At 42.8% G+C, this 60471-nt stretch overlaps 3 protein-coding genes across 6 annotated transcripts; 1 reads left to right on the top strand and 2 right to left on the bottom strand.

Annotated features, from left to right (window-relative positions):
• Positions 1-11399: 11399 nt before the first annotated feature.
• Positions 11400-38658, top strand: bcl9 (BCL9 transcription coactivator). 2 transcript variants are annotated; one of them, XM_056390204.1, is made up of 10 exons: positions 11400-11556; positions 13534-13703; positions 27751-28241; positions 30583-30896; positions 31561-31668; positions 31815-32001; positions 32714-32810; positions 32921-35102; positions 35832-36104; positions 36257-38658. In XM_056390204.1, the coding sequence occupies exons 3-10, from the start codon at positions 27955-27957 to the stop codon at positions 37294-37296; spliced, it is 4488 nt and encodes a 1495-aa protein (XP_056246179.1). In that variant the 5' UTR covers positions 11400-11556; positions 13534-13703; positions 27751-27954; the 3' UTR covers positions 37297-38658. The 2 variants fall into 2 exon arrangements, with proteins under 2 accessions (XP_056246179.1, XP_056246180.1); XM_056390205.1 differs by lacking the exon at positions 11400-11556 and adding an exon at positions 11631-11938.
• A 332-nt stretch (positions 38659-38990) lies between these two features.
• Positions 38991-47421, bottom strand: acp6 (acid phosphatase 6, lysophosphatidic). The gene is made up of 11 exons (XM_056390206.1): positions 47254-47421; positions 46033-46258; positions 45808-45936; positions 42504-42634; positions 42266-42345; positions 42088-42175; positions 41771-41903; positions 40987-41087; positions 40739-40831; positions 40479-40644; positions 38991-40387 (listed from the first exon to the last, which is right to left on the bottom strand). Exons 2-11 carry the CDS (start codon positions 46249-46251, stop codon positions 40253-40255), a joined length of 1275 nt encoding a protein of 424 aa, XP_056246181.1. The 5' UTR covers positions 46252-46258; positions 47254-47421; the 3' UTR covers positions 38991-40252.
• A 2692-nt stretch (positions 47422-50113) lies between these two features.
• On the bottom strand, positions 50114-60229 carry gja5a (gap junction protein, alpha 5a). Of its 3 annotated transcripts, none has more exons than XM_056390209.1 (2): positions 59757-60229; positions 50114-52567 (listed from the first exon to the last, which is right to left on the bottom strand). In XM_056390209.1, exon 2 carries the CDS (start codon positions 52540-52542, stop codon positions 51403-51405), a length of 1140 nt encoding a protein of 379 aa, XP_056246184.1. In that variant the 5' UTR covers positions 52543-52567; positions 59757-60229; the 3' UTR covers positions 50114-51402. The 3 variants fall into 3 exon arrangements, with proteins under 3 accessions (XP_056246184.1, XP_056246182.1, XP_056246183.1); XM_056390207.1 differs by having other exon boundaries at positions 50114-52639; positions 59757-60228; XM_056390208.1 differs by lacking the exon at positions 59757-60229 and adding an exon at positions 53771-54863 and having other exon boundaries at positions 50114-52639.
• Between the last annotated feature and the right edge of the window lie 242 nt (positions 60230-60471).

Genomic DNA, 60471 nt, shown 5'->3' with positions numbered 1-60471 from the left:
AAAGGAAGAGGGAGGGAAGGATGAGGAAACAAGGCAGGGAAAGAGGAAGCGAGGGAGGGCGTTTGGGGAGGAGAAAAAGATGGGGTGCAAAGGGTAGATGAAAGAGAGGGAAAGTTGAAAGGTAAAAGGGGCGGAGAAATGAATGAAAACTGTGGCGAAGCGAGGCAGGGATGGAGAGAGGGAGGGAGGGAGGGAGGGAGTGAAGGGAAGGGGAGGAGGGTTGATCTCTGGGGTTTGAAGCACATTAGTATTCATGGGGAAGAGGAGGCCACAGACAGCAGAGAAACAGAGGGACCAGACTGAGAGCAGCACACCACAAACACACACACACACACACACATATAAATACACTCACACTGCATGTAAGCAAGGGCTCACACATCTCTCTGTATACGTGCCCACACACACATTGCTTGTGTGTTATGTGGATTTAGATGCTACAGAGGGCCTAACCACTCCTTGTGCAGACACACACACACACACACACACACACACACACACCACACACACACACACACACACACACACACAAAGCATGAGACAATTGCGCTCCATCTTGTCTAATATCTCCAGGTTGCACACATTAATGTGCAAACAGGCCCCGAAAATCCTCCCAGGAGATGGTTTAGTGGTTGAGGCCTCTGAAACCGCATGCACCCCTGCTGGCCTCAGATCGAATCCCGCTTCAGAAGCGTCTCTCCTGTGTTTTCACCGCTTCGCATCCCTTCCCCTCCCACCTACTCTGTCAATAAAAGAAGAACATACTGGAGGGCTGTAGATGACGCCTGCCTGCTTTGCTCTTCCTTTTTAAAAAAGAGGACCTTAAGCTACTGTGTACCTACAGACGCGGAGAGGAGCGGTGGAGTGCAGGTGACTCATTTCACTGTGGGAGAGAAGGGCTGGGCTGAGCTCTGGGGAGAGGGTGGAAGACAGAAAAGATTCCTATCGTGTTGGAGGCCACTTGCAAAACACCGCTGACAGTGGCAGGAGGAGAGCAAAGAGAGGGAAGAGGAGGTGGAGGGAGAAGCGGCAACACTCTCCGGGTGTTCTATTCTTAGTCTCTCTCCTTAGACTTTGGGTGTACGTGTGTGTGTATGTGTGTGTGTGTGTGTGTGTGTGTGTGTGTGTGAGCATGTGTGGGCGGGCAGGTGGCGTACAGCTGACAGTTGATTTGCTGTGACACCAGACACACTGGCTGCCTTGGACTCCCGTGGCCTAGATATCAGAGTCTCCTGGAAGCCCCTCACACTCGATTTCACACACACACACACACACACACACACACACACACACACACACACACACACACACACGCACACACACGCACGCACACATGCATGGTCACACACAAACACAAACACAAACACAAACACACACACTTAATCACATGCACACGCTCATCTGTGTCACTCTCTTTTCTTTCTGTCTCTCTTTACCCCTCTCTTTCTCTTAGACCTACATATCATTTTCTGATTGGCAAGCAGGTGGTCTCTACTGAATGTTCTTAAAGGTTCTGGGAAAAAGAAAAAAACTTGGTACAGATAACACCAACAGTAAAGCAGCAAACGAGAAGAGCCAGAGAAAGAAAAAGGAGAAGCAGAAAAATTGTGACGAGAGAGATAAATACAGTGAGGAACAAGGAGAAGGGAGAAAAAAAGAGAAGGGGAGGACTGATAGAGTGCAGGAAGCTGATGGCGAGAGATGGAGTGAGAGGGAAGAAAAGAGTGAGATCCCATCATGTAAACAGTCTGAAGCACCGCATAGAGATGGAGGAGGCTGTTGCCATGGCGGCAGAGGCTGCATCCTTTTGTTAAAGATGTCACTCAGGGGGAATCAGGGCTAATGAGGAAGGACTTTGCGCCTGCGTGTGCGTGTGCACACGAGTGTTTAGTCAATGTGTATCTGAGCAACACGGTCTACTGGTATTCTGGAGTGTTGGTGCTGTAATGGTTTTCACTTGAGGAAATAAAAAAGAAAAAGGAAAGGGATGATAGTGGAAAATGGAGCTGAGAGCGGAAGAATGAGTGGGGAATTAAAAATAGAGGAGAGCTGAAGTCAAGCAGGGGTTAGGCAGTCCATATAGAGAAATGTCAATGTCATTGGCGAGGCAGTGAACTACAGATGAATGTGAGTGTGTGTGAGTGTGAGTGTGTCTGTGAGTGTGTGTGTGTGTGTGTGTGTGTGTGTGTGTGTGTGTGTGTGTTGTGTGTGTGTGTGTGTGCACGCGCGTGTTTGTGTGTGTCAGTGTGCCCGGCTGAACTCCATTGAGACTTGAGCAAGTGATGTGAACGTGTGGTTTTGGTGTGGCGCTGTGCTGCGTAGGTTGTTTGTTTTCTGTGTGCTCCTCATATCGCTGCAAATTAGTGAAGAATCAAAGGGAAACAGGTTTCATTTAATCCCGCCCTCTCTGTCTCTCTCCGTCTCCCTTTCTTTTTCTCCTTCTCCTCTCTTGTCTCTCCGTCCTCGGCAAACAGCCTTGAGCCTCCCACAGAGTGAATGCAGACATCTGCCTGCACTTTCTCTCTCTCTCTTTCTTCTTTCTGTCTCTCCCTCTTTTCTGTCTTCGAATCAACACACAAACATGCACACACACACACACACAAACACACACACACACACACACACACACACACGCACACACACATCACACACACACACACACACACACACACACACACACACACATCCACACTGAGCATTTGTTTCGCTGTCAGCACCGTCATCAAAGAGAGTGAGAGAGGTCTTCGCGCCATTCTTCCATTCTACTCCATTTCCCCTCTCCTCACTCGTTTTTTCCCTTCTCTTCTCCTCTACCAACCCCCCCACCCACCCCCACCCTTTTTTTTCCTGATCTTCCTCTCTTCCCCTCTCTTCCTCTGCCTTTATAGACAGGGATAAATAATTTGATCTGGAGGGTTTTGAAATTCCACCACTCTGAGAGGCGTGACGTTAATCTTTTATTATCTGCTCTCTCATTCTTCCTCTCCCTTTCTCCTCCATTCCTTTTTCCTCCTTATCTCCCTAACAGACCCTCCCTCCCCTCTCCTGCCGTTCCCCCAGCCCCGTCCTTGCAGTATTCTAATGATTCATATTTCACATCCACTGCCTTTTCATTTAGCCTGTCTACACCGCTTCAGGGACAGCTACTCACGATCTTAATTGACTGAGGAGATAGACGGGCTGGGTAGGTGGCAGAGGCAGAGCCACCATCCAACCTCCCCCCAGTGTACACAAACAAACGTATGTATGTGTGAGGGTGAAACAGAGAAAGACATGCACACTCTCTCCACCATCCTCTCGTTTGAAACAAAAACGCATCAATGCACGGGCACAGCCATGCAGATTTGCACACTGTGGTAATTAAGCTGTCGATTTTTCTTGGGGTCAAGGGAGTGACGCAGGAGAGCAGAGAAGAAATGATGATGTGAGGGAAAGGATGCTCAGATGAGGAGCAATGACTCCCTCCCTTTCTCACCTCTCTCTCTCTCCATCTCTGCCTCTCTCCTCCTCTCTCTGTCTCTGTACCCCCCCCTCCTCATCACCACCACCACCACCCACCACCTCTCAATGCACCCTCCCACAACCCATCTCTCTGTCTGTCTGTGCCTGTCTTTGATCTCAGCCTCTGTCCCACACTGCATATTAAGATGCCCGGGCCCCTGTTTGGTATTCTGAGGCGGGCACTAGGATGCCAGTCTCCATATCCTCTCCTCGCTTCTCTCTGAAAGAGAGCAAAAACCCCTCTGTCTGTCTCAAGATGCTTATCCCGCTAAATGGGTCTGAAATAGCTGGAGAACAGGGCGGGGGAGCGGTGGTGGCGGCAGGGTAGAGAAGAAGAGAGATGCATGGAGGGGGAGAGGGCGGTAGGGGGAAGTATTAGACACGCCACAGACGGGTGGTGGGAGAGGAGGGGAGGGGAGGGAGGCTGGGGGGAGTGGGGAGGGAAGGAAAGCGGGGTAAGAGAAGCAGAGTGATGGGGCTGATTTTTAGCTGAGAGGATAATTAAACGCTATTATCACAATGGGCCAGTAATACAGCCAGCTTGTACATAGAGAAGCCAGCCCTCCCATGTTTGCCTCACTAAAAGGAGGGAGGAAGGAATGAGGGAGGAGGGGGAGGAGAGGGAAGCACAGATTAATAGGCGGAGGAAGAGCAATAGAAACAGAGAGATGGAGGGGAGAGAGGGAGAGATGGTAAAATAGGCAAACAGAATTAGAACGGGAGAGTGAGTGGGAGAGTTTCGTGGTGGGGTGAAATGCTCAGTGTTTGGGATTAGCATGACTCTCTCACCCACTCTCTCTCCCTCTCTCTCCATATATCGCCCTGTTTCTTTCTCTCCCTCTCCTTCTATAAGCCCTGGGGATGGCACAGCTTTAGTTAAACTGCTCTATTAAACGGCGCCTGCTGAGAAAATCAAATTATAACTTCCTTTAATCAGCGAGTATCAGTGGCCCACACAGGAGCAGCCAGCTCTGACAGCACACACAGAGAGAAAGAGGGAGAGAGAGAGGGAGAGAGAGAGAGAGGGAAGGAGACTGTGACTGTGAGACCTGAGGGAGGCCGATATGAACCTGTCTCCCGTCTGCTTTGGTTCCCATGGCAACAAGATAGAGTGAGGGTGAATATGGGTTGTGGAATGTCTGCATCTATCGTTTCCTCTCGGTAAGCATTCATACACAAAGATAGGAGAGGGGAAGAGAATACACTCACTTGAGTCAGGGTGTTCTTCTGTTCGGAAGTACACATTTACTACTATTGTCGTCTTCATCTGCCATCCCCTGTGAGACCTAAACCCTGGTGGAAAGTAACTAAATACATTTACTTAAATACCATGCTTAAGTATAATTTTGACCTGGGAGCCACTGCTACTTCACTGTAGGCTCCTGGTCCACAACAATTCAGAGGGAGGTGTACTTTTTCTTTTTACGTCACCACATTTATTCAGCTTCAGTGAGAAGTTACCTGGTAAATACATGGTAAGATTATAAAATGCACTGCATTTTTATAGATTAAACCATGGATCCCAACCTTTTTTTGGCTTGTGATGGAAAAAAAAGCAAGTTTTACTTGGAGACCCTTGTTATGTTTCCAACCCTTTCTCCTAGAAATTACCTTTACATAATACCAAACTGTTTTCCTGCTTACCTTGTGCTGACAAATGTGATCACTGCCTCCATGTTCACAGGCAACCTTTTGTGTTTGAGTGAATGAAGCACTATATTTCCGAACCGCACCGGAGTCACAGGGAGGTGGTTGGGGTGGTTGGGGTGGATGGAGGGCGTTAAAAAGCGCAGGGCTGTAACGCCAGAGATCAGGGCTCATATCCCGAGTCCCATCTGTGGTTTGGCTTAGGCAATAAAAGCACTTTGGTTTAGACCAGAGAAATATTGCGGTTTTGGATAAATGTTAACATTGTGTCTCGTGATTCCCGTCACTGTGGACCTTTTTGGCCCAGATCATCATCTTTCCTTAACCTTAACAAAGTGCTGTGAGTGCCAAAATATAACCACACACGCTGCTGTCAGTTACAAGAATTTTATATTTTACTTCAGTGTCAACATTTTTGCATTTTACCAGATACCAGGTTAATTAAGAATATTTCTTCATTATGTTAATAGAGAATATAATGTGATCTTACGTTTTCTTCTAAATGTAATTTCTAGCACTTCACGTTTCAGTTGTCTATGAGTTATAAGCAGTTCCACCGAAGAGACATTTCCACTGTAAACTTCTCAATGGGTTCATTTAACTGTTAGAGGCCTAAAGAGATTATATTGTTAAATATTTTGCAAAACAGAAAAGTAGAAAAAAATTACTAATTTGTGTAAGAGACTTTGCTTTTTCCTTTCCTGCCCCATTAATCATCTCAGGACCCCTCAGATTTGTCCTGCGACCTTTCGGCTGGGCACGAGCCCTAGGTTGGGAACCACTGTACTAAACTACCGCACCATATGTATAGTTGTTGAAAGTAACTCCACCTCAAGCAGCTACAACAGTAAAGTCAGTATTAATAAATCAGTGTGTGCTTTTACTTTGATGCTTTACTTCTGCACTTGTACTTAGGTAGGATTTTGAAAGAACCAGAATACTTCTTACCGCTGGACCTGAGCTTAGTCTTTATTATCACTGTAAGGGCCTCAGCCATACGGGCATAATGGACTCTTGCAATCATAAATCCTTCTCGTTATGAGGCGATCTAATCGCTCTTGCCTCTGATTAGTCATTAACAGTCCAGTTAGTGAAATGGTGAGATGCAGGTGGGTGGGCAACTGCTTAGATCTCTGGGGTCTGCCTCGACTCGTTAATGATCGGTTAATTAACATTGTTTCAGTCCTCCAGCTTGTTTACACTCACCTGCCAGGGGGAAGAGTCAGAAAACACTGCTGCAGGGGACAGTAAACAAGAGGAGGAGGGAAAAAGACGGCTGGGCAAAAAGGAGGAAATGAGGTGGAATGATGTTGAATCTGCTAATTTAATTCATTACCGTCTTTATGTTTGAAATGTAACAGAGAAGGAGGCGTTGAGAAGAGAGTTGGACTGTTGGAGTGAGTGTGGAGGACACAATAGAAAAGATTTGGAATAGAATAGGCCAAGTGGTAGCATCTCAGTGCATGAGCCATCATTAGGGATCCGTGAGGCAGTGCTTGTCGCTGTTACTCATAGCAACACTGCATACCATGATAATAGGCTGACTGATGATTGGTCAGGCTGCCACACTCTGGCAAGTGACCTCACTGCTGTGTGAGTGAGCTCACTGTCTCAGTATTTCGATAACCCAGCCAGTCCTGGTGTTCTTCTCAGCATCGCCAACATACCTGTTAAGGAACAAACCCTAAGACGAGGAGTCTCTACTGCTGCAGGCCAACACAGGAGCCCTGAAAATACACAGCCCCAGTACTCTAACTCATCACACCTCCCAGTCTTCACACAGTCTGAGTCCAGCTGTGTGTCTGTTTTATAGTATTTCATTTATATTCTACATGTTAATTTGTCAGAGTTACTATCTTTATTCATAAAATGTATTATGCCTCCAACTCACCACCTCATCCTTCCTGTCTGTGTCTACAGTGTGTCTCCCCAGCATAAGACTGTTATCGAAGCTTTAAATAATGCAGATGGTAATATGATAAGTGAACAGTCAATGTTGGTGTCCCGCTTAAACACACGCTCACACATAGATGATGCATGCACACCCACACATGCAGGAGGCAAACGCGTACACACATAGCGCACATAACGTAATAAATAGAATTCCGTTCTTCCAGTTGTTTGAATGTAACATTGGGCAGAGTCTGGATTTTGTTTTCCCGTTTCCAAAGTATCCTGGGTTAGTCATGCCCGAGAGTTGCAGCGCTGGAGAGCCAGAACATCGACCTGAAGAGCTTTGCTAGTGTGCATGTCTAATGCAACTCAGTCTGGGAATACTGCCAGTCTACTGTTACTCCACCAGTGGGGTTTATCATACACACATGCACACACCCACACACTTACACACACACACATACAGATCTAGAGAGGGAGGGAGTGTATATGTGCGTGCGTGTGTGTGTGTGTGTGAGAGACAGAGAGGCAGAGCTTTGTGGTGTGTCACTGATCTCTGCTAGCATGCACAAACATGTCCAACGTAGCCATGGCCTGCTTGTCAAAAGTCACAAATATGCGGCTCTCATCCCATGATTTTGTGTCCTGTGTACAGTGTGTCATCCTACAATGCTCATTGCCGTAAAAGGCTTCAACGTAGCTGATGCTCAACAGTCATTTACAATAAATGCACAGAGGTATATGGCATGTTAACACGCATGGACAGAAAGAAAGAAAGAAAGAAAGAAAGAAAGAAAGAAAGAAAGAAAGAAAAAGTCTCTCATTAGGTACATAAAGATGTAGATTCCTGTGACATCACACTGATTTCAGTGTACAAACACAAGTGGATACTCGAGTGGAAATAATTAGTTGATCAACAATTTAGCTATTTGATTTATTGAGGCATTTCTAAGCAAGAAATGTCCCAAACTCATTGGCTCTATCTTCTAAATTGTCAGTATTTGCGGTATTTTCTTTGTCCTCTGTGATCGCAAACTGAATATATTTTGGTTTTGGACAATTGGTCTGACTAAACAAACTATTTATATATGTCAACTTGGGCTTTGGGATATTGTGATGGATAATTTACTCTATTTTCTGAAACTGTATGGAGAAAATGAATAATCAAGAGACAATAACTGGCATGTTTAATAAGTAATGAAAAATAATGGTAATAGTCACAGGCCTAAATGATACAAGTATTGAGCACAAAATATGCAGCCAAAACTTTTGAGCATGCCATCCCTCTCTTGCGTGTGCTCAGTCCCAAATCTGCTGTTGCGATGGGCCTTTTCCCAGCTACTTTGACACTTTGAAGATTGTGAGCAAAAGACGGCCTGTTGCTAACTCATGTCTAGTGACAAAACTCCTCATATAAAAGCTCAATAGATAAAGCACACTCACGATTCTGTCCTTGTATATCGAAACTATTATATGCACATAAAACTGTGCTCTCACCCTCAATACTGTTCTCAGTTTGCAAAAACATTTTCATTGTCTAAATCAGCTCTCACCAAGAGAGAAGCCCCCCCCCCACACACACTAACACACACACTAACACACACACAAAATCAGGGCAATTAATAATGCGCGCACTTAAACACCAATTCATTCAATCCCCAGTTGTCCTGATTATACATTTGGGTTAGAATTGAAATGTATCTTGATTAAATATTGAGGAGGACCACTCTCACATTGCATGTCCTTAATGTTTCACTCTTCCTCTGAGGCTTGTGATAGTCACTCTCTGAGCAGTGTGTGTGTGTGTGTGTGTGTGTGTGTGTGTGTGTGTGTGCTGTAACTGAACATAACGTCTATTTATCAAGTGGCATCAGTCTATTTTTATTAACGCCACGCTGCTCATCATGAACACTATTAAAACAACACTGCTGAATGACCTCGTCTTAAAGTGTCTGACAATTTCTGAAACTTTCCAAAACCATTGATCCAGTATTTATACCAACTTTACACCATGACAGGCCATCTGTGTGGAGGTGAGAAAGTACACTGGGTTTGAACTTCTCTGTCTAGCTATCTGTTTTCATTTGTCACGATATGTGTGAACAACAGAGTGCAACACTATGAATGTCTTTCAGGAGGGACTGTCTTAAATTGTGTGCATGAACTGACCCTACTGCACTATTCATTTGTGCTATTCACCCTCTGCAACAGTGATAACTGTTGTATAATGTCTTCTGAGGCTCTGAAAGGGACTTTGTAAAGTCTGAGAAAATAACTACTAATGATGTCATCAGGGTTATTTTGGGTTGCACTAGAAAAATACAGATTTACAACAGAAAATTTGTTATGAACTGGAAACATTGATTTTAAAAGACATGGACATTTGCCAGGCATGGAAAAATTTTTATTAACGGGAAACATGGAGTTTAAAAAACATAGGCATTTGGCAAGCACAGAGGATCTCATGAAAATTTGCTATTGGTTTGACTATGGGAAATGTAGTATCCAAGGTTTCTTTCTACTGTTTTTTATACAATGGGTTCTCTTACAGAAAAGCAGTACTAAATTGCTCTAGTAATTCTTTAATAAAGAGGTGTAGCCTAGTAAGTGCAGTAGCCTAACTAACCATAATTTTCATTTCATTTCTATTTATTAATCAACCAATGATTTTTTTGATTCATTCATTAATACTTTGTTTCAGAAGATACTGAAAAATTCAAACAAAACAGTCCAAAACCTTAAAGAAAAACTATGAAATGCATGAAGTATTAAAGATATGAAAAGCTCAGTTATCTGGTTACATCTAATTTTCCTTTAAAAAATGTAACTGCACAATCTAAGATGTCTTTTTCTTCACTGCAAAGTCCATTCTTGGTGTATGTTTATGTGTGCGTGTGCAAGTTGCATGTAATTTAAGGTGAAGACGCTTTCCTCCTTCAGCCGATAAAAGCAGTGAAAACAGTTTTCTAATATCAAACTCTGCACAAGAAAGGTCAACCATCATATTAAGGTAACAATAGGCAAAACACAGTTTTGAATAGAGGGGGACTTAGAAGTATTCAGTTAACTGTTCCTATAAAAGAACAGCTGGAACTAGAGATAACTGCCATTTTTGATTGAAAAATAACATCCAGTGAATAAAAGATTATCAAAATACTTGTCAGTTGACTATTCAATCAACCATTCAACAATCAGTCATGCTGTTTTAAGATGATTGGACTGATACCATATATGTATTATGAGAAAATGGGCCCCTGGGCACAGACAGGTAAAAGGCCATCCACCCCTTCTATATACAGTGATCCCAAGACTGAAAGTCATGAAGAGACACAAAAAAAACTGTCTTTTTGTAGTTATTTTGTCTCTTTAAGGTGTCCTTTGTGGTTGTTTTGAGTCTCTCAGTGATTGTTTTGGGTTTGTCTGTGGTCACCTGGTGTCTCTTAGTAGTCATTTTGTGTCGTTTTGTGGTCGTTTTGCACAATGTCTGTAGTTATTTTTTGTCCCTTTTGGTTGTTGTGTCTTTGTAGCTGTTTTGTGTGTTTGTGGTCATTATGAGTCCCTTTATGGTGGTTTTGGGTCTCTCTGTGAGCCTTTTGTGGTCGTTTTGCATCTCGTAGTTGTTTACATTGTGTCTCTTTGTAGTTGTTTTGTGTCTCTTTGAGGTCGTTTTGAGTGTCATATGGCCTTTTTAAAATCCTTTTGTCGTGGCTTTGTCTCTGTAGATATATTTGAGTCCATTTGTGGTCGATTTGCATGTGTATTTTTTTGCATCCCTCATGCTTGTTGTGGCTCTTTGGAGTCGTTTTGTGCTTGTTTGCAGTTGTTTTCTCTTTCTGGGGTTTTCATTGTCTCTTTGTGATCGTTTTACTTCTCTTGGAGATAATTTAGAATTCATTTTAGGCAATTTTGTGCTTTAGTAAGCTCTGTGACTTTTAAACAAGAAATATTAACTCTCAATTCATACAGATGCTGTGGCCTAGGGGTCTGAGAGGTCACGGGGCCCCTGGGCCTGTGCCTGGTAGGCCGGTTCCGTGGTCCATCCCTGGCTGATGCCGACGTATATCCTGTAAGAACTTGCACAAGTTTGATGCTTAACTACTCCCACGTTCTTTCACGTGGGGAAGTTCAATGTCACCAAAATTAAAATATGTGAATTTCAAACCACAGTTGAAATGTGTTTTTATATAATATGCAGTGTTTACCGTGTCACACGGAGGAGGACAGTGATGTCTCTCGGGTCGGTTGTCCGACAGTAACGTTCTCACTGGCACACAGACCTGACCTAGAATTGCTACTTAGAATTCGGGCTAAACCATTGCGCTGAAACCGAGGGGGGGGGAGAGACGACAGGAAATCTTAACTGGGATGTAATGGAGTAGGACCACTGGAAAGCTCGGGCGAAAGGGGGGAGACACATTTCTATTTTATAATGTTACCGTGATAATGTTGTGATTTGTTAGGTGTGCGGTATACAACCGTCGTTCGAGGAAAACGGGAATTAAGCTAACATTCCAGGTGAGTGCTCTTTTTTTCAAATCCAGGTGGAAAGTGTCGGTACCACAGCTCGCCTCCTGGCAACGGGCACACGCGGGTCCTCCTCCCGGGGACATCTCACTCCGGTATCCGTTCTTCTCTGCCTCTGTCCCCGAAGGCTGGCTAGCAAACCCACGTCGTGTCTGGCCTGGCAGACAGTGAGCACCCTTTCAACCGTAAATGCCGATTTTTCCAGCGCAACAAAAGCGGATTATTCACGATGTTTTCGGCATGGTGTAAAACCCGCGGAGAAATATTGGTTTTTACCCCATTATACTGGAGGACCGCCCGTGCTTCGTGAAAACGAAAAAAGGATACAATGCAGCATGCATGTTTTGCATTCTTCGGGAGTACCACACCGTTGGTATTGTATTTCCTTTATTAAAAATGTGCTTGATATGATTTATAAACGCGTAGCGAGATTATAGGCCTCGGCTGCTGATTGTGTCGGCCAGCCCTATCATCTGCCGAGCGATTTAATTGTTACATTGTTAACGGAGCTAGCAGAACTTGAAAATGAACGTTTGCCTAAGGAGGGCCTGAATTGTTTTATCAACAGACAAAGCCTTAAAATGAAGCTCATTTTCTATGTGGTTTTTGTGTGCTTGTGACCGACGTCGTTGTTCTCGCTCTCAGCCGCCGTCCAGTGCCTCCCTCTTCGGGGAAGACTTTGTTTGCGCTGGCCGAGGCTCCATGAATGCAAGTGCTGAAGTCCTCCCTTCCCCCCCAGTTCTCTGGCGAAACAGGAACAACTTCTTTTAGGAAAAAGAAAAAAAAGTTCCTGGAGTTTCAAGCGCCATGGAATTACTTTGTCCGCCAAGAGTTGTCCAGTGAGGCGCTGAGATTTCTGGGGGAAGTCTAGTCTGTGTAGTTGTGGAGTGCTTTACCTTTATTTGCAGAGTTTTAGCTCTGTAGATGTCTATTTTAGGACGACTTCCTCGAGTAGGCCCGTTTGTGAGAAACTTGTGTGGCATTGTGCTGTGTTACCTTGGCAAGATCAGAGAGCTAAACATGGCAAAGAATGTGTTCAGTCTTTTAGTTTCAGCAGTCTTGTATAACTTGACTTGTGTGTGGAAAAAAAATCCACAGGTACTGTAGTGTAAAAACGTTTAGTAAAAGACATCTGATACTTTGGAATTTTATGAATTTACTTTCCTAATGAATAGGGTCTTATCTTGTTGCCTTGCATGACTTTATTTAGCAAGTCATTTATTTGACTTAATTAAACATTTTGCATGGACTCCTGAAATTTACAATAAATATGTGCCCAGCATTACATTGGCTGGATGTTATGTCGTCTCAATTGTAAAGGGAAAATCTCAGCAGCTTTTGTGCTTGGTTGCAGTTTTCCTTTTAGTCCTTTAGCTGATGCTGTTATTGAGAGCGACTTGTGAGTTAGCAGGTAGGGGTTCACTGTCTTGTCCAAGGACAGTTTCGAAGGCATACATGCCAGTTGCTGAGATTGAACTGCAGACCTTCCTGTTACAGGACTCTGGTCTCTTCAATTGCTAGGCAACACTGCTGTCTGCCATGAACGTGCATCTGTTGCATAGTCTTGAGGCAGTTTCATATTTGTCTTTTCTATGCTCACTTCTTGTACCTTATTTCCTTTGCATTGTTGACATCTAAAAAAGTCACTTTTTAGCTCCCACAGTCGATAATTAGAGGAAGGAGGGAGTCCTCTATGGATGCAAAGAAACAAGGAAGCTCTTGACAGAGTATCATACGCTGTCTTGTAGTCCCTTATGTGCACATTGGTCGATAACTGAAGTATAAATGAGTGTCTGGGTTAAAAAGGCGAGTGTACACTGTTACTGTAGCCCCTAATGACCTAAGCTTTACACTGGTTATGTGTTTGCTACATGTTGGTCTTGTCAACATGAGCAACTGAGTGCTTTTTCTTGCCTTTTGCTTGTTTGTTTCACCCATTGAGCAAAGTTCTCTTTCTCTCCTATCCAGGTGTGAATGACTTGTGGCTGTAGGTAGGGTGTCGTGAGTGGGCCAGGTTGCTGCACAGCCTCCGTGGCTGACTGGGAGGAGTCGAGTGGAGAGCAGACATCAGTGCCCAGGGGACCTGAGGCCTGGTTCTCCATATGAGGCCCTGCTGAAAGGGCAGGGGGGCTTCTGAGGTAACCCAGCTCAACTCTGGCTCTTTCTTTTTTTTTTTGTTTCACACTTTATCACCCAGTTTGTTTTATGCATACATCCAAGACACACCGCAGGTAAATACAGTTTGGTCATCCTCATTTCTTTCATTGCTTTTCTTCTCTGTAAATATAACTGTTGAAATGCTAAAAAGCAAATACTATAAGATATGGCAGGAACCTCTAGGCTTTGTCTGAAATCACTCCATACTTACTATAATGTGCATGTTTTTTCATTGTCTCTGTGTGAAATTTATGCACCTCATTATTGCCCTTACAATTCCCACAATTTTCAGTCACGTGACACTATACCTGCTATAGATGATGGAAAATGGTGATGATTATTAAGTTTCTGAAATCTTGATTTTCACAGCTCACTTTAGAGTGAACTTACTGAGTTTCTACTTCCTTGGGAGTGGTGAATGAGTGAACAAAGGAGTGATTAGGAAACAGACGTTGTGTGGCAGTAAAGTATTTGTTTTCTCCATACTTAGGAATAAAAAAAGCCGAATGAAAAAGAATGGGACACCTATAATCTCCAGATTTTCCTCACTAGCATTTCATGCATTTTCAACTTTTGTTACAAGATAAAGCATAGCAGTAAACTGTTGCACTCAAAGACACACTGCAATAACTTGATAATTTAACACTGTTATGATGCAACAGGGTCAAGCCAAGCGTAGGCTCTTCCTATAACAATGGTCACTATCTCTTTGACATTTATCTGTAGAAGTGCCTACATTGATAGCTGCATTTTGATGAGAGAGGCCTTGAATTGTAGAGCGGTTACCCTGTACAACTGCTCTTGATGCTCAGGGAATCGGCTTTAGGGAAAGGACCTCAGAGCTGCGCTGCTCTGGACTATCAGTGCAATGTTTGGTCTTATGCTCTGATCTGCACATGCTGAGGACACAACACGGTCAGGGCGCTCTTCCTGAGAACGCTGTGCACACTGTTTATTTATCTGCTATCTAATCCGAAGTGTGTTAACCAAAAACCACAGTGAGGTGAAGGATGCAGGGAAATGGATATTGATGTAAAGCGGCAAAGGATTTATTTTCTCCTCTGTGTATTGGCCTCTCATGTTTCTGTGCATTTGTTTGCTTCATGGGTTTTCTAATTAAAACTCTCAAGGCTTGTGTTGTGTATGACATGGAGGGATGTGTTGGAGGGGCGGTTTGTCTCATCGTCTGTGTAGTGGGTGGCAGGGGGCTCCCCTCCCCATTCATACAGTAGATCATTTTTTTCTGTTGCTTTAAATGTTTATTTTTTCACTGTAGACTCATGATATTTTTGTGATGGTTTGGTCCCAAACTAACTAATTTCCCATTTACCAGGTATAGGGATTAAGACATCCATTCACAATTAAGGAAATTAGTTCGTCCCCTGAATGACTCCCACAATAGTCAAGCCCCCAAAGTACAATAATTATTTAGTGTTCCCCAGGGAGCAGGAAAAATACTACTTTGTTTTTAACATGTTTATTTGTGTTTTTTTGTTTGTTTTTTTAACTTGATCTACCATCGTAGGTCTGTAAGATTACGAGACTTGTTTGGAAATGTAAGTGATGGTGAATTATGTCTGTAGTGCAATACAGCCATTATCCAATTGCTTGATATACCAGTACTGGGGCTTTCAGCTGCTGAATTGAAACACTTTAACATTCCTGAATTACTGTACATGAAATCATGATGTACAATTATGTACAGAACTATGTAATCCTATTTTAACATTCCCCACAGAACATGAAAATACATTTGTGTAATACAAAAAAATGACACTTCACAAATTGTCTTCATAGAGAATATTTAACTCTTTGTTGAAAAACAAGAAAGATTCCTAAGTTCCAAGAAATAAAAGTGTAGAAGTGTGGCTATTGATTCATTGATTTCTGCAAATATTTGTCTATTTTCCCCTCCAGCAGTCATAATGGGCATCTGTCATGCCTTTCCCGTCATTAGAAATAAGAAGTGATATGATCTGATACATCAGATCTGTATTGGTGCCTTTAGTGACTGATCCACATTAAATATTGGCCATGCTAGGAAGTGATTTTACATGGGAGAAGTAAGTTAGGGCCAATTACAAATAAAATGGGAGACAATAATACAGTAAAGTACAAGATTAAGATGAATGGATAATAGTGTGGTGGTATAATGCAAATATTTTCAGCAGCGTTCAATGAATAAGGCTCTTTTGTTTTAGGAGAACAACACCAGTTATTAAAAAACAAAACTACTGTTAAGTGCTTTAAATAGCTCAGATAACTGAAGTCAACTATCACTGTTACTATTATCTATTACTCATTTTAAAGTCATTCATACCACAGAGCCTTTTCAGCAAGTATAAGAACAAGTGCATCGGTTGTATTTAGTTTATTATTCGTTTGATAAATTTCTGCACTGACCGTTACGGACCAGTCATCACTTAGAAACCTATTAAAGACAAAATAAAGATAGGACATCATTTAAAAACAAATCTAAGGACCAGCTCTGAGTAGTAAATCTCCACAGGCTAGTGTGCCTTTCCAGACAGTTACTGCTGTAAATATGAATATGTTTTTCTAATAGCTGCATTTCATATCTTTTTAGTGTAGGAGGTCTTGGTCTCATATGTGTTGATCTGTGGTGGGATTGTTGCCCACACAGGATCCTCAGGGATGTGTCTGGCTGAGTCAGAATGTACCTATCAATCTGCTTTCATGTTTCTTGGCTGTGATTGACAGTTATGGCACAGACGGGCTGCTCCTCCTGCTCCGAGGGGAGGGGTCCTCGCAAACAGAGCTGCTCTCAGGTGGAACCTGGGGGCCGCTGTGACCTGCAGTCACCTCAACTATTTTTGCTAAAAGCCGCCAGCTAGGATGCGATGCTCTCCAGCTAGTTGTTATTATTTAGCCTAGTTTAACACAGCACCACGACATAATGCTAACTAGCAAAGGTTCAAAAAGAGTAACACCTTTTAATGGTTTTCACAGGTGCAAAAGCACTGAATGGTGATGGCACTCAAGAATAATCCAAATCTGTCCACCGCATTGTGGCCTTTACACCTCCTGGAATTGAAAATTTATTTTTATTTTTATTGATTTATTTTTGTCCATGTGATTTATCCAACAGGAAGAAAACGAGATTCCTGATATTTTCCACTTTGTCAATTTACCATATAACTTGGTGCATGTGACACAATTCAAAGAGCTTGTTTTTAATTTGAAATCACTCTGCTAATTTTATGAGCCAGTGATAAGCATCACCCAACTGTGTCAAATCGTCATTATCAAGTGTTCTTTGACTCAAATGTCAGTGTAAATGAGAGGAAGCTTCTGGTATGTTAAATCCTTTATGTTCTTCGGTTGAGCTTCTGATTAGTGATGGTGTGTATGTGTCAGTGCTTTGTAGAACATCTTCTGTCATCTTTCACATTAGTTTGTGAGAAAATTGAAAAAGCTTTACAGAGCTGAATATTGTTTGTGGAGCTGAAATGATTCATAGTCTACTAATCAATTAGTCAATGTTGATAAAGTGTTAATTGTTGAAGTCATTTTTAAACAAAAATACCATAGCCTTCTCAGTATAAAATGAACTTTATTCATCTCATGGGGGGAAATCTGCATCATTACAGAAGCAGCAGGATGTAGACGAGGGTATGCATCAAGCGTAGTTAAGAGAGGGAAAACAAAAGCTTCTCATTGAAGATGTGCTGCTTTTCTTTGTCTTCTGTGATGATAAAATATCTTTTTGTTTTGCAGTCTTGCTGTAATGAAACATTTGAAGACACCTTCAGGAAATTGTAATAATCATTTTAACAGTTTTCTGACAATCTATTGACTAAATGATTCAATGATTGATAAAATAAACGGCTGATTGATCAGTAAAGAAAATAATCATTAGTTGGACCCTTATTAGTTTGTTCACTATCTGTTAAATACAAACTTTTATTCTATTAACTAGTGATCGATGGAATTTTGAAATATGAATGTAGGAGTGATTTATTCAGATATGGTGGGCAGTTCAAGAGAAGTTCAGTTTGAACTTTTGGGGCCATATCTTTGCGTAAATGCATTAATAGGCTGATGTCATTAAAAATGGGAAAAGCAGAATAACCTCCTGTGATTCCATGTGAATTCTTAATTCCAATACAGTCACTTCCATTGCTAGTCTTGTTGTCACACCATAGAAAGAGCCAAAATAAGCAAATTTTATTTTCACATTTGTCGTGGTTTGCTAACGAGTGAAACCAGATACAAGCATTAGCTGAATTTAATATTGTTTGGTAAATATTGGGTTAAATTTAGATACAAGCAATAGTAAAACTACAAAACTATAGGAGGCTGATGTGTAACTTTTTTTCACACTCAGCTGCTCGTAACTTTGGTCTGAACAATTCCACGTGAACATGTTACAAATTGCATGGTATGTGTCGTCATATCAGGACACCACAAAGGGTGGGACTCATCAGGGACCTAATAAAATATGTTGTTTCCTAGGATGCTAACTTCACATGAATTGGGATTTCTGAGCAATTCTATTGTGTTTTGAGGAATTGTAGTGTTTTCTGTTGGGTTGCATTTGATGTATTTAGTGGTATTCTGTATTTTATGTAGATGGATGCATGAAAAGTGGAGATGTGTAGCAAAAATTGTGTCACAACAGAGCATGCTACCATGTGTCTGGAGTCTCTCTGTTGGAGAGGCAAATCAACAGGTTCCTTCCTTTCTGCTTCTGCAGCATTTTGTTCTGGTGGTGTCTAGCTGGATGCACAAGCCTGTTGGTGTGCTGTACTACTATAGTTTTTGTTTACAAACCACTGTAGTCTTATCAAGATTCACATTATTTTTTTTTTTTAGAATTGTGACATCCAAAATGGTGCAACACCTTGGATTTGAACTCAACTTACCTCAACCTGTTTTTTTTCTCTAACTATATGGTAATTTGAGCCACTGCCTGTGCTCATAAACAAAGGGAGGTGAATGTTTTTGGTGGTGCCTCAATTGATCAGTTTAACCCACCTTGAACATAATGAAAAAACAACTATATACCTCAAATATACAGTGTAATAAATGTAAATTCAAGAGTCATTTGAGAGCAGCTACCAGAGCTATACAACTATACAGAGACGTGACGATAGGGTGTGTAACAACATTATCATCTCCTCCTTCCTGAACAGATAAGGTGTTAAGAGTATGGAAGGAAGTTCATTGTGGCTCTAACACCAGGATTAATTGGCAGAATACATTTTACATGGGTTACATGGGCAATACGCTGTATGCTTTCAACATGTTACCCTGGGGGTAAGGGTCAGAACATCTTGTGTAAAGCATTCACAGAATCAGAGGGACCTAAAGGAGGCTCTGAGAAATGCAAAGAGCCCTCACTCATGGGAACATTAGATGCCATGAAGTAGCGCAATTTTCAGTGCATCTTTAACATTATTAGAACAGCTAAGTACTGCCGCATGTGGGTATTTCTATGTGCAATGGTATGTGTGGGTATATTGCTCTCTCCCTGTATATTTAATTGGGCAGGTCTTAGCCAGTGTGTTTAAAATTCCATGGAAATGACACACCAGTGCAAACTGGGGTAATTCAGGGACACAATCTGGCTCGTATTCTCTCCAGAGTGCTAATTTTGTTGTTTGATAGCAAAGAGGAGTCGGCACATGTATTGTATACTCTGAGTCTTCTGCTCTGAGTTAAATATATTTTTGTCTGTTGTTATGCCAGGTCAGTAGAGATGCCTGAGCTGTGTCACATGGTTTGACAGGTTGAGAAGCCAGTTGTTTGTTGCTTAGTGATTTTTTTTAATGTACTAAAAGAATCTTTTGGGAAGCACATGTTAACATTTCATTCCTTTCCTGCTTTATGCTCTAACTGCTCTAAATTGAGGTTTTGCACAACGTGGGTTGTGTCGACTGCTGCTTGAAATGTGGATATATAGTCTTTCTTTGTTGTTTGTTCTGAGGTTCAGTATGAAGACATTAATGACAAGTTTTTTACTTGCAGCAAGTGAGTAGTATATTGGCAAGTGGCTTGCATAAAGAGCCCTTTGACCAGCAAGCCAGAAACGCAAGTCTCCTTTACACTTCTCCTCAGTGGTCTGCATGGCCTCTGAAGGGCCTGGCCGTTGGGATTTCCCACAATGCTTTTGGCCACAGGGAGACGTCCTCCCAGCATGAGCAAGGGAGGAATGTGGCCCGAGTGTGGGAGCGACCGTCTGGATGGAAGGAGGGAGTCACGGACCAGAGAGCACGGTCAAGGGAAGGGAGGAAAGAAGGGGTCTGCAGAGAGGGCAGCAGAGTTTCTCTTAAGCAAATGGTGTTTCTGTTTGGTTTGTCATTTGATCCACAAATGAGAGAGACCTACTGTACGGTAGAGCTTTGCATATTTGCTCTGCTTGTATGCATTAACACTAGGAATGTGTTTTATTATATACTGGTAATATTACTTTAACTACCGTTAATTACAGCAGGCGCAATTAACACAACACAGCACTTCCGCGTTTTAGCAGTTTTATTTTGAGTAGCTGCTAAGAAGCACCGTTCCAGATGTTGTCTGTTCATGGGTTCCACATATTGCTCCTGTAGAAAACCAACCTTAACCCATGTACATAAATTAATATTAAAAAGATCCAATCCAAAAGTGATCTGAAACAATTTAGACCCAGACCTGAGGATAATTAGGAGCGGATTTGAAATACGGTTCATCTGAACAGACCCAAATAGAGACCACCAACAGTTAATTGGTCGTGCAGCATGATGTGCCACCAATTAACAAGCAGCCGTAATCCAAAACAGTAGCAATATATAATTTGCCCCAGTGCGTCAGCTTTCTCTCACATCAAAAACACATTTTGGTCTGCAGTGTGACACACCCCATAATCAGAGCTGATGGCAAATTTGCCAGGATCCATTCGTGTATCAGACATAGTCATTCACATACTTATTCTCCCTGGTCTGGGTAGGTTTTTGGGTCTAAGTTGGACCTGGCCCAGCATGGGTTTGTGGTCTGGTTTGTAGTCTGGTCTGTAGTCTGTTCTGAGTTGACCTTTGTGTTCTTTCTACCAGAGAAACCTGCTGCTTCACAGTAGGATGGTGAAGCAGAATCCTTTTCCAGCAGTAGCTACTGTGGGATGGCTTGCTATGCTAACATTAGCTAGTCGGCCTACTGAAGCGCAGCCTAAGTTGTAATGTTACGTGAAAGAGAGCATGATTTTGTGTGCCTGATGAGAAACAAATAAAATCTTAGATGGCACACATTAAGTAGGTGTTTGTCCTCATTGCTTGCATTACCCCTACTCGCGGAGGAGCACAACACCAATAACCTACTTGTTGCGTGCTTCTAGTGGCAAAAGTGTGGGCAGTGTGAATGGCTCATAAGAGCCCAGTGTAATCGTGCCATTGTCTGTCACGATTGCATTTTGTGTATCTTAACTTGTGTTTTTAAAATGATTTCAATTATTAACACCAAAAAGAAATAACAACACACTTGGAACATGAATGGATGTGTAAAAAACACATTGTCTGTATTTAGTTGTGTGTTAATTCAGACGTTGCAATAAACAGTTTACTGTTCAGTTTCACATCTAATGAAATGAGGGTAAAAAGTGTGAAATAATTGTTCTGTATTTGGCACTAATAGCAGTATTTTGGGACAGTGTGAAACGTCATGAAATACCCTAATATTTTTGGCCACAATAATCGTAGCATTTGATACTAGCACCCCTAATTTGCACCCACGCGTGTTGTGTCAGAGTAATAATGGCACATTGTTACCAGTTACCCAGTCTTTGTCTGTTAGTGAGTGAAAAGGTGTGTGTGTGTGTGTGTGTGTGTGTAAACAAGACACACCCACTTAACCAGAGATGCAGAGACAGGGGGCAGATGGACAGAGATGGAAGTGCGGGGTGAAGTGTGTGAGACGGAGATCAGAGCAGGCTGGAGTGCTGAGTGCCAGTCCTGCTGCTGGAGCTGGCCGCCACACATGGCACTGTGCCCAGGCTACGCCAGCAGATGTGTCACTAGTGAGTCAGCTGTGTGTGTTTGTGTGTGTCTGAGACACAGACACCCACCCATACTCTCTCTGAAGAGATCAACTTGTGTAATAACCCCCCTTCCTCCTACGGGTAAATCTGTATCACACCCCTTTCCCATCCTCCTGTTTTCATTGCCTCTTCCATCATTGTGATGGACATGGCAAGGCTTCTGTCACCATGATATGATATGACCAAATGTGACATTACACACATGTCGCCTCCCCAGGGATGGAAGGGCATCGTCTGCCGACCAGAGGAAAGGATGAACAGAGGATGGTGGAGTGGTGATGGTTGTTGTAGAAATGGACAGACACACCAGCAGAGAGACAGCTGAGACTGGGGGTAACAGTGTGAGTGAAAGGGAAAGCGTAACACAGATTACAGTGAACAGAAGAGAAAATCTGGGCAGAGGAAGATGGAGATATGTAGCTATTGTGCTTTGGGAGTAGTTAAGAGTTTGGAGAATGTGGAAAGGTTTAAATGTTCATTGTAAATATCTGTGCAGCTTGGTTTCAGTAGAAACAGCAGCTCAGTCATACTTGTGTAAGTATCATTCCTGTCCACAGTAGATGTATTATGTCAAATGTTACGTCCGCCGCGTCACAGCTCTATCTTTAGTGACACTCGGCATTCCTCACATTCTGTGTGTGCCAAGCGAGTCATGAGTGCTATCTGCAGGGTGTGGCATGTTGGGATAGTGCTCTCAGGAAGTCACCTTGGCAGGTGAGCATGCAGATGTTTCCTCAGCTACGGTACTGTGGGATGTCCGAAATATATATATATATATATTTGCTTGTAGGGCAGTGGAAGTCTTGCTGCTTTAAGTAGAGTTAATACTTGCTCTGTTTGCAGTTAGCTTATGCTTCACTAGCAGCGAGGCAGGTATGTGAAGGAACTAGTTGTATAAGGGAACCTGTTCTGCTCAAGGAAGTGCTGTGCTATTGTACATGGTTTAATACTGCAGAATACATACTGGATCACATTAGCCTTTTGGTGGTTAATTATATAACTAAAATGTAGAGCTGAAAAGATTATTTGATGAATTAATCAGTCAGTTGACAGCTATTTTTAACAAATAACCATTATAGTTATTTTTTCCAAGGGAACCAGTTCCCCGGTTCGAGCTTCTCAGATTGGGGGGGATTTGGTGCTTCTTAGTTATATATGACAATAAAGTGAATATTCATCTGTTTTGAAAATTTCAAATGAAACAAATGAAATGAATACATCACCTCAGGCTGTTAGAAACCTTTCACTACTGTCTGACATTTTATAGACCATGCTTAATTGATTGAAAAAATAATTGGCAGATTAATTGATAATGACCTATTGTAAGTTTTCAGTAATGGTTTAGATTTAAGAGATGTACATTTAAAGCTAGCCTTTGCAACTTAAGAATGAAGAAGTAGTGCATTAGTTTCCATATATATTAGTGCTTTTTTGGTAATTTCTAAACAATAAAATGCACCAGTCTCCAATGCAATACACTGTTGGTTTCTTTGTGTTGATTGTCTACAACCAGTCACTAATATTTTCTGACTTCAGCTCGATGTTACTATATAACTGATGTTACTGACTTGATGACTATTCTTTCAGAAAAGGTAGCTTCAGTTACATTAGATCAAAAACTCCTGCACACTGTTGATCATTTGTACCCACTTAATTTTCAATGTTTTGGTCCTCAGGCCCTCAACAAGTAAAATTTATAATTCATATCACAAGACGTAAAGACACAGAAGTACCTCGCAGGAAGAGTCGAATGTTCTCTCCAGCTTTTGGTCCTGTTACACTCACTTGCTCTCAAGACAATGACGGTGTTAAAGCGTTCACTCAGAAGGATTTGTGTGGAATTTCATTGTGCCATTTATCCCATTATTACCACCTGTGGCTTCTTTTCAAAAAAAAAGTTACTTGGCTTGCCTAAAGATTTGTAATTATTCCAGTCTTTCAAAGCAATTTAAAAAAAAAAAAAAAAAATTGGTTTGACTTAGCCTTTGTAAGGCAACAGTGCTAAAATGACCTTAGTTTTGCATTTTCAGAACAGAATTTGAGGCATAATTTAAGACTAGAAGCGTACTTCAGACCTATCAGATTCTAAAATCCTTTCATTACGTCTCTCTTGCAAAGTTCTGACTTTAGATTTCATACGTGTTGATTTGATTTGAATGAATATTGGGTACAGGTAAATTGTGCCCTTGTGTAAGGTGATGGAAAGCCTTTTCTGTTTGAGAGAGCTGGCTGCCGCTTCTTCAGACTGCACGGTTCTTTGCTGATGGCGCTGAGTTTTTGTATATTCTTGCAGAAAACAGCAAGGAGGGGTGGAAATAATGCTTCTGATATTGCCCTAAACAAATAATGGGCTAAAGAAATTCTTGAGATGGAGGCCGAGCAGACGGAGAGCGGGTAGGGGAGCTAGAGAGCGAGAAAGAGAGAGCAATACTCCATTGTGACTGAACTGCAAAATGGGATTTGCATAAATAAGACTGAAACATCAGCAGGCCCTTTTACAGCCAACAGCAGGGCTGAGATGAGGGAAGAGAGATTGTGTGTGTGTGTGTGTGCGCACGTGAGCCCCCCCCCCTTTAATGTTTTTTATTTTAAATAATGTCTTTGTAGCAGTGTTGTGTTGAAAATTTAATCAAGTGGACTAGGTTTGCAGAAAGGTTAAGGTGCCTCTCGTTGATCCCACTCCTTGCCAGTGGAGTATACCAGTGGATACTACACTGGTATAAATCCTCCCATCTCCCCCTCAGAGGAATTTGGGTGACGTAGCTGGGAAGGGTCTACTCTATACCCTGCACTCAGCCAGCGTACGATGACTGTTACATAAGCATGAAATGAAATGCTCCCTTTTAGTGCCACCCGCATTGGAAAAACCCAAATCTAATTGAATTGAACTATTTTCTGGCCTCTTTTCATGTGGAACCTCATATTTATATCAGAGGCAAAAAGCTCAATTTCAGAGCCTCATTATACTGTTTTCCCATTAACTTGCATGCACTGCAGCTCCTCGCGTGTGCTGTGATAGACGGTTCAACGTCTTTACTCGAGATAGAGGAAGAGAAATCTCTGTGAATACCTCTACATTGCTTTGTTGTGTGTATGTGCGTGTGAGTGAGTGAGTGTGGCTGACTGCAGCGTACGTGCCAGATGTGTGTATGTGTGTCAGTGCATTCCTTGACAGTCATGTCAGCAAGGTATCCAATTAGTGTCTCATTAGCATGTGATTGGAGGGAACAGGTGATTGACAGGGCATGCTGTTAGTTTCTGTGTGCACGCACATACACATATTACATGCATTTGTGTATGATTGGGGTTTAAGTTTAGATAACAACCCTTGAGGGAATACATGCTAGTTGTGGCTGAATGATGTTGGAGGCTGGCTCTTTGACTCGGAGCGGAGAAAGTTCAGCAAAATGAACAGATTTCTTCATGGATTCTATCGGTGTCTCTGGACAGTTGTCCGCCACGTTGTTCACCTCGGTCAAGGCTCTCCTGTCCTCGCCTCACATTGGAGCAATCATCTCTCTCATTTAAGTCAGGACAGAAGAGTCTCTGTCCATCCACATCTGTCCACAGCTGGCCAGGAAACTAACATTTTAAATACACCTAGCAACCCCATGCTAAAGGGGTCTCTATGCTTCAAGCAAACTGCTTGCTGGTCTCTGAATAGAAGAGGCTGCATCTGACAATTTTTGTAACTTTCCAAAACTGACAGTCTTGCCCATTTCATACAAGAACTGGTTGGGTGCGCAGAGCCGAGAACGTTTTTTTCACTGCTATAACTACTTCCATCATTTTTGTATGTGCAAATGTGACTTTGAGGAAAAATTTTGGATTTGGGATTTTATTGGGGTCTCACCCTTCTCTATGACACCTGCCTTTGAGTTTGGCCATTGGAAACAGTTATAAACACTTCTGCCTTCAAAACAACAAAACTCTAAGTATGTGCACTGTAGCACCAGAGATTCTTAGTTTGTTTGGGAGAGAGCTACGCGCTTACAGTTATGTTTGTGATGACATCTTCATATTGCACTAACAGAGATTTGAGTGCATTTTTATTGTAAGTCGCTTTGGGCAAAAGCTTCCCCCACATGAATATGATGTAAATGTAATATATGATTATGATGTCTGCTTGCGCTTTGTCAAGTTTGTCCACACTGTCCGTTTGTGTTTCTGTGTCTTTGACAAAAGCTTAAACCCCTGCATGTTCTCATTGACGGTGTTTTGGTTCCGAGCGGCTCTCTGGCAGGTCTTTCCCCACTGTGACTTACACAAGCCAGTGCTTCACTTTGATGAGCAAACAACAGTCAACAGCAGAATCAGACCGCATCTCTGGTTTTGACACTCTTTCATCTCGACCTCCCTCATACATTGTCTTCCTTCCCACAATCCAAACTCTAGGAACAATAGAAAGGGTAGTAGTAAATGTTATATTCTTAATGTCAGATCTACAGTTTGAGCAAAAGCTCTTTAGTGAAATTTAAGTTCATTTCTGTGTGCTGTACATCAGGGCCGCAGAGTTACTCATGTATAATTGTGAGTTTCAGTTCTTCTTTCCACAGTTATATATCAGAGAATGCTGTATCGCAAAATAGAAACATGTCATTTCCCTTAGAATGGACTTCTTTCAAGCAGCTCAGCCAAATCACTAGATCAGCGATCAATAATCAGCACACTAAAGCCTCCACTTGTGACACATAGTGTGTTCTTTATATTTAAAGGTTTTAAAGTCTAATCAGTGTAATGTGGATACAAAAGGCTCCTAAGTTTTTCGCCCCTCTCTATTCTTGTATAGAAGCCAGCTTCTGCTCGTGAGCAGTAGTGATCTGTGGCCCCGAGAGTTGTAAATCACTTCTCCTGTAGACCAGTGAGAGACGAAAGTGACACCCCCCCCCCCCCCCCCCCCCGTAACCCCCCCAAACTCTCCACCTCCCTCTCCCCAGGGGAACTCTGGAGCCAGTTACAATGTTGAGTGTTTTTGGAAGAGCTCCTAAATATTTTCAGGATGACAATGTAATCTGACTGACTGGGCCGCTCTCTCGAACGGGATTCTCATGCAATTCTTGTGCTTACTCACTAAACACACAAACAGAAACACACAGCGGTTGGTTGGTTTGGACCACAATACTACCTATCCCTGTCCACCACCACACTTCAATGTTTGCCACACGTACAAAGTAATCCTGGTATTTGTGTAGTTAACATGATACCCCACCCAAAATCATTATAGTTTCAAAGCCAATACCAACTTTGATATGTGAGAGGTTAAATAGTCATTATTTTGCATAAACACATAAAATAAACAAATATTCTTGACAGGAATCATTGAATTCCATTTTTTTTAAAGAAAAACCAAAATATTTACTGAGTGGGACGTTTTGCATAGGAAAAATGTTCCAGTATGTAATGGTGGCACTGTTTCTAGTTGACCTCATACATAAATATTTTGCTGCAGTTTCTTTTTAGTTATTGGCGAGCATATACACTGATATGGCAAATGTGCAATAAGCTAATATTGGCCAGTTTATTGCTCTAGCTCCATCAGAAGTTCAGTGGAAGGTTGAAAGGAGGCTGATGTAAACTGTCGGTTTTGTATTGTCAGTATGCTTAAAAACACAAAATGTGGCTCAATACACCGTTTACATTCTGCTGTTGGCTGTTGCTGCTGGTCACTTGTCATACTAAGCACACGTATGAACAGTCCAGGTGGAGATTATGCTGAAAGAGAGTTTGTGTGAACATTTGAAAGTGTATCATATGTGTTTTTCAAAGCAGATATTTTGACTGGTCATAGCAGGAAAAGCAGGTGCTACTAATAACATAAATAATGGCTGTGCTTTATTGAAGTGTCAAGTTTTTTATTTTATTATTAATGTACTGTGCCACCTGTCAGGCCTACACTGGTAGATTGATACTAAAACCATTTAGGGTGGGGTGTTGCTTTAAGTTTGACTCCCTTTTTCAGTTTTGTTAACTGTCCCTTTTCCTCTCTTTTCTCTCAACAGTGTGCCCAAGGGCCGTTGAAAGCCCCCTTGGGGGAGTTTCGTAAATATACACTGAACAAGAAAAGACTCCTGGACTATTGTTATTGTTTTTACACACTTTCGCACTCACACACACACACACACACACACACACACACACACACACACACACACACACACACACACACACACATACACACACACACAGACAAGGACATAGAGAGAATGTTGGAGGTCCAAGAGGAGAGGCCAGCGGCGGCAGGTACAGCAGCGACACATTTCACCAAGAAGGAGCGAGGGAAGAAAGAGCGAGAGGAGGCCAAGGACGGTCGGGGAAACCTCTCGAACATCGGGAATCCTGTTCCTGGCTCAAGGAACGTGCGCGCAAAAGCGCCGCTCACACACACAGGCAGTCCTCACCAGCTCATCACTCCACCCTGTTCCGTAGTCCTAGGAGCCCCATCAATGCACTCCAATAGGCTAAAGAACTCCCCGTCCACCAACACGCAGAGGTGAGGAGAAAACATGTGGGTCTAATGCAGTGATACAGTGCTGTGATGGTAATTATATGCTAGTGCGTGTATGACTGTTTTAACAGCCTATCAGCCAAACACTGATCTGAATGCTGATTGAAATTGTACATTTGATCCAGAATATCTATGAACAGCAGCATAGCATTTTTAACTGCACACCAAGCAGAAGTAAAATTTCACCCACATTATGTTGAACAGATTGTTCTTATTGTTCTGCACAGCATTGTTATTACCTGTAAGTGACACTAAATCAAGTTTTTATCCTTCATTGTTTTTATGTACTACTAACAGCTGATGACTGAACCACTTACTCGCATCTTTCCACATCAATAAAATATAAACAGACTTTATTGGGGAAACACAAGCTTCTGTCCCGTACATAAACCTGTTTCAAGTAATTAAAAAAATGATCACTCAAAATCAGAAATGAATAAACATTAGCCGCCACCGTTTATTAACAGTTGGGGAGAGGGAAAATACAAACACTCAACCCTTTGTTCAAAACAAAATGAAGTGAAATACCCAGGTCTCGCTCAGAAATCAGAAACACTGAGGCTACTTAACAAATGCATGTGCCCATTTTCTGGAAAAAAAGGTTCTTATGCAGTTCAGCCAAGTACAGATGCCAATTTAAGCCGTCTTGTGACTGATGCGATTGGTTGCAGAGTGATCAGTCCATCCCTCATTCTAGTGTTTGGTATGTTGTGAAAACTCTTGTATCTTAGTAGTTGCAAGGTGCATAGTGTGCTGAGTTTTGAATTTTGAAAAAGCTGATCAGGAGAAAGTTTACAGAACTCCAACCACGGCCCTTATACAGCATTTTTTTTTTGTCATATTTTATTAATCCCTGTGGGGAAATTTTTACCCATCCCAGCTATTTAAATACAGTGAGCAACCATTTCTAATGCCAGTGGTTTGGTCAGTAGCAGAAGGCTGTATATTACCTTACATGCATGTTATTAATTTTGGGTGGTGGGGGTTTGGGGGTCAAACGACCTGGAGGAAACCCGTGTAAATTAGAGGAGAACGTTCAGTCTCCACATACAAAGGGCCAAGGTTGAGACCTGCTTGTTTTAAAGTGACGGTGTCAATTGTGTAGTTCTCGTGCGGCCACGGAAAGTTGTCACCAAGTGTACGTGCTTTGTGATCAGTAGTGAAACCGAGTCCTGGCGATGTGTGGATGGACACAAACCTGAGCATGTTACTTTGGCCTTACCGGAGTGTTTTCGAAAGCAAGTGCTGGTCGGGTGTAATGCAGATCTAAGATCAGTTTCTCTGCTCCATTATTTTACCTGAAAGGTCTTGATGTGCGATCCAGAGCTGTTCTAGGGTCAGGGAGTACACTGTGCTTGGAAGTTTTCCCTGCTGACTCATGGTTCTGGAGCCTCGGGAAACGGCTGTCTGGACTGCCAAAATTCTGGCTTTGCCTTCTTTTTCTGCTAGCCGTGTTTCTGTGTGTACGCACATACAGTGTGCTAGGTTGCGGCTGTGCTTTTTGGACATGTTGGCATTTGTTTCATGCTACTTGTATGTGTGTGTGTGGGAGAGAGAGAGAGAGACAGAGAGACAGAGAAAGAGATTAGGGTGTGGTAAGGGAGTTCTCTGCCAGTTGGATGTGTCCTGCTTGCCTGAACTGAACTGCTCTCATAACTAGTAAGCAGCAGTGATTTGTTTATGGACCATGTCTCTACAGTCTGTTCCTTTAGGTTTAACTGTGTGCATTGAATTCTCAGTACTGGTAACCTGATATTATGTTCATAGACATGTATGCCAACTGTTGGATGTCATAATGATATTTCATTCAGTCGCTGCAAAGAGAAAAAAGAGGCCAAAAAGAACAATAACACTTTCCTTTCGGTTCTCTCCCTTCAACTTCTCCCGGCTACCACATGGGGTAACAAGGGTACATGTTATAGTGGGGAGCTGGGGGATATCAGACTTCATGGATAGCCAGCTGCCTGAGTATGTTTCCACCCCCCTTGTCTGGATTGTGCCCAATTCCAGAGCGTGATTACTGGGTAACCTAACTTCAAGCCCCAGGCTTTTTGCTTGATATGCCCCATTTCCTCCTTGTTGTGTGTGTTTCATAAGTGGAAACAAGGTCACAAATATATGTAGGAATACAAAACATAACATTTTAGAACTGTGGCAGAATGTCATGTTGCATCTGAGGCATTTTTAAATTAATTATATTAACAATTTGAATGAGTTTTTTAGCACGGTTTATTGAAACATGCTATGTTTTTTGTTCTTCTCTGAATGCACAGTGTAAATGTATTAAGTATCCACTTAATCTTTTTCTCCATCCTTTGTCCGTCAGCCCTAAACCTAAGACGGAGGCCATGGTACGATCACCTCCCGTCATGTCCCCCTCCACTGCCGCCCAGATGGACTCTAAAATGCCCAATCAGGGGAAACCAGGGAGCACTGGCAGCCAATCACAGCCCTCACCCTGTGATCCCAAGACCCTGGGCACTAAAGGGGCTCAGAATGTGGCAGGGGGCATGGGGCTGAAGAATGGCCAGGGCTTGACCTCTGGTCCAAGCTCCAAGGTTAAAGTCAAAAGGGAGAGAAGCACCTCAGTGGAGTCATTTGAACAGCCAGAGAGCGGCACACCCACCAGTGAAGAAAAAGGTAAGAACCACTCTAGCCAGTACTAATTATTAGCAGACTGTCTAATTCCAGCTGATAAGTGGGGTCAGAAATTGTCAAATAGTCTTTGTCAAGTTAGTTTTGAAGTTTGACAGTATGAATTTAAATCTCTGAGTCTATGTTAAATGTTTTGTTTTTTTAAATTCTTTTCAGATTGATTTAAATCGTTGAACTGGGCAAGGTGCATGAGTTTCTTCATGATGTGTTTAGGAGTATTTAGTGTACCTGTGCTTTCATACTTTGTTACTGAAGGTTATATAGAACTGCCCCATATAGAAAGAATAGCTACAGTGCTTAAACAATGTCATGTCTGCAATGCTTATGTCATAATCGTTCCTGTGCATCTAGTAGTTACACACATACAACTTCCTGTAGAGGCAGTTCTTGCCCTGATTAATGGAGGAAAAAGCACAGATAATTCCTGATTGCAGCACATGGTTGGTTGGTTGGTCGTATTCCCTTTGTGGTGTACCACTTCTTAAAAAAGTTCTGTACATATAGTTATTTATTTTCTCTTTGGTATACAACACAAGCTGCCCAGAGAGGGCAACAGTTGGCCCTGTTGCAAAATATACTTTATAGTTCCTCATTGTCACTCAAACCGATAGACCCAAGCTCACTGAGGGCTGTGTGTGTGTCTGTACAGACAGTAGCAGGGTGAAGAGGATGTGTGTGGCAGAGAGGAGGCAGCCGTATAGTGGAGCTGACTGGTGCTCTGGGGGAGAAAGTGACGAAGATGACAAAGGATTCTTCAGTAAGTGTGTTAACGTGTGCATCCAAGCATGTATAGCAGTCGCCCCACTGATCAACTTGACTTATGACGGCTCCTCAGTAAAACTACATTGCCCATAAGCCTGTGCTGGTCCTAAAGCCATGGTTTTTCCTGTTGTCTTCCTGTAGACTGTAACTCCAGTGATGTGAAGCCCCAGGACTCAGTCACACATTCTACCTCCAATGCTGGACTCAGTCGCTCCTCCACACCCTCCCACAATACACTGGGAGGCCAGGGCTCCACGACAGAACCTGCTAGTGGCCAGAAACCAGGCTCAAAACTTGTTTATGTCTTCACCACGGAGATGGCCAACAAGTAAGGAAGCTACCTAATCATTAGTATTTACATTTAAAGTTTATTGCTACAAGTTTTAAATACTAATGTGTTCAGACGGGCTAATTAAATCATCATCTCAATGTGTAGACCCTTTTTTTGTACCTAAGCAAAACATACACCCACAGAGAAACCCTTTGTGGAATTGTAGTTCAAAATTAAACGGAATTACTAACAATGTCAATTGCCTTAAGTATAACTCTGTGCCCCTGTCATCAGTGGTTGTTGTTGTCTTTGATGTTTGTTGCAGATGTTTGTGTGTATGCCACTAAGATACTTGCTTCCCATCTCTTCTCTTCCTTGCCCCAACTTTCCCAGTTATAGCCTAAATCCATTTTGTCTGTGTTCACAAGCATGTGTGTTTCTCAGTGGGAGCATATACTTGGCTTAGATTAACACTCTCCTTTGGGAATCAGAGATCAAAGCTGTGGATGTTCAGGGAAGGTGTGTGTGTATGCGCACAATAGTATGCCTAGTCTGTTGACCTTGGGATTACCTTCATGGTCCCATGTAGTACTCATTCATCTGGCCCACTGTATGCGCACCCACACACACACGCGCGCGCGCACATACACACACACACACACACACACACACACATGCACGCACGCACTCACGCACACACACACACACACACATTTGTACTTATTGTGTCTGATGAGTGATAGCTGACTGTCTGCCTTCTTGTCCTCAGGGCAGCTGATGCAGTTCTAACTGGCCATACAGAAAATATCATTGCCTTCCACATGAAAAACATCTCCAACAGCAAGGACAAAGCTCACCTCCTCCTGGTAAAGACACACAGAAGCTTTTTTTTTTGATAACACTCATAAGCTTACATACACCATCATCACCTGAGAGTGTCACAACTTAATCCTATCTCTGTTTCTCTCTGTTAAAGAACAATGCAGCAAGCGCTCTCCGAAATGACTCGAAGCCTCCCCAGCAGCCCCCATCCCATGCCCAAGATCAGAGCCACCAGCCTGGATCCAAGCCGTCCTTACCTGGCATGGCAGAGCCAGCCCCATCCCAGCCTTCAAACCAAGGGAGCCAATCGGTTGTTCTTCCACAGGAAGGGTCATCCGCTGCAGGCATGGAATCCAAAAATCTTCCTGGCAGTAGTCCCAGTAACACTACAGCTACAGTTGACCAAGCCCCTGTCACCCAACCTGAGGCAGGCCTCAACCCTCCAACAGCAGGTGAAGGAGGGCAGGGTGGAGGCTCTGGTGGAGCGGGTCTGACACCTCAGCAGCAGCAACAACAGCAGCAGCTGGCCCAGGAGCTGTTGAACATGGAGGCCAACACAGAGGGTCTGTCCCAAGAACAGTTGGAGCATCGGCAGCGCTCCCTGCAGACCTTGCGAGATATCCAGCGCATGCTTTTCCCTGACGACCGTGATGCCCCACCAGCTGGTCCCCCACAGACCCATGGTGGACCCCACGATGGAGGACCTGATGGTGCACCCCGGAGGTCTGAGCAGGGCCCCCTACAGGCTATGATGGCACAGTCGCAGAGCCTCGGGCCACCAGGTGGGCCAGGAGGCCCTCGTCCACAGGGTCCACCATTTGGCCCACCCCATGGTCCCAGGGACATGCCTCCATTTCCACAAGATGAAATGGGTCCACATATGGGGGGTCCAGGGGGCTGTGGAGAAGGAGATCAGATGACCCCAGAACAGGTGGCTTGGTTGAAGTTACAACAGGAGTTTTATGAGGAGAAGAGGAAGAAACAAGAAATGCAACACCGGCCACTTCCCCCAGATATGATGATGCACCCACATGGTCCACGTGGCATGATGCGAGGGCCCCCGCCTCCCTACCAGATGGGCCCAGGAGAGATGTGGGGAGGACCAGGTGGTCCACCAGAGCACTATCAGGAACGCATGGGCATGGGCCCTGGCCCCAGAGGTATGCCACCACATATGCAGAGGATGCCTGGGTTCTCTGGAATGATGAACCCTGAGATGGAGGGACCCCCAAGACCTGGAATGGGCTGGCCTGATGACATGCCTCCCCGGATGGGAGATGCACGCGGCTTCCCTGGAGGACCTGGGGGAATGTTTGCTGGTCCTGGGGGTCGTGGTGAGCGTTTCCCAAATCCTCAGTCAGTCCAAGAGGCAATGTTCCACCAAGGAATGGCTGGAGAGAAGGGCCTCCCTCCTGGGATGATGATGGACATGCAAAGGATGATGGGGCATCAAAGAGGTGGAATGGAACCTGGGAACGGAATGGGCATGTTTCCCAGAATGCCTGGTGACGGTCCTATGAGTCCATCATCTAGGCTCCAAGGAATGGGGGGTAGGGAAATGGGGCCTGAGTTTGGCATGGGTCCTGGCCCTGGGCCAGGACCTCATATGCACCCTTCCAAAATACGAGATCCTTCCATGAATATGAGTCCAGACGAGATGATGAGAATGAGAGCAGGTGGAGGACCTCCAATGGAGAACATGGGTCCACAAGGCAGGCCCATGCAGGGTCCTGTCTTCCCTGAGCAGACACAGCCAGGAGAGTTTCCTATGGGGCCTGGACGGCCCTTCCCAGGGGGTCCTGGAGGAATGAGGGGTCCACATGTAGAGCAAGCCTTTGGTCCAGAGCACAGATCTACACCAACAGGAGGTAATGGCCGTATTAACCACCTCCCCTCTGCTGGTGGCCCTTCACAAGGTCAGCGGGGCCGCAAGCCAGCAGATCTGAATGTCCAAGCAGGAGGCGGGAACTCTCCCAGTGTCAACCCACTTAAGTCCCCACCTCTGAGGCAAGTGCAGTCCCCCATGATGGGATCTCCCTCGGGAAACCTTAAATCCCCTCAGACACCGTCCCAGCTGGCTGGCATGCTCACTGGTCCCACAGGCCCCAATGCCCCTCCAGCTCCTCCAGCTTCAGCACCAATGAAGTCCCCGCACTCCATGATGGGATCAGCAGGTGCCTCTCCTGTTCATATGAGATCTCCCTCTCTTCCTAACCCCTCCCCAGGATGGGCCTCCTCACCAAAACCACCCATGCAGAGTCCTGGAGTACCACCTCAGGGTGGCAAGCCTCCCCTCAGTATCACCTCACCAAACATGATGGGGAATATGGAGCAAGGTACAACAAGCTTTCTTCTCTTTTTTGTGTTCATCAGCACGTGTCTCGGCTTTTTCTTTCAATATTTTTTTTTTTTTTAAAGTATATTTTTTTGGGCTTTTTATGCCTTTAATGGACAGTATAGTGGAGAGTGACAGGAAACAGGGAGGCAGAGAGAGGGGGAATGACATGCAGCGAAAGGCCATCCGATGCGGGATTCGAACCGGGGCCGACTGCAGCGAGGACTGTAGCCTCTACACATGGGGCGCCTGCTTAGACCACTACGCTACACGACGCCCCTTTCTTTCAATATTTAATTCTCCATTTTGCAGTGCATATCTATTAAAGTTCATTCAGTTACTATTGTCTTTTGTAAATAGTTATTGGTGAAAATTTTGGTATTCGTCTTGGTTATTGTAAAATATCGGACTGAAACTACCAGACTTTTAATCCCTTGAAATCAGAACAGGTCTGCAAAGCTGAAAATAAAATAGATATGGAGGCTGTCTATCATGTGCATCACTTGAGTGTTAACACATCTGTATCAAGGGTGGGGTTGAGTAGGTTATGGTCCAGTGGCTCCCTCTTGTGGCCACTGGACCATAACCTAGTGGGTTAAATAACACATATTTCAAAAGGTATCACTTTCACTCATCAGAGAAAAAAAAATCTGCTAGACAATGAAAAGTCTCCACTGCAAAGTTTTATCATCTCGTCACATCATATCTTTCTCGTCATGTCGTCCTCTAGGTGGTAATGGTCCTCCCTCAGCCCCTCCTTCATCAGGGGCTCCATCTGGCTCCATGTCGCTCCCAGGCAACGTCCCGTCTGGCAGTCCATACACCATACCCCCTGAGCCAACACTATCCCAGAACCCTCTCTCCATCATGATGTCACGCATGTCCAAGTTTGCAATGCCCAGCTCTACCCCACTCTACCACGATGCCATAAAGACCGTTGCCAGCTCCGATGACGACTCACCTCCGGCTCGCTCCCCTAACCTGCCCTCAGTGAATAATAATGGTAAGACATCTGAAGTGTTTTGTGTTTGTTGTTTAACTTTTGGTTTAAATTCCATTTAATTTGGATCATATTTATATTAATCTTCTTTTGATATGCTTTACATGAACTTGTGCTTAATGTATCATAATATTCTTTTTCTCTTGCACGTACAGGTATGGCAATGAACCACCAAGGCAATCCACGTATGATGGGACCTGGAAATGCAGGACCCATGCCTGCCCTCAGCCCTCTGGGTATGAATCCAATGGGATCCCAGCCCCTCTCCCATGGCATGCCTCCGCAGATGCCCTCTCCCAATGCCCCTAATATGGGCCCAGGCATGATGCCTCATGGTATGATGATACCACCAAATCCACAAGATCCTGGTATGGCAAACCCTCAAATGATGCCCCAGGGACGCATGGGTTACCCTCACCGAAGCCAGGGATACCCCCTCACCCAGTCCCCTTCCCAGCAAGGCCCCTTCTCCCCACACAACGGTCCTGGTCCTCAAGGTTTCCCTGGCCATCCTATGGGCTTCCAGGGAGAAGGTGGACCTATGGGAGGACGGATGGGGAACATGCCTCATGGGGGAGGGGGTGATGGGGGTATGTGCAAGCCAAATACCCCTGGAGGGCCAGAGTTCAACAACATGCAAGGTGGATTCAGTGATGCAGACCTTCATGAGGTGATGAGGCCGGGAGCGTCCGGTATTCCTGAGTTTGACCTGTCCAGGATAATCCCATCAGAGAAGCCCAGCCAGACTCTGTCTTACTTCCCCCGAGGTGGAGGAGACAACCCTGGGGGGAAACCACCACACCCCTCTGGATTCCCCATGCAGGGCATGATGGGTGATGGCCCACCAAGGATGGGAATGTCCATGCAGGGGATGGGGGGGATGCCAGGGGGGCCTGGCGGGGGAATGGGCCCACAAGACATGCCAATGGGCAACCCTGGCCACAGCTCGATGCGGCCACCAGGATTCATGGGCCAAGGCATGATGGGCCCCCAGCATCGGATGATGTCCCCTGGGGGTCCGGGAGGGATGATGCAGGGGAGACAAATGGCCCACCCAGGCCCTGGTGGCTCACCTAACATGATGATGTCACTGCAGGGCATGGGCGGCCCCCCACAGCAGACAATGATGATGGGGGGTCAGATGAGGCCACGTGACATGGACATGGGATTCAGTCCGGGCCCTGGAATGTTCTAATCCAACAGAAACCTTGTATCTAGAATGTTCTTGGACAAAATGCAAGGCTGGAGTAAAGATCATGGCATTTAGAGAGTGTTCGGAAAACTCTGATGGACTCAAAGAAAGGAAGTATAATACGAAACAGTAATGTCCTGTGGGAACTATTCCAATGGAGACTCGGACAAGCCCAGATTGGAGTACTTTTGCCACAAGAACATTTAATTTTGACTCATGAACTTCAGAATGTATGGGATTGTTGTGCATCAATTTCGCAAAACTGTTCTTGTGTTTTTTGATTATCTGACTATAAAGATGACTTCATCGTCAAAGAGGAATCAACCTAACTAAAAGTCAGCGTGGAGATGCTACAGTATATGTCTACTTTTTTCAAATTTAAAAAAACAAATTTGTCATGAAAGTGGTATGGAACAAGAGAAAGGAAGAAGAAGAATTTGTGCTTTGTGAAGACTTTAGTGGAACTCCATCTTGTCTCTCGCTCCATTGTTTTGACTGTTTCTGTACAGTATATACGTGTGAGAGTGCGTATGCGTGCTTGACAGACTGTATGTTTGTGTGGTATGTATGTATGTGTCTGTATGTATAGGCATTCTATCAGTGACCTCTCAACTCCTCTTACCCAACTTTCATTGGGGGAGGAATGCCCCCTAAAAATACTGTACTGTTTACCATTGGTGGGCTATTCGAATTTTAGTCTATTTTAATTTCCTTTGTAACTCCAGTGTATAACAAACCAAACTATGACCTCATTAAGATAATAGTATTATTAAAAAAGCACAAACATGGACCGTCTGCAGAAAGCGTCTTCTTTCTCTATTTTTACCATTGAGAGCAACACATTAAGTGTGAGGATCCTGGCAGCTTTGCAGCACAATGATAATCTTCAGTCCATTTCAAGTTGTGGATGATATTTGACTTCGTGCTCCAAAACTTTCAGGACTCAACTTTCGCCAGCGTGAATAATACTGCTAATACCCAGATGTGCTATGTGTGTTCTTCTTGTTCCTGTTGTGTTCCTGTTTTGTTTTGACTCTCTTGTTGACTCTGGGTAATAATCATTCCCACAGCAATAAACCCCCAATGGTCAGCAGAATGGGACAGGAGTGGCCGAATGCCACAGCAGGTATGCCAGGTATTATAGAACTAGAGTTAGGTAGATCTGGTAAAATTTAGTAGGGCAGGTGTGGTGTCCAGAGTGAGACACACTGAAATGTAAACACGTACTGCTTACCATCCAGTTGACTTCCTCTCTTTTCTCTATTGTATAAGCTTGTCATGTGTTTCTCCATTGGCTTTGGTGCAGAATAGCCTACCAGGGCTGTGGTGATGGACTACAAATAAAAGATATTGTTTTGGTATATACATGTTGTCCATGTAGTGTGTGCGTGTGCATGTGTCCATGTGGCTCTTGGCTATTCACATCTAGTCAGTTATGCGGACTAGGTGATGTCTTTGTCATTATACACGTCAGACCAGCTTACCAACATTCAGCTAGAACAAGTCATACTAAGATGCAGCATTGCCAAGTTGACATTTTATCAGGAGGCACTTAAGTGAGAGCTATTTTCAGAGGACACCACACTTTCAAAATAGATGCAAGCACGTAGATGCATTTGAACTCCACTAAACGATTTACTTTGCTGGTAGGAATACTACAGAGCCCCTGACGTGACGAGCCAATAAAAGAGACTTAATGTTCATCAATTTATTTATTTATGCCTCATCAATCCAAACCAAATGTAATATTTTAGGGATTAGGTCATGGGAAAATCCGCTGATGAGGTATAATACGTGTTATTGTAACACAGTAAAAACTCAGGTCTATGTAATGGGCATGTATTCATGCATACATTATACTGTGGTCTGAAACTATCATCAAATCCCCACAAGAAGCCGATCTAAAAACACTCTTAAATGTACAGTTGCATCATAATTCCCTTCCTGCAGGTTCTACATGGTTATTAAGACATCTATGTAAACACTAATGTACAATCCACTTTCTGCACCCCTTTGTTAATAAACATCAGATACAGTATATGAAACGCTTAGTATTCCCCTGAGGAATGAAATGACTGAATTGCACCAGCAATTATATACAGGCTGTTATGATGCCACATTGTCCATATAGTTCAGTGTAAGATTAAACTTTGATGACAAAGGATGATAATATTCTGTATTTTTCTTGACAACAAATCCAAAAACAAAACCAACAATGTTTATTCTACTAACAAGTATTGCCTATGCTGGCAAAGCATGATTTAGTTTATCCCTCTGTGTCATCCACGACTATTGTTGTCTAAAAACTATTATAACATACAGAAACCACACAACTTCAATGGGTGACATGTCCCTTCATTACAGTGAGCATGGGCAAAATTTACTCTTCCCGACATTCAAGTAGTGTTTGTGAAAACTAGTCCAGTCATTTTAGGAAATTACTTTTTAAAATTAAACTATGTATTTTTTGATTAGTTCTTAAAGATTTCTGAAGATAATAAGAGATCGACAAACATTTCTGGTTTTAGTCTTTTTAGATTTGTTGACAATAAGAGAAACAGAGTAACACCACCCTTCATCACTAAACAAAAAAGGCGCACCCAAAGGAAACCTATGCACATCTGATATCAGGCATACACTGAATAGCAAAATCATTATGCACATGCACTTGTTAATGTGCCATTACCATTAAATTAATTTAGCTATAGCTGGAACGTTTGACTGCAATGGCTACATGGTGATGAAGAATCATGCAATGAAAAGTCTGATGTGAACTAAAAGATCTCCAAAAGAGGCTGCAATCTGGGACTTTCCTCCAGTGTGGTCTGACAGTGAGGTATAATGACGGTGGTGACTGGATGGAGTGAAAACTGGACGTTAAAAAAAACATGATGAGTGAGTGTCAAGAGTGAATTGTCACAGGTAGCACTGTATTCGGATGTGAAGGTCTGTTGAGGGTTCAGGGCTCTGTCAAACCCTCTGTGTTGTTACAAAGTGAATGATAGAGTTCAGAGCTCAGTGTGTATCCTGAGAGGGCCTGTTTAAACTCCTGCAGGGGGCAGTAGACTCCACTACAACCTGGAATAAGTTGATCCTACAGAAAGACAAACATTTAGAGTTAACCACAAAGAAAAAAATATGGCAACAGCTTATCAAGTAAATATAGACACATTCTCGCCCCCTACCTGGCCTATGTATGACACTTTGACGAAGGCTTCGTTGGTCTGCTGGTGTTGATGCAGCTCCAGAGTGATATCAGCTGCATACGGTGGCCATCTCATATCAAAAATCCCCAGTGCCATCAGACAGGGAATCAAAGAGGTGTCATGTGCAGAGTACAAAAACAACTTCCTGTTTGAGAGAGGATTTTAACAGCGGACCATTTAAAGACCAAATACAATCGAGTATGTTTAAGAATGGGTGTGCTCATCCTAAGCTGTCCAACCTTTTTGACTCTGATGATGTGTCCTGTAGTTTCTCATCAATGTTGGCTAACAATATGTGCAGGAGTGGTCCCACAGACAGCTGCAAGTTCTCCCTGCCAGAAGCACAGCAAAAGAATTACAGGTGGCCTGTTGAACTTGATACATAACTGGTAAATTCTCCTTATTGACACTGATAGAGGGTTATTGTTAAACCCTGAATCTACCATTTCCCAACACTCTGCCCTCTGCTGACTTTGTTTAATCTTACCTCTTGCTGGGTTCATAGATATGGCAGATCATGTCAACAGCTCTCTTTTCTACTTTATTCCTCCAGGTGTCCAGCACTGGTGGGCAGGGCAGGCCGTGTGTCTGTTTAATGTGCGGAAACAAGACGCAGTCAGTATCAGCTGTGAAGTGCTGAAGTGAAGTTTCTGCTCACTCTTTTCCAGCGTTGTCATCACATTATGACATATTTGCCATTTTCCCCTTCATCATAATTATTTTCCAAAAGGCTGTCTAGTAAACAGTGTCAATATTGAAGCGTCTAAACCATTTAAAATTTTCAAGTAGCTTTATTTTTTATTTAAGTGGATGATGGCTATAATGTGAAATGTGGTGCTTTAATCTGTCTGTGAATTTAAATAAGTTTGGCTAGTGAGGAGAAAGGAAATGGTGGGAAAAAAAAACAAAACATTGCTCAATTCCACAAGACTCAATAAAGACTCCCCTCGTGTCTTGTTTCAGATCTTGTGGACATTTCTAAGATGGTTATTTGAACATATAGAAAGATGACCCTCTGGTATTACCCTCCTCATTCATGAATTTCTCTCACTGACTGTTTTAAGATATCCTCAATTACGGCACGAGTAAATACAAAACTTGTTAAAATCTCTAGAAACTTTGTGAAGTCTGTTATGGAGTTTCATCTTACATAAGCTTGCTAGGTTGTGCTGCCTCAGGTAGAGCTAAGTCTTAATAATAATCATACATATTCTGATAGCTAGTGGTGAGACCTAATAAAAATCATATGAATCATGACGTGGCAGTGTCACCTCTCTGGCAACCATGTCGTCCCTAATGAGGATGAAGTCGACGTGCTGGTGAGCAGCGATGCCCAACGCGTCCTGGATTCTCTGCAGGTCTGCTGCAATGTCTGGCAGAGTGGACGACTCTGCCCAGCGGTGGCTGCACAGAACACACACCGTGTCAGCCACGAAACACAGATAGACCACGACAACCTGTCAGAGGCATCTCAACTCTGCTTATAATTTTGCACAACACATTATTCAAGATTCCAGTTTTGGGTAGCGAATGCATAGGATGGTCCGGGCCTGACTGTGTTCCAGGTATGAAAATTTACTCTACGTACCTGCCAAGGATTTTGAGCAGCTTGCATCCATGATAGTTAGGATACAGGATTTCAGATTCTGCCTCCGTTGTTAATATATGCACAATTTCTACAGGTAGAACAGAAAATTACACAAACAGATGAGATGAGAACCAGAATAGAATAAATAACATCATACACATATGGGTTTCTACCCTACCTTTTTGTTTTTGCTGGAAGAGCCCTGCTATCAGGCACTTAGCAGATTCAATGGTCCTCACAATGTTAGTGGAGCGCACACTAAAAATGGAAAAAAAGAGGTCATGGAAGGCAGCCAACTTAAAAGTGGGAAAGCATTTAGGCTGATATCTTTTTTCCCTGCACTCATAAATCCAATGTATCAAAACCAGAGTACCGAATAGTGTTCGTTGCTACCCATCATGATGTGCGACACTTACTAGACCTCAGCTGGGCTAAAGGTGGGGTTGAGGAAGGGAATCTCCTCTACGTATCTCCTCCTTAGCCTCTTGCCCAGCTCATACAGCTGCTGCATGCCCACTGTGGTCAGCTGGCCGGGGAACGTGCCACCCTGCCAAACGTGACAAACAGGATTAGGTTTTACTCTCAGGTGTGCCTTGGCCTAACAGACACACATCTGTGATTGCATGCAGGGATTCAAAGTGAATGTGGTACAAGCATGGCAGGAGTCCAGACTGTAGGATTTAGTTTACAAAGCTGAATCTGGTGCAGTTAAACCTCCTTAGCAAAGCAGCTAACTCAGCACAGGAAACTAAGATTCCCATGGACACGGTGTCTGACAAATGGGACACAATATCTCACTGGGAAGCTCCACACACAGTTCAGCAGTATCACAGAGAGAAGGTGAATAAATGAACCCGGTTTAGTGCCGTATGTCATCTTTGTAATGAATCTTAGTGGCCACTAGAGGGGGAAAGCGAATAGAGTCAATGAATTAATATGGGCGTGAAGCCATGGGGTGCTTCACATCTTTTGAATCTATTCATCTAAACTCACTTCTTCCTGGCATTTTTCACAGCAGATATTAACTTGTCATAGCGAGAAAAGGGCGCTCAGAGAGCACAGACCTCTGCCATGCTGATATCAAACCAGACTTCAGGGGAAAAAAAAAAAAATCTAATTCATAGTAAATGATGCAGATCTGCCCCCAAATTTAATGGATTCTTCTCTGGCCAAGTTCGGTGCCACTCGGTTCAGCACTTTTTGTATAATCCTGTTGAAAAATAAACCTCCTTGGCAAAGGTAACTAACATTATTGATGACTCTGTGGTCCCAGTGAGTGTCCAAGTAAACTATGCCAGATTGCACAATGTGAGGGATCTGGCGCAGGCACACTTAAATGAAATAGAATCGTTATGTTACTCATTACAGCTGTGCTTTTCCGGCTATGTGTCTAAATGTCTGCTTTGACAAACACCTACTGGCTTGTCATAATTACCTCCACCAAGGAGGTTACAGGTTGCCATTTTATCAATTTGCAGATGTTTCATTTCACATTTAAATCTCCACTGGAACACAATAAAGCAGGGGTGGGCAGATTTCGTCCCGTCGGGCATTTAAATTAATACTATAACTAATTTCATCGAGTGGTATTCATTTCACTATTTTTCCCTGCAAGGCGTGACCTTGTGGTTCCACTAGATGGCGTGCTGCAAATACAACTGACCCTTTCTAATGAAGAGGCCAAGAGTCACTCATCTCTTCACCTGACCTGACCTTCACTTCTGCTGTTGCATTGAGCACAGAGCAATCACCGGCAAAATGAGCAAAGTCGACAGCGAGTGCCGGGTTTTTAAGAAAGGTTGGACGGCAAAATATTTTTACACTGAAGTCTGATCAAAGGCCATACGTCTGTTTTGTCGAGAAATCGCTGCGGTATTCAACGAAAACAATATCAGTATACACTTTTCCACCAAGCGTGCTAACGATGCTAGCAATTTGTCACCCCAAGAAAGGGCGAGTACAGCTTCGAGGTTAGCAGCCGCTTTACAGGCTCAGCAAAGATGTTTTTACCCGACAGTCTACAATTCAGGAGTCCAACACAAAGGCAAGTTATCTGCTGGCATATAAGTTAGTAAAGCAAGCAAGCCTTTCTCTGAAGGAATGTATGGTGAAGACAGCACGTGCTCCGTGTCCAGAGGAAACAAGCTTATCACGTGACTCGCCGAATAGAGTAAATTGACAAAGACTTGGTTTGTGGGTTAAAAAAAGAAAAGAAAACGGAGTCCTTTTAAATTTAATTCGTCAGCTCTGGATGAAAGCAGTGACATAAAGGACCCCGCACAGCTTCTATTTTTTTTTCCAGATGAATTAATGACAATTTTGAAATCACGCAGGAGTTTTTATCCATGGAGTCCATGAAAGGCAATACGAGAGGATCGGGGGTGTCTGGTTGCATTGAGAGGCTGAAGCTACCTTGGTGTAAACTGGTAAATTGTCACCACAGATGGATCTCAAGATTTAACAAGAAAAAATGTCAAACTGCTGAAAACAATCCAGGAGAAGGTGAAATTAGAGAACCCTGAATTGGAGGTAATTTTCCTACATTGTATTATCCACCAGGAAGCCCAGTGCAAGGACAGTGATGCAGCTTGGCCATGTAGTGAAGCCAGTCGTAAAACTTGTGAACTTCATACCGGGACTTAATCATCGTCAATTCCTTGAAGAAACAGATGCTGTCCACCATGACTTACTTTAACACTAATGTCCGCTGGCTAAGTTTGAGGAAAGTGCGTCAGTGAGTGTGGGACCTCCAGAAGGACATTGGGACATTTTTGACACACCTGAACGAGTTGAACGTGAAGCTACAAGGGAAGGATGTATTTGTGCGTGAACTGCATTTGAACGTGAAAGCTTTAAAAGCCAAATTGACTTTGTTCTCAAGGCAAGTGATGAACAAAATGATTCGCTCCTTTCCAACACTGGCGACGCTGGAAGAGGACAACCTGCACGGACAAGACTCTGAAAAGAGTCAAGAAAACAACACTGTTCCCATTAAATCAAGAACTCAGGGGTGAGTTTATTTTCATTACTTTTTGGTAAACAGATTTCACATTCATGCAATGTATGTTAGTTCATTTCCCCCCTCTACAGCCAGTGTTAGCGGCCCGTCTTTCAATTTCTAAAACCCAGTGTGAGCCAAAATGTTTGCCCACCCCCGCAATAAAGCATCAAAATTAAGTTTTTTTTGTTTGTTTACATGCCTTCACAAAGTATTCAAACCCCTACATATTTTTCACACTTTATGTACAGTCTTATGTTAAATTTAAAAAAAAAAAAAAAAATACTGTGCCTTTCCAAATCATATTTAATCAGTTAAATTGACCATAGGTGGACTCAAATCAAGGTGTAGAAACATCTCAAAGAAGATCAAGAAAAGTGGGAGGCACCTGAGCTAAACTTAGTGTCACAGCAAAGGGTCTGAATACTTATGTGATATTTCAGTTCTTCCTTTTTAATAAATTGCAAACATTTCTAAAATTCTGTTTTCCCTTTCTCATTATGGAGTATTCAGTGTAGATTGATGAGTGAAATTTTTGTTGTTGTTATTGTTTTGGCATAAGGCTGCAACATAACAAAATGTGAAAAAACAGAGGAGGTCTGAATACCTTCCCACAAAGCCTCTTACCAGGAAGCAGCTACACAAGTTTCTGCACCTGAATCTGTTCCATCATTGCTTTTGCCGTCTGATTTAATTCAACAATACAAAACACACCTACTCACGGTCAGTATGTTTCTCCGATAGCTGTCTTCTACAGGAGCTGTGGGTCTGGGGCCACCATGTAGATCTGTCACTACATAGTTGATGTGGGTGTGTGCTGGAGGCTCCAAGAGCGTTGGCACCCACTGGACCTTAGATGAGACAAACAAGGAATTGTTACACAGTTGTTATTTACAGATATTATGTGGCACTGCTTTTAAAAGACACAAACACAAAATGAGTTTTACCTCCATCACGTCAGGTATCGACTTTAGCGGGGTTCGAGCACCATGTCGGAACAGGACTTGGACCAGCTTTAGTTTGTAGGGAGAACTGAGATTTCTGTCAGCAGGGGTGCAGCTCGGAGCAACCTCGTCTGAACTTGTCTTTTTCTGTGACCACAGCATAGAGCCAAAAGCTATGGACACTGAACCTAAAACACCTGCTTTGGTCCAAAGACTCTTCATGGCTGTACTGTGAACAAAAAACAGATTCTCGTAGTGTGTCTGAATTAATTAAACAAGCCTCAGTGTTAATATTAAAAGGAAGACGTACATAATAATGTCAGCAATACTAACAGAATTAATAACTTTGCTGGTGGTGTTATGAAAGGCCCTGTCGGCCTCACTTTTGCCCAACAGTTTTGTGACACATCCACTCAAGCTTCCTCTGTGTCATGTAGTAACAGACTGCAATTATCGATTGCTTCAATTATCAATTCCGTATCAAATGGCTTGTTTTGTCCTTCCCAACAGTAAAGTCTCTAAAGTGTTTGTGTTTGATGTTTTGGATGTTTAATTTGGAGAAAAAAGCACTCAAACATCCAAATCAAACACCCAAAACATCAATAAAATGATGATATTGTCAAAATATCTGGTTGCATCTTTACATCAAGGACCACAATGGAAGTGGGTCTTGGACTTCTTCGTAGTTTTGTGTGATTTTATGTCCTCATTCTCACAATATAAAATAAACTAGTCAATCTTCCAAAAGACAAGGTCCCCCCATTTGAGATAATATCAATATCAATGACTTTACTTCCAAAATATGCCTTGTGGATCATAACATTTTCACATCAAACAATTCATGACCCCTTGTTAATGTTTTATCACTCATTTACTATTTTTTTCCTTTAATGTGTCACCTATCTGTGGCTCTCGTTTCCTCATTCTTTAAATATATTAGTTTCATAAAAACCTAGCTGTGCCACCAAACTGCTAAACACTACGAGATTGGGACTAGGCCCTGTTCACACAGCGGATGGAGTTTACCAACAAACTCTCTCAAACACAAACTCATTGCTAACAGAAAGCACGTAAAAACAACACTACTCGGCTCACTCTTTCAAAACTGGCTAGCCGCAACACAACATGATAACGTGAAGTTTAACCTTCGTGTCAATAATAAAACGGACTAACTGCACCATAGCAGAGAAGCTCGCTTTAGTGACAGGTGTAAGTACTACTTACTTTTTCGCAACGGCAAATAAAATGAAGTTCTTCTGATGCTCTCGATGGAAAACACCGTGTTCAGTTAAATAATGAATTCACTTCTCAATCGGCAGCTTTTACAACCGGTTAAAACCGACAGACATGTCGGGAACTGTAGGGCAACAGATGCAACTCTGCAATAGACGTGAACGTGAGACCGATAAAGACAAAACTACATTTCCCGAATTCTTTATTAAACGCTTGGGTTTCCTTGTCCTCCTCCTTCGTTTATAGGATTTTCGGTGGAGGAGATGTATCAAAACAATGCTGCTGCCCTCTACAGGACGTACGTGTATCTGCATATCGACGTGCCCCTAGTGACCGTGACCGACCACGAGGTATTAGAGCTGATTAATCAGACTTATAGAAAACTGGTGGACAATTATTTGGATAACCACTTCTTCATTTGGGTGATTTATTCTTTCGAAATACCTAAGAGTTTTTGGTTGCAGCTTTTTAAATGTGAGGATTTGCATCTTTATCTAAATATCTTTTTGTTTTGGGACTGTTTAGATAAGTAGTCTGAAGGCGTTACTTTACCCTCCTGGAACTAGTGACTGCTATTTTTTTTTATTCTATTTTTGGCACGTTCTTACAAATGATAAATTCAGTGGTGAACCAAAATCATAATCTACTAAATAATCAATGATGAATAACTCATTATCTCATCATAGTTACATACAGATTTCCATTTATATCCAAATGTCATGATATGCTTAAACCTTATTACGCATTGATGTACCATCAGATTATAAAGTAGTGAGAAATAGCTCCTACTTGAAGAGCTGCAACATCACTCAATTTCATTGTGCTGGTACTTAACTTTGAGTAACGACAATATAGTTGAGTCTAATGTAATTGAATTAAAATGTTTCTCACTTTAATGCATTAATAATAATTATCCACTAATATGATACATAATACTACTATAGAAAAGGCCCCAAAGTTATAGGTTAGAGTGTTAATTGCTGTTCTGCTCAGAGTCTGATATGCTGACTACCTGGTTATTTAATGCTGGTAATGTTATAGCGTGAGCGAACTCACGTGATCATTTTATTGTAAGTGACATCACGCAGCAAATCAGTAATTAGTAACCGTTAATAATATTTTATATTTGTGTGTTATTGAAAGAGTGAGTATTATTTACTGCATTATTCGGTTTGAATTTCTTTATGTTGATGAAGCTGTGGATAACGTTTGTTAGTCCATGAGAAGAGATCGGAGTTTATTTGCTCCTTATGTGATCGCTATGCTAATGAGCGCGAGGCTCATGCCGGCGAGGTTACACCCTCTTTTCACCTGTCTCGGCTCGTCCGATCCAAATGTGTCATATCGAGTTTAAACCGTGTTCATACAGGTATAACCTGTTGTTAGCAGTGTTAACTGTGTTTGTAATTGGGTTAAGGTACGAAGTGGTTAGTGTGAAGCCAGATATCTATACTAATGTTGAAGTTACGCCAACTCCGTGACCGGATGTAACTTGCCGGTAGTTTCAAAATACAACCATCCTGCGAGTCTTCAGCTGAAGGATTTAACACAAATTATAGATAGCAGGAAGTGTTATCCAAACATTACCAGCAACTTTATACATTGATAATGTAACAGAGAAACCTGTGTAATGAGTGATCTGGGAGAAGAAATGTAATTATAGCCATTTGATTATTTCTTGCATTGTTGTTCATGGTGTGTTGGTAATTAAGCATATAGGTAAACTAATGTATGCATATATACTTGTTGTACTTTATTCAGCTGTATATCTGTTATTCTTTCTTTAAAGAAACCACCATAATATTCAGCTGTTACTGCCTGTGCACTGGTATGTATGCCTCTGCTACAAACAGTAAAGTAGTAAAGTAAGTAAAGAAACAAGCAAACAGCATCTGCCTCTCTCAGCCTTTTATTCATCCATACTACACTCTGAAATGTCTCTCTGCATACTGAGTGGTTTTACTTTTGATATTGCAGTAGATTTAGCTAATTAGATTTAAATAATTTTTAGATTCACTTTCGATGAAGTAAATGATCTTAATATTTCTTCGGTCATGTGAGGAAATATACTCACCATACCACTTGGGTGCAAGTTCTTCTAATTTATTAACCCCTGTTGTCAGTCACTTTAAATAAATCTTATACATGTTTATGCAGCGTTGTACAAACCAAGAGAGCCAGAGAATGTGAGAGATGAATGTCCACCTCATTTTTTTAAACAAGAACAGGAACCCCTGACAGGACATGAACACATCACCTCAGCTTTGTCCATGGATGATTTACAGAGAATAAAACTTTTTTTTTTTTATTGAACAGCAAGACAGATGTACGACTCTGGCTACTGCTGTTGGTTCATCTGTGATGAAATGAGGGTAACTTTGCAGAGGAGAAAAAAAAACAATAAGAAAACAAACAAAAAGAACAAAATGGCAGCATCTACTGTAGCTTCCAATTCAGTTTCAGCTTGTGAGGGATCAAGTTGGATACCAGCGCTCGGCTTCCTGGCAGAGCTTTTGTTTTGTGTAAATACTCCACGTCTTCTCCAGTCCGTCTCCTGCAGGCTCTTTCCAGTGACAACAGGCTGGAAAATGAAAGTAGCGATGGGATATTGATTTAAAAAAAAAAAAAAAAAAAATACAAGAAACCTTTTGTCTATGCATGTTCTCTATCATCTTTGTCTTGACATCCACTTATAGTTGTACCCTCATCCCCATATTTACCACATGATTTAGTTTGTCTAATAAAATGTATACATATTTATATGTTGAAGTAGAAAACGGTGAAATCTAAGAACAATGCCAAAATACTTGAAGCACTTGAATTAATCACACACCATGATAACAACAGAGCAGACTATACGGTTGATGATTTATTAATTTGTGATGAGTTAGTGATGACATGTATCGCATAAAGGTCTGTGTGACAGAACCAACAACTGCAGTGAAAGTGCAGTAGGCTGAACAAGATGTCTGTTTTCTTGTAAGAATTATTGCTGTATAGATCTGTAGGATAAAACTTCAAACCACCATTTGCAAGGATGATCATTCACAAACGTTTTCATATACAAATCTTTCTATATACAGTAAGAACAGACAACAAAAATAAAATACATTCAAAGACTTCAATGGAAACACACATTGCATAGGGACAAATTCAGTATTTACACAATGGCTCCAGGAGTAAAACTGAAAAACATAAGTGCAATGTTGCCACCAAGTGGCTGGATCTGCTCATAACCACCATCCAAGCAGGACCTCTTCTTTTTCTCTTTCAATAGGAAAAGCCTCAAACAGGCTACATTCTGTCACCACCTCTCTACACCGCGGCTCCTGTCAAATAAAGTCTTACTGACACTTTTTCAGAAGATTAAGTTATTACTCTTGAGTTACATTTTATGTTTGTTGACCTACAGTTCTGTGTACTGCAATCACATTAAGTCGACAAGTGGCTTCATTTAAAGTTACAACTTTACTGTGGCTTTTGGAAGAAAAAAAAAAAGTGTTATGTTGAAATAGATGGTTTTTTGGGTTTTTTTTTTACACTTGATAAGGCACTTTACCTTGATTCACTGCAAATGTGCAGCAAGCTTCACAGTTTATTGTATCTCTTAATTTTTTGCAGCGGTAGAGTTGTGCTATTTAAAGTCATTGGCTAATCTATGTTTAGTTGAATAGTTGAGATTTCTTGGAATATTTTGCTTTATGATGAATGAGTCAGCTCACACCAAGCACCATGCGTCACGTCATTCTCGTCCCTTTCCCTCACTTAGTTTTTTTTTTTTTTTTTTTTAAGTAAAACATAAAATGTGCAATAGTCAGGTATCACACCCTGTTACCCTGCTCTCATTACAAAATTATTTTCCTCTTGCAGTTTGGTTGTCAGTTTTTCAAGCTCTTGGACGGACTGTTCACAGAGCTCACACACGTCAAGTTTACATGGTCCACTCACAGATATCAGTGTATATTTCTAATGTGGTCCATCTTCCATAGTCAAGTGTCAGGACTAAATGCCAGAGTCTGCGTTCTGAAATCTTCATTCAGGAATAACACTTAGTCTCGTATTTGTCTCTTGCTAAACTGATGTTTCTGTTGCTTCTCTTTGGTTCTTTAGGTCTGGCCCTCCCTCCTTCTGGCCATGGGCCTATACTGCCAGGTCATCTTGGCGAGCCCGGCTGCTGGTACCGCTGGTCTTGCTCAGGCGGCGTTTGTCCTTCATGTAGCCGGAGTGCATCAGAGGTGACGGGGAGCAGCTGTTAGGCAGCTCCGTGGGCGCCTGGTCGTATCTCATCCTCAGGAAGTCTTCCTCGTCCTCCAGGTTGTCGCAGCTGTGATGCAGCTCGGTGGCCATGTTGACTGAGTTCTGCTGCAGCGCCATCCTGGTGTTGAAGGGGTGAGAGGCCATGGAGGTCATGGGGTTCATGGAGCTTGGGGCCGCCAAGCACTGGCTGAAATCAGGAGGTGGGGTGCAGGCGGCCGAGGGCCGCGGTGGGCTGCTGGGTTCCAAAGCTGCAGACACGGACACGGTCACTGCTTTGTGGTTGTCCTTCTGCATCATCTTTTTGCGTACACACCCTCGGGCACTCTTCCAGCCAAGGTGGTAAAGCTCCAACACAGAGAGCAGTAGAGACACACCAGCCACCACCAGCATGAAGATGATGAAGACGTTCTTCTCCGTGGGCCGGGACATGTAGCAGTTGACTGGGTTGGGGCAGGGCCATGACTTGCACAGGTACAGCGCTTTGAGGAACACCCCATAGATCAGGTACTGCACTACGATGAACGTCACCTCCATCACAGTGCGGATCAAGATGCTCAGGATGTAAGTCTGCAGCAGCGCCCCTTTCAGACGAACACGGCCAGTCCCATCAGATGTCATCTCCTTCTGCTGGAGGTACTTCTTCTCCCCCTCCAGGTCCTCGCCACCCTCACCTCTTGCCTCCTTCTCTTCCTGCTCCTGCCTCCTCCGCTTCTCCTCCCTGCGCACTATGTGCATGGCATGGCCCATGTAGATGAGGGATGGTGTGGAGACAAAAACAATCTGCAGCACCCAGTAACGGATGTGGGCGATGGGGAAGGCGCTGTCATAACATACATTAGTGCAACCAGGCTGCTGGGTGTCGCACAGGAAATCGCTCTGCTCGTCGCCCCACGAGGACTCGGCCGCTGTGCCCAGCACCAGGATGCGAAAGATGAAGAGGATGGTGAGCCACACCTTCCCCACCGAGGTGGAGTGTTCCTGGACCTCCTCTAGGAAATTCCCCAGGAGACTCCAGTCCCCCATCACTGCTCACAGGCCGAACACACACCTGAGACACAAAGATAGAGGGTGGAGGGGAAGGGCGAAAGAAGGGTGCAGTAGAGGTGAAAAGTTGAAGTCACTGAGGCGGAGAGGATCGACAGAGCAGCAGAGAAGGGCAAAAGGTGGTAAAAAAAGATAAATACAGACAATCAGAAATAGACACCTGTAGGTCCTCTATATTCCTGCCGATGGAATGACCTCAGTGTGTTTGTGTGTGGCATCATACGTATAAAAATAGCTTCTCTGCCTGTGAATTGCTTGAGGACTGGACACTGTGGCATGAGAACGACTATTTTCCCATGAGAGAGAGAGAGACAGAGAGAGAGGGAGGGAGGAAGAGGAAGTTCAGGAGTCATGCAAAAGTAAATAATGAGGTTTTTATTATATGGTATTATGCGTGTTTTTATTCTCTCTCGTGCTATTCCAGATTATACTTGACAGAGAGACAGAGGGTAACCTGCTGTCACGGGGCAAATCAAAGCTGGGAGACTTTGTCCTTTTAATGCTGTGACCCGGCGTGAGCTACATTGTCTCCATCTTGCCTATAGCACATAACCAGCGGCCGTCACTCACATCAACAGAGCAGCAGCTTTGATGTCCACTGCTCTGCCTCTCTGCAATGATGAAACCATCACAAATCCTACAACCTCAAACTATCTCGAAGCGTCAATCAGATTTCTTCATCTAGCCACTGTGTGTGTGTGTGTGTGTGTTTTCACATTTGGACTCCAGCATTAGTAAGATTTTGGGAAAGACCCAAACATGGCAGTGGCAGGCTGGCGAGTCTCAGCTGAGAATGACCCTATAAGGCGGTTCACCAGACAGCTTTATGGGTACTGTAAATGACCCCCATCATCGAGGGGTTAAGAAAACCCATCAAACACCATCAAGGGGAGACCTGCGACATCTACATGCACTATGTTGGTCTGCCTGCGTCCAGCTTTTACTATGCAACTACAGATGAAAGACAGGATGACATAAGGAAGGAGGACTGAAAGTAACAGTTTGACAGGTTTTTCCGACACGTCACACGTCTGAAATTATTGCCCTAGTTGGCAAGGTTATAGAAAACATATATATTCCTCAATAGCTGTGTGTTAAGACAAACTGTTACTTTAATGGGGTGCCAGGTAGGAAAGGATATACAGTATAATCACTACAATCACAGAGCGTGAAAACAGCCAAACAGGGACTTGATGTTCTCTCTTACCACCCCTCATCTCCATCCAAGTGTAATCCGTAAGCGGTTGCTTCCATTTCCCCATAGAGACAAGTTACTGCTACTGCTTAGTCCACTGTGCAGGGCTCTGAATTTCCTGGCTGACACTGGTTGTGTGTGAGAGAGAGATGGTCTAAATGACCATGACCATCTGTCTCTCCCCCTCCCTCAGTGTCTCCATGAAGTATATATATGGCAATAAGATGGAAAATCAGAGCGTGGTGCTCTTTATCTGTAAAGCGTGGAGAGGCAGGAAGCAAAACACCCCCACGACAACACGTGGGAGAGGAAATGTTCAGACTCCCTCCACGCCCAAGGCTGATAGGCCAATGCATAGCGTAGGAAAGTCTGCGCTCTGATACTTATTTTCCAGCATGCACCTAATACCCGCTGACGTCAGACAGGTCACAGTCTGAGACCAGTTGGATCATTAGTTAGTGGAGCGGGTCCCCGTCCCACTGAGGGAACTGGCTCAGAGCCTTGACTGGATAAAGCTGATGATGATCTTTACTGGAATTAAATCACAAACAGACTGGGAGATGGAGGAGGAAGGGTGAGAGTCCAGCCAGCGCAATAGCAGGAGGCACGCGTTAAAACAACCATGTTTTTATCAAATGATAGTGACAACAGATTTTCTTCACCTGTGCAGGTCCTGGTAACAATACATGTCCCTCTGGACTAATTCAGAGTTAACATTTGTGATAGTTTCTTACCGCCTGCAGTATCATGACATACTCCTAAATCTTAACTAAGTGAAAAATACAGTCTTTAAAACCAAAGTGATCTAGATGGGAGATTGTTGATGGTTAGTTTAATCTATAAACAATAAAACATTTCTTTCTCAAGTGTAGTGGATGTAAAGTATAAAGTGACATAGAAAATACTTTTAATTATATTTGTGATGTGGTTTGTTAGTCTGGGCACATATATAGAAGAAAACATACATCACACACACTACTGTTCATACCCAGTGGTGGGAGTGGAAGCTTTCCTTTTCGGAGTGAAGCAGACAAACTGGAATTCAGATCTGCCAGGGAAAGACATCGGTTTAGTCTCTGTCTCCTTCCCTCGACTACCTCCTCCTGTTGTCAGAGGAAGCAATCTCAAACTATGATTTCCGAAGGACAAAAGGATCAAGGTATTAAAAGGAGTGTGTGGGGGGGGGAGGGGGGGGTTACAGCTAAGCTATTCCAGTCAACTTCTCTGCTCTAAAAGCGTCTTTTACCATCGCTGGCTCTCGATGATACCCATGCTCCTGTTGGCTTTCTGGAAGCCTGGCAATAACCTGGGATTTACTGAGATACATTGTGCCCTTTGCTGAGCGCTCTGGTTTGCCTGTAGACCATCATGGCTGTCATATTTGTTTATAATCTCTGTGGCAGAGTGAAGGAGAAGTAATGGACAATCTGGTTATGAGGCATTCACAACGGTGAACTGCACAAATGGAATATAATGCACCTCTCAGTTATTTCTCTTGACGTTGATTAAAGCATCAGGGATGATCTCATTAGTGTATGTGTGTTTGCGTGTCCACGTGTGTGTGTGTGTGCCTGTGTGTTGGTGAGTTTAAATTTCCGTGGAAACAAAGCGTATGATTGGTGTTTCAGATCTATTACGATAAACTAAGCGAGAGACTAGACTCTGTATGGACCATAACCAAGAGCGGCAGTCATTTCCCCCACTTCAGGGTCTGAACGTGGCTGTATTCGAATCTCCAGTCAGATGTGCAGGCACCAACACTGAGCGGGTCTGGACAGCGGCCAGGCAGCTCCGAGAGGTGAAGAGAGAAAGAGCAGCTTCTAAACTGCATCAGTGCGAGGTGACGGCTGCTGCTGTGACTCGCTGCAGAGCAACAGGAATAAAGGCTGTGTGTTTCCTCTACCCCGTAACACAGCAATAAATCCTCCGGGCCTGTTGGACCAGCCTCTGTTTTACCTTAGAGGGCAGTGACTCTAGTCCAATCAGAATCGGATGAGACAGCACCTCAGGCTGGAGAAACCCCCAGTGTGAAGCTTTATAGGACCATGAAGCTAGGTTTTTATTGCTGTACGGAGCCACGTAGAGCAGTGGTTTCACCTTTGTGAATCAGGAAAATGTGTAACTTTTAATTGTGATAACAACGAGTTTAGTTTCTAACTCTCAGAATAGAAAGAACATAAAATTAAAAGGTGCAGATGAGGAAAAAAATTTTAACTGTCTCTTCTTGTCTTTGCATCCATGTCCCAACCCTGGCTGCGTCCTCTCAGCCTGCAGTGTATCCACAGACCAGCATCAACAGGGGGCAGGGTTGATTTAAACATTCCTTCAGTGATCTGCACCTTTCAGCACTAAACCATGTTTGACAGACCCGGATCCTCATAGAGAACCAGGATACACTGCCTGCTCCACGCTGTCCTCATAAACATACAGGTAATTAGATGGTGGGGTATACATTTTCTTGGCCTGCTTCCCTTTAATGGGGCATGTTTAGACTAACATCAGTGAAAGAAAAAAGTATTTACACTGTGTTGTGCACTAAGTACAATTGTGTTATTATGTGTGTCTGAGAGGATTTGCTGGAGATAGAGTAGATTTTTCTGTAATCTCACGCAGGATCTCAACACGCCAGCTTAAAAAGCACATTACCTGACAAACTAATGTATTGTTTTCATTAGAAAGAAACACAGTGAAGAAACTCATTTGTTTCCTAGAAAAAGGTCTACAGTATTTGACATATTCTAGAGGGAAATATTTGGCCACACAGACTCACACTGAGGGGCCCAAAGTTGGATTCTCAAAATATTTCAGAGAGCCAAATTTGGTCTGAGGAGATGTTAGAGTAGACCACCTTAACAACTACATGTTTGTATTATTAGCTCTGGTTCAGAAAAAAAAAAGTATTTTTGTTGTGCATTGACAATAACTAATGTAACGCCTGATAAATTTCTAAATCATCTGTGCTCACCTGCATCTTTGTTAAACACTGCCAATGAAAAAACACCTTCTTCTTCTAACCCTAGTCTAAAAAACGCACATATTCATATTTTGCCGACCCAGTAATGACAAAGACAACAATTATACATCACTGGTACCTTTTGTTTGCTACATCTCATTGCTTTAATCCATTTTAATAACGATCAGTAAGGACAAATTTCACAGCCATCACCACTTTCCATATCATCACGTCGGGTGGAGTTTTTTAAGCACAAGAAGGGATAACAATCTCACGATGTTCATCTATAAAACTGTTAATGCCTCCAAACCACCTTCTGTGTTCTTCTCTCATTTAAACACCATAACTACAGCACACAAACTACTCTTTTTGATATTTGATGTTTCCGTTACTCTCGTTTTTTTATTAATAATTGTTTTTATTGTTACTTGATTGTCGGTTGTATGAATTTAGGAGCTGTTTCTTGTATGCTGGTTGTGTAAAGTTACTAAGGCTCATATTAAATAACCTCAAACAAAGAGTCGATGCCAGGACCTGTATAACAAAAATACATTTGCCAGTAACAGTTAGTATTGCAGTACTGTGACAGCTCAGCAGCGTTTCAGTGAAACAGCCGCAGCGGAGCACGAGGAAAATGTCAAACCAAACCACACAACTGCTCTGCGCTTGCACATTTATACACAGGTTTCGTCATTCGCAGATGAAATCAACAGACCTGCACACAAGATGCCAAACATACCCAGGCTGCAGTTATTCAGCTCAGTGATGGTTATTTTTACTCTCTGATGGATTCATGCTGTTTTATGATGCGACTGAGGTGTAATAGAGAGATTAATACAGAGAAATAAGGCTTATTTATTTTATTAGAAATAACCACTTGCGCCTATGTGTCAAAGTTCAAGTGTTATATTTGAAACACAGCTTTTGAACTTGAACTTTTAACACGTAGGGAGAGTCAGTCCCAGTATGCACTGCAGCAGCTGCCGGGGTCGAGTGCGCGTCCCTCCCATGAGTGCCAGGATTATGATCAAGGATGAGTATGTTTAAGTTTAGCCGTATTGGTTTGGTCGAGGGGTGAGTTAGGGATAGTGTGACCTACAAAGTGGATCTGATGCGGGATGAGGGGGAGAAAACTTCCCGCTCATGTGAGTCACCTGTTGTCAGCACTTACAGGCCAGCATGGATCTAGGCTGCCATATATCAGTCACACCAGCAGAAGCCAGCGGGCCGATGCGCTGCCTGCTACCTTACATGGCTGTCTGGCTCTTCATCTGCCCACTACTGTACACAGACCCACAGCCCTGTTATGATCCATTGTTTAGCTGCATATGGCATTACATTGGAACTGTCAGGCCAGACAGCTGCGAGGTGTTTCATAGAGGAAAATTCTCACTAACACAATCCTGATTGAAATCCCTGGATTGTTGCTGTTTCATTGTGGCGAAGGATTAGATTTTTGGCTTGCTCTTATCTTTTTATTACATTTATTTTTGTAATGGTTTTTATCTTTTGTAGTCTATCTTAATAGTTAGTGTTGTAAACTCATTCTTGGCAATGGGTTGGATTAGTGACTCTGTAATCTAATCTCTTGTTTTGCCTGTTATATTTTATTCCACTGGGACATCAAGTCTTTTTTCATGACAGTGCAGGGAGTTTGTTTTCACCCTAATATAGCAATGCTGATTATTCTTCAGTGTTGATGTGTCTTCAGAGTCAAATAGATAAACTTACGTTCACACGTGCAGGTTGAATAACTTGATATTACCTTGTGTATGGGTGTAACAAATTGACCCACTGACTTTTTTTTTAATATGTTGTCTTGAATCACATCAAGTTATAAATGTGTTTTCTGAAGAATGCATCATGGCTTGAAAGACAGTGGTGGATAATAACTATGTCGAAGGCATTTATACTTGACTATACTTTACTTATATATTCTATATTAATATTATTCTGTATTATTATTTACATGCTAGAGAGATTTTTCTTATTCCACTACATTTGTAAGATGACTACATATATATCTTTTAATTGTTAGTCAGAAAATAATCCACTCAATAGGTTGGCAAAGGTAAAATAGATCGAATCAGCTCCACTACAGCCAGCTATAACATGAATTGTCTCTTTCATAATAAACCAGCAACATAGTATATAATCATGTTTTACCCACAGATAGTGTATCCTTTTTTTTATACTTGCAGCACATTTTGCTGATAACACTTCTCCTGCTACTGCTTCTTTGCTTTTTAGTGAAGTAACATTATGAAGGCAAGATTTTACTTGTGAAGAAGCATTTTTACACTGTGATATTGATACTTTTACTTGAGCAAAGAATCTGAATAGTTCATCCACCACTGTCGAGACACTGTGTGACAAAAGTGCCTTTTTATATTATTATTTTTTTTAGTTGATTGATTATTAGATTGACTAATAGATATTAAGCTGTGTGTTAGTTCAGATTCGTGACTAACAGCATTCATTTCTGCTTTTGTCAGAACCAAAAAGGCTTAATATTTAATACATTTCATCAATAATAGTAGACACACCTTAAGTGTAATTTTTTTAGCAATGGTTACTTAACAGATAAGTAGCAAATGTCTTAACTCCTATGTTTTTAGTCAGGAAGCGATTCCTAAAAGTTTTCATTCAGGATGTACACGTTGCTGGTGACTCTGTGGTTTACGGTCTCCAGTGCTGCACTTTGTTTGAATGTATTTGTCTCTTCTGAGAGTTATGGGGAGAGAGGAGAAAGAGAAAGACAGAGCGAAGAAAGATGAAAGGAGTGAGAGCGAGTACGGTGACAGGTGTACCTGCCCGAGACGACAGGGACGATACTAACACACACCAGGCCTCCATCGTCCCAGCTCTTGGAGATATCCTCTCTTCCTTAGAGACCGCGTCGCTAAGCCTGATTCCACTACTGTAGTTTTCAAGTAGGATGCTCACAGTGTTTACCCAAATGTGTCTGCATCCTTTTAGTTTTTCATCTTATCAGTAAGAGCTGTTTTGTGATAACCTGTTAGATCTGATCATCTGGTGGCTTACCTGCTGTTCTGCTTGAGGACAGTTGTCTGGAAGGCTGCTTCTAAAGAAGAAGAGGCTCCTTGTCTGAGCCCGGGTGAGACGAGTCTTCCTTTGGACAAGTGGCAGGCTCAGTGTGAAGGTGGGACCACCTTCCTCTTTTGAACATCAGCAGGAGGTACCTCTCAATAGCTGCGTCGGAGCTCACGCTTGTCCCAACACCACTGTTAGTCCACACGGGGGGCACGAGAAGAAAAAGCAGGGGCGTCACGAGAGTCACCCCCCATGGCCCTCCCTTCTGTCTCTCCTCCTCCATCTCCTCCTCCTCCTCTCCCCCACCTCCCCTTTCTTCTTACATCCCTAGTGCTCTATTTTTTGCTGGGAAGCATTCTCCAGCAACAGAGGGGGAAGTGGAATTGTTTTCTGGGATCAATGGCAAATCCACTCAGAGTAAACTTCCAGAGTGCTCTTATTTACTGAGAGCTCCTTTCCACTCACAGCTCTGTTGTCTCTGCTGTGTTCAGCGCCAGCCGCGGGGAAATTCCTACAAAAGCAAGATGTAAAAGAAAGTTTACAAAGTATTTAATTCAGTAACTGATTCTCTTTCTTTCTGTATGATTTTTCAAAAAGTTGATGTGTTAACTGAAGTTCTGATCTTTTTATTCTGAATTAATCAAACAAATCATTAATCAGACTGATGAATGAATAAAATAAACCCCTTAATAATACAATAACATTT

Source organism: Seriola aureovittata, chromosome 11 (assembly GCF_021018895.1).
Source record: "Seriola aureovittata isolate HTS-2021-v1 ecotype China chromosome 11, ASM2101889v1, whole genome shotgun sequence".
Classification (NCBI taxonomy): domain Eukaryota; kingdom Metazoa; phylum Chordata; class Actinopteri; order Carangiformes; family Carangidae; genus Seriola; species Seriola aureovittata.
The sequence above is the reverse complement of the archived record's forward strand: the minus strand, read 5'-3'. Positions and strand labels throughout refer to the sequence as shown.

Excerpts from the sequence above, each read along its gene's own strand:
- bcl9 (XM_056390204.1), top strand. The coding sequence starts at position 27,955 with ATGTTGGAGGTCCAAGAGGAGAGGCCAGCGGCGGCAGGTACAGCAGCG. Across the intron at positions 28,242-30,582 it reads CCGTCCACCAACACGCAGAG|CCCTAAACCTAAGACGGAGG; the intron begins GTGAGGAGAAAA and ends TTTGTCCGTCAG. Across the intron at positions 35,103-35,831 it reads GATGGGGAATATGGAGCAAG|GTGGTAATGGTCCTCCCTCA; the intron begins GTACAACAAGCT and ends GTCGTCCTCTAG.
- acp6 (XM_056390206.1), bottom strand. The coding sequence starts at position 46,251 with ATGAAGAGTCTTTGGACCAAAGCAGGTGTTTTAGGTTCAGTGTCCATA. Across the intron at positions 42,346-42,503 it reads TTTAGCCCAGCTGAGGTCTA|TGTGCGCTCCACTAACATTG; the intron begins GTAAGTGTCGCA and ends TTCCATTTTTAG. Across the intron at positions 42,176-42,265 it reads CTTCCAGCAAAAACAAAAAG|AAATTGTGCATATATTAACA; the intron begins GTAGGGTAGAAA and ends TTCTACCTGTAG.
- gja5a (XM_056390209.1), bottom strand. The coding sequence starts at position 52,542 with ATGGGGGACTGGAGTCTCCTGGGGAATTTCCTAGAGGAGGTCCAGGAA.